The 63,722-nt window shown below is 52.5% G+C and overlaps 1 protein-coding gene, 1 long non-coding RNA gene and 3 gene segments (V, D, J or C); 4 read left to right on the forward strand and 1 right to left on the reverse strand.

The window, feature by feature from the left end:
- Window positions 1–1,707: 1,707 nt before the first annotated feature.
- LOC309452846 (uncharacterized protein) lies at window positions 1,708–7,130 on the forward strand (the record flags this gene model as incomplete). The annotated part of the gene is made up of 6 exons (XM_082077512.1): window positions 1,708–2,215; window positions 3,624–3,695; window positions 3,805–4,105; window positions 4,909–5,208; window positions 6,245–6,346; window positions 6,533–7,130. 6 exons carry the CDS (start codon window positions 1,708–1,710, stop codon window positions 7,128–7,130), a joined length of 1,881 nt encoding a protein of 626 aa, XP_081933638.1.
- A 4,735-nt stretch (window positions 7,131–11,865) lies between these two features.
- On the reverse strand, window positions 11,866–13,391 carry LOC309452847. Its single transcript, XR_014186652.1, has 3 exons — window positions 13,292–13,391; window positions 12,737–12,802; window positions 11,866–11,992 (listed from the first exon to the last, which is right to left on the reverse strand). It is a non-coding gene; the product is annotated as an uncharacterized lncRNA (long non-coding RNA).
- A 6,032-nt stretch (window positions 13,392–19,423) lies between these two features.
- On the forward strand, window positions 19,424–35,350 carry LOC309452849 (Ig mu chain C region-like). The segment is given in 8 exons: window positions 19,424–19,527; window positions 19,607–19,915; window positions 22,281–22,333; window positions 23,016–23,142; window positions 29,220–29,525; window positions 30,731–31,060; window positions 31,880–32,212; window positions 33,874–35,350.
- Window positions 35,351–37,550: 2,200 nt separating this feature from the next.
- On the forward strand, window positions 37,551–48,629 carry LOC309452850 (Ig alpha chain C region-like). The segment is given in 5 exons: window positions 37,551–37,584; window positions 43,913–44,200; window positions 45,101–45,418; window positions 46,353–46,670; window positions 47,939–48,629.
- Window positions 48,630–54,658: 6,029 nt separating this feature from the next.
- Window positions 54,659–57,510, forward strand: LOC309452848 (immunoglobulin heavy constant epsilon-like). The segment is given in 4 exons: window positions 54,659–54,923; window positions 55,490–55,828; window positions 56,321–56,650; window positions 57,129–57,510.
- The last annotated feature ends 6,212 nt before the right edge of the window (window positions 57,511–63,722 follow it).

Genomic DNA, 63,722 nt, shown 5'->3' on the forward strand with positions numbered 1-63,722 from the left:
GGTGATTTTGTGCCTCTGTTTTGTGTTTTGAGGTGATTTTGGAGCCTCCATTTTGTGTTTTGAGGTGATTTTGTGCCTCTGTTTTGTGTTTTGAGGTGATTTTGGAGCCTCCATTTTGTGTTTTGAGGTGATTTTGGTGCCTCCATTTTGTGTTTCGAGGTGATTTTGGTGCCTCCATTTTGTGTTTTGAGGCGATTTGGTGCCTCCGTTTTGTGTTTTGAGGTGATTTTGGTGCCTCCATTTTGTGTTTTGAGGTGATTTTGTTGCCTCCATTTTGTGTTTCGAGTTGATTTTGGTGCCTCCGTTTTGTGTTTTGAGGTGATTTTGTTGCCTCCATCTTGTGTTTTGAGGTGATTTTGTTGCCTCCATTTTGTGTTTCGAGTTGATTTTGGTGCCTCCATTTTGTGTTTTGAGGTGATTTTGTTGCCTCCATCTTGTGTTTTGGGGTGATTTTGGTGCCTCTGTTTCATGTTTTGAGGTGATTTTGGTGCCTCCATTTTGTGTTTCGAGGTGATTTTGGAGCCTCCATTTTGTGTTTCAAGGTGATTTTGTTGCCTCCATTTTGTGTTTCGAGGTGATTTTGTTGCCTCCATTTTGTGTTTTGAGGTGATTTTGTTGCCTCTGTTTTGTGTTTTGAGGTGATTTTGGAGCCTCTGTTCCATGTTTCGAGGTGATTTTGGTGCTCCAAGGACCTCCCCATCAAAGCTGCCCCAAGCGCTTCCCCCATGGCCCTGATTAGTTACAGCCGGAATTAGTCTCGGGATCAGTCTCAGGATCAGTCCCAGGATCCCGGTCTCGCCTTTGCCCACCTGTGGCCTCCGCTCTGCCCGTGGAAACGGGGCGAGGAAACAGCGTCTCTATTCCCTCCAAACCCACGTTTTGACCGGTCGTTGGTGCCTCTCGAGTTCCTTAAACCCCCCGGGAATGAAGGAGTTTCAGGACGAACACGAGGCCTCGGTACCGAGTTTAAAATCATCCTTTAAGCTCCAACGACTTGCTGCTGCTCTTATCTACGGCCGCGCCGGATCAAGCCATAACACAACGGAAATCTCGATGCATCCGCGCGTCGGAAAAGTTACAAGTGTTTTACTGATGCTACTAATAAAATAGAGAAAATAATATAAGGTATATAAAACCAATGTGGAAAATGGCAGCAGCTGCAGGGCAGGCACCCCAAGGCCCGGACTGGACTCGGCAGCCACGCGGAGCTGGATTTGGTCATTTGGCCTCGGTTCGCAGCAAAGAATCACAAGGTCCTCTCCTAATGTCGGCCATAGGGAAAAATGGATGAGTAATATACCTAATTTTATATGAAATAAGACGTGAATGGGATGGAATACTTCGGTTGGTCGGTATCTGGCTTTTAGGAAAGTGCAGTTGGTAACACTTGAGTTGAAATTCATTAAAAGAGAGACTTTTAAACAAAACCGGGACACGCGGCGACAGCCCCATGTCCAGCGCACGGTTTCCTGCGGCCGGCGGCTTCTCCTTCGTTATCGGCTTCTTCATGATCAGCTGCTTCTTCGTTATCAGCTTCTCGTCGTTATCGGCTTCTCCTTCGTTATCAGTGTTTCCTGATCGCGTCGGACGGATGGAGAGGGCGGTTCAGAGGCACCGGGCAGCGCCGGCCACACGGAGCCCCGAGCAGCCCCGGGTCGCGGTGCCGTGGTGCTCAACAGCCTCTTGATGCTCAACAACGTCCCCACGATGCTCAACAACGTCCTCATGATGCTCAACAACGTCCTCATGATGCTCAACAGCCTCTTGATGCTCAACAACGTCCTCATGATGCTCAACAACGTCCTCATGATGCTCAACAACGTCCCCACGATGCTCAACAGTGTCCCCACGATGCTCAACAGTGTCCTCATGATGCTCAACAACGTCCCCACGATGCTCAACAACGTCCTCATGATGCTCAACAGCCTCTTGGGGCTCAACAGCATCCCCACGATGCTCAACGGCATCTTCATGATGCTCAACAACGTCCTCGTGATGCTCAACAGCATCCCCACGATGCTCAACAACGTCCCCACGATGCTCAACAACGTCCCCACGATGCTCAACAACGTCCCCATGATGCTCAACAACGTCCCCATGATGCTCAACAACGTCCTCATGATGCTCAACAACGTCCTCATGATGCTCAACAGCATCCCCACGATGCTCAACAACGTCCCCATGATACTCAGCAACATCCCCATGATTCTCCTCGGTGAGTGTCTCATCTTTTCCCCTCCCCAGCTTCTCCCATCGCTTCCCAAACATCTTTCCCCTCTTTTCCCATTTCTCCCCCTCTTCTTTACTTCCTTGTATTGCAGGAAACATCTCACAAACAGAACAGGCAGGATCTCACACCAAAGCGTCTTTAATAACGATTTTACAAGACTGGGTGTTCTACCTAAAGGTCGACACACACCATAGGGCAATACCCCCCAAAATCCCCGTTCCCCATTGGTCTGTATTCAGGGTTATAGACCACCCGACGCACACAATATGAATATGGATTCCTGGCTACGCTTCCCCCTAATTACCGGAGATATTGCACGCCCCGTAACGTCGTGGTCATCACTAAAAAGGGGGAAAGGGGGCTTGGGGACCCGCTGATCTCCCCGTGCTGTGGGAGCCGCTGAACCTTCGCGTCACGTTGGGTTTTCTCTTCCTCTTTCCATTCCGTATCTCACTGTTCGATCTCACCCCGCGTTTCTTCCTCTTGCTCATCACGTTCTCCATTCCCACCCACCCGGGGGGCGCCGGAGCTGCTGTGCCCCACACCCACCCCAGCGACCCCCCCTCGACCTGCCCACACCCCAAACCCCCCCGTTCCGCCGCCCCATTGCTTTACATCCCAACACACCATTTCCCGATAGCGATCGGTGGGCAAATCGCTTCCGGCAGGAGAAACAACCTCATAACACATGTAGCCGGATGATAAGCAACGTGGTTTGTTGATCATATTTCCCCCTCGCTGGGTTCTGAGATGGTTTTTAGCTCTAATCCATCTTCCTATGGCGCGAAGAGGCGCCGTGTGTGTGAACCGGCTGCGGCGGGGCCGGAGCGTCGCCATGGGGCCGGAGCGTCTCCGTGGGGCCGGAGCGAGCGTCTCCGTGGGGCCGGAGAGTCCCCGTGGGGCTGGAGAGTCCCCGTGGGGCCGGAGCGTCTCCGTGGGGCTGGAGCGTCTCCGTGGGGCAGGGCCAGAGTGTCCCCGTGGGGCCGGAGCGTCTCCGTGGGGCCGGAGCGTCTCCGTGGGGCCGGAGCGTCTCCGTGGGGCCGGAGCGTCCCATCCCCATGGGGCTGGAGCGTCCCGTGGGGCTGGAGCGTCACCGTGGGGCCGGAGCATCCCCGTGGGAGCGTCCCCGTGGGGCTGGAGCGTCCCGTGGGGCTGGAGCGTCCCCGTGGGGCCGGAGCATCCCCGTGGGAGCGTCCCCGTGGTGCCGGAGCGTCCCCGTGGGGCTGGAGCGTCCCAGTGGGGCGTCCCCGTGGGGCTGGAGCGTCTCTGTGGGGCCGGAGCGTCCCCATGGGAGTGTCCCCGTGGGGCCGGAGCGTCCCCATGGGATCGTCTCTGTGGGGCCGGAGCGTCCCCGCGGGGCCACGACGCTGATTCCCGTCCTGTCCCCTCGCAGCCCCGTCGCTGTCGTCCGGACGCCGGCACCTCCCGCTCCTCCTGCTGCTGCCCTTGGCCACGTCCTCGGTGGGTACGTGCGCCCGACCCTCTAACCCGCTCCCGGTTGCGCTGGGTTCCTAGAACGGAGGGAAACGCCACGTCTCGCTTCTCCCACCCTCCAACCCTCCTTGTCCCCCCAGCGCCGCTGCTGCCCCCCACGCTCTCCGCAGCCCCCAGCCGCCCTTTCTACTACGACGGGGAGCGTCTCGCCCTGGTCTGCACTGCCAGGACGCCCAGGACCGTCGCCGGGTTCCGCTTCTTCAACCGGAGCGGGGGGCAGGTGGGCCCGCGGGTGCTGCAGCCGCTGCCCACGGCCTGGCTGCCGCTCACGGCCGGCGCCGGCGCCGCCGGCGAATACACCTGCGAGTACCTCGTGGAGGACGCCGGGAAAGAGGTCCCGTCCGGCCGCAGCGCCCCCCTCGCCATCGAGGTTCGCGGTAGGTTGGTTTGGTCTTATCTTCCCTCTCCTTGGAGGGCGTCACCTCGTCCTCGAGTCGCCCATGAAGCCGCTCTGGCCTCTCTCAACTTTTCCGCCTCAGGGTTGCTCTGGGAGAGCAGGAGTTTGTCGGCCTGAGAGCCACGTGAGGGTTTGGGGTGAATTACTCACATTTTTACGTTGGGCGTGTGAAAATACCTATTTTCTGTGAATAGAAGGAAACCACGACCAGCTCTGACATCCAGGGGCCTTTTCTCAAGACTCCATATTTTCCTCAATAATAGAAGGAAACCATGACCAGCTCTGACATCCAGGGGCCTTTTCTGCCCATGGGCAAAGAGCCACAAGTGACCCCAGACTCTGTTTTATCACTCAAGACTCCGTATTTTCCTCAATAATAGAAGAAGGAACCATGACCAGCTCTGACATCCAGGGGCCTTTTCTGCCCATGGGCAAAGAGCCACAAGTGACCCCAGACCCTGTTTTATCGCTCAAGACTCCATATTTTCCCCATTAATAGAAGAAGGAACCATGACCGGCTCTGACATCCAGGGGCCTTTTCTCAAGACTCCATATTTTCCTCAATAATAGAAGGAAACCATGACCAGCTCTGACATCCAGGGGCCTTTTCTGCCCATGGGCAGAGTCACGAGTGACCCCAGACCCTGTTTTATCGCTCAAGACTCCGTATTTTCCCCAATAATAGAAGAATAGACTGATTTTCTAGTCGTGACGCCAGCTTTGGTGTCCACGCGTTCGGTTCGTGTTGCGTCACGTTGGTTCATTGTGGTTTTCTCCTCGTTTCCAGCCGCTCCCACGGCGCCGACGTTTTCCCTGGAGCCCCAGCAGCGCATCTACAGGACCGGGGGCTCCGTGACGCTGCTCTGCGCCGTCCCCGCGTCTCCGGATTACGTGCGGGAGGTCCAGTACTACGGCGACTCCGGCCTCGCCGTCTCCGTCCCGGTGTGGAACGCGCGGAACTGCAGCTACGAGCTGCGCCTGGCGGCGCCGGAGCTCTCGGGCTCCTACAGCTGCGCCTACTTCGTGTACAGAGCCGCGCGGCCCGTGCGCTCGGGGAGGAGCCGCTGGCTCCGCGTGACCGTCAAACGTGAGTGCGCAAACCCGAGCGTCTCCGCCGTCAGTTCATCGACCCACCCCTTCCCGTCCCATCGCGGCGATTCAGCCCCATAGTCGAACACGGGCTCTTCTCGTTGCATCTTTGAGCTCAGATGGGCCTTTAGTTGTTTAAACGCCGATATTGTTTCTAGTCCGTCACCTCGAAGGGGTTTAGGCTGGATAAACCCTTTTCCTCCCATCAAAGAGCAGAACAGACCCCGTCACATCTTCCTTTTACCCTTGAAATCGTTATTTCCTCCCCGTTTGATTCCGTTCTTTCCAGTAAAGTGCAGAACAGGCCCCGTCACATCTTCCTTTTACCCCTGAAATCGTCATTTCCTCCCCGTTTGATTCCGTTCTTCCCAGCAAAGAGCAGAACAGGCCCCGTCACATCTTCCTTTTACCCCTGAAATCGTCATTTCCTCCCCGTTTGATTCCGTTCTTCCCAGCAAAGAGCAGAACAGGCCCCGTCACATCTTCCTTGTACCCCTGAAATCGTCATTTCCTCCCCGTTTGATTCCGTTCTTTCCAGTAAAGTGCAGAACAAGCCCCGTCACATCTTCCTTTTACCCCTGAAATCGTTATTTCCTCCCCGTTTGATTCTGTTCTTCCCAGCAAAGTGCAGAACAGACCCCGTCACGTCTTCCTTTTACCCTTGAAGTCGTTATTTCCTCCCCGTTTGATTCCGTTCTTCCCATCAAAGTGCGAACAGACCTGATCCCTGGGGTGGTCGCTGCAGCCTGGAGCCGTTTGGGTGAACACGAGCATTTTACAGCTTCGGTTTTCAGCAAGTTCAGCTCCCTAAGTAAAGCAGAGAGAATATTAAAAATCACACAACCTTATAGGTGATTCATTCTATCTAGGACGCATTTACTTAAGCTAGGTCGATATGGAAGTTGAGCCGGGCTCATCCCTGCGAGCGGCAGAACCGCGGGGTTGAACAGCCGAGGTTCTCGGGGTCGGTGGTTTTTGGGGGTCTCTTCCAACTCTGGGGTTCCATGGCCAAGTGAGCGTTGGTTCCTCCCCAGGCCAGCAGATCGGCTGGATCCGAGACGCCGCCGTCGGGGGCTCGTTCTTCACCATCAACGGCCTCATCTTCCTCTTCACCCACCTCCGGATGAAGAGACAAGGTAAATATTCCATTTTGTTAATTCTCAGACTCCTGGGACTTGGTTTTCTTTGCCGGAAATGCCCCGGGTTGGTTTTCCCACCTTCCTTCCCGAAGAGGGAGAAGGGAGGGGAGCGTTTTGCGCTCTGCGCCGGGTTCGGAGGGTCCGCTCCTCGCCCTCCTTTCACCTCCGGGTTTGTCCCCATAGAGCGCCGGGACTGAGGAGCCGCGGAGGAGCTGCCGCTGCGCTCCATGGCGCCGGGTCTTGTTTACGCGGCACATCGCGCCCCCTCGGGGAGCCGCTGCACCCCCGGGGACCCCTGGGCATCATCCACCGGAGCAGATCCCGGATCCCAGGCGGTTCGGATGCCTCCGGAGACATCGATCCATTGATCACGCCCCCCTCGGCTTCTCTCTCCAGCTCCGCCGCCCCAGCGGGGCGTCTCCTCGTCACCAGGATGCTCCAGACCCCTCGGCGTCCCCGTGTCCCCCCCTGGACTCTCCAGTCCTCGTGCTTAAACTGGGGAGCCCAGAACTGGTCCCGTTGGGGCAGAGCGGAGCGGGGGATCTGTCTCATGCCCCAACCTCGGGCTGTTGGGGAGCAGGACACGCGCCCCCATCCGCTTGTTGCCTGCGGGTGTCCCACATTTGCTGTCCCACCCAATAAACACGGGGTGTCTGCGCTGTCGCCCCCCGGCTCCTCTCTGAGCCGACGCCTCGGGGAGGGAAACACCATCGTTGATCCCTGTTGGTTCCTTCCAGCCCGGGACGTCCTGTGGCTCTTTCTCGCTGTCCCACTGTCGTGAGGATTTGGTGCTGGGAACGGGGTCACACTTGGGGACCCGGTGTGGGGACATTTGGGTCGGTGCCATTACTATAAAGTGTGTAACCAGCACCTTTGGCGCAGTAATAAGTGCCCGTGTCCTCGACCTTGAGGCTGTTCAGCTGCAGCGTCACCCGCTCTGGCCGTTGTCCCTTGTCACGGTGGCCCCAAATCTCCACCGATGGCGCGTAGTTGGTGTAACCACCATTGTCCCAAATACCCGCGACCCTCTCGAGCCGCTTGTTGGGCGCCTGTCGCACCCAGAACATGGAGAAGTGGCTCAAGGTGAAGGTCTCCGGGCGGCCATTGAGCTGGGGGAGTCCGGGGGCGGCCTCGTGTCCCCCGGGGGGTCCCTGCGCCTCGTTTGCAAGGGCTCGGGCTTCTCCTTCAGCAGCGTCGTCATGGTTTGGGGTGAGGGAGGGGGCTCGAGTTTGTCGCGGGTATTTACAGCACTGGTGGTGGCACCTACTACGCGCCATCGGTGCAGGGCCGGGCCACCATCTCGAGGGACAACGGCCAGAGCACGGTGACGCTGCAGCTGAACAACCTCAAGGCCGAGGACACGGGCTCTTATTACTGCGCCAAAGATGCCCGTGACTCTGGTGGTTACGGTAACGCTGGTCAGATTGACCCCGGCACCCACCCCGATGTCCCTGCGCTGGGTCCCCAAATGTGCCCCAGGTCCCAGCACAAAATGGCGGGAGGGTCTGGGAATGGGAGGGAAGGGAGTCAAGATGGAGGATGGAAAGTGGAGGGAAGGGAGTCAAGATGGAGGATGGAAAGTGGAGGGAAGGGAATCAAGATGGAGGATGGAAAGTGGAGGGAAGGGAATCAAGATGGAGGATGGAAAGTGGAGGGAAGGGAGTCAAGATGGAGGATGGAAAATGGAGGGAAGGGAGTCAAGATGGAGGATGGAAAGTGGAGGGAAGGGAGTCAAGATGGAGGATGGAAAATGGAGGGAAGGGAATCAAGATGGAGGATGGAAAACGGCGGGAAGGGAATCAAGATGGAGGATGGAAAATGGAGGGAAGGGAATCAAGATGGAGGATGGAAAGTGGAGGGAAGGGGCTCAAGATGGAGGGGGCAGCTGAAGATGGACCAGGGGGTCTCAAGACGGAGGGCAGGACCCTTCCACCACCACGACACCCTCCATCTCAACATCCTCCCTCCATCTTGAGACCCTGGATTCCAACACCCTCCCCTCCATCTTCCCATCCTCCATTTTAAGACCCTCCCTCCATATTGAGATCTTGAGATCTTGATTCCCTTCCCTCCATTTTCCATCCTTCATCTTGAGCCACTTCCCTCCATTTTCCATCCTCCATCTTGATTCCCTTCCCTCCATTTTCCATCCTCCATCTTGATTCCCTTCCCTCCATTTTCCATCCTCCATCTTGATTCCCTTCCCTCCATTTTCCATCCTCCATCTTGATTCCCTTCCCCCCATTTTCCATCCTCCATCTTGATTCCCTTCCCTCCATTTTCCATCCTCCATCTTGATTCCCTTCCCCCCATTTTCCATCCTCCATCTTGATTCCCTTCCCTCCATTTTCCATCCTCCATCTTGATTCCCTTCCCTCCATTTTCCATCCTCCATTTTGAGGACCTTCATCCCTCCTCATCTCCTCCCTCCATCTTGAGCCCCTTCCCTCCATTTTCCATCCTCCATCTTGATTCCCTTCCCTCCACTTTCCATCCTCCATCTTGATTCCCTTCCCTCCATTTTCCATCCTCCATCTTGATTCCCTTCCCTCCATTTTCCATCCTCCATCTTGATTCCCTTCCCTCCATTTTCCATCCTCCATCTTGATTCCCTTCCCCCCATTTTCCATCCTCCATCTTGATTCCCTTCCCTCCATTTTCCATCCTCCATCTTGATTCCCTTCCCCCCATTTTCCATCCTCCATCTTGATTCCCTTCCCTCCATTTTCCATCCTCCATCTTGATTCCCTTCCCTCCATTTTCCATCCTCCATTTTGAGGACCTTCATCCCTCCTCATCTCCTCCCTCCATCTTGAGCCCCTTCCCTCCATTTTCCATCCTCCATCTTGATTCCCTCTCCATCCATGTCCAGACCCTCCCGCCATTTTGTGGTGGGATCTGCGGCAGATTTGGGGACCCAGTTTGGGGACGTTGGTGCCAGCGTCGATGCCGCTGGAGCCTCCACCGTACCCATCCTTGGCGCAGTAATAAGAGCCCGTGTCCTCGGCCTTGAGGCTGTTCAGCTGCAGCGTCACCGTGCTCTGGCCGTTGTCCCTCGAGATGGTGGCCCGGCCCTGCACCGATGGCGCGTACCTGGTGGTACCACCACCGCTGCTAATACCCGCGACCCACTCGAGGGCCCCGCTGGGCGCCTGTCGCGCCCAAACCATCTCGTAGCTGCTGAAGGAGAAGCCCGAGCCCTTGCAGACGAGGCGCAGGGACCCCCCGGGGGACACGAGGCCGCCCCCGGACTCCGCCAATTCAATGGCCGCCTGGAGACCTGCAACAAGAAGAAACATCCCATTAAATCAACGAATCCACCAAAGTCCCCAGATTGGGACCTGGAATTGTCCCCAATTCTCAGCACAAAATAGAGGGAGGGTCTCAAAGTGGAAGGTCTCAAGATGGAGGGTCTCAAAATGGAGGGGAGACCTTGAGATGGACGGTGTGAAGATGGTGGGAGAGTCTCAAGATGGAGGATGGAAAAATGGATGGTGCTGTTTCTGGTGGTGAGATCGACACCGACCCCGATGTCCCCACGCTGGGTCCCCAAATGTGCCCCAGTTCCCAGCACGAAATGGTGAGAGGGTCTGGAACTGGGAGGGAAGGGAATCAAGATGGAGGATGGAAAGTGGAGGGAAGGGAATCAAGATGGAGGATGGAAAATGGAGGGAAGGGAATCAAGATGGAGGATGGAAAGTGGAGGGAAGGGAATCAAGATGGAGGATGGAAAGTGGAGGGAAGGGAATCAAGATGGAGGATGGAAAATGGAGGGAAGGGAATCAAGATGGAGGATGGAAAGTGGAGGGAAGGAGCTCAAGATGGAGGATGGAAAGTGGAGGGAGGATGTCAGAGCTGAGGGAAGATCTTGAGATGGAGGCCCCAAGGTGGTGGAAGAGTCTCAAGATGGCGTGAGGAGCTGGAGATGGACGGGGCTCTCAAAATGGTGGGTCTCGAAATGGCGGGGAGGATCTCAAGATGGAGGGCGGAGACCTTCCCGCCACCATGACACCCTCCATGAACTGGGTGCGCCAGGCGCCCAACGCGGCGCTCGAGTACGTCGCGGGTATTGAGGATGATGGTGGTTACACCGGCTACGCGCCATCGGTGCGGGGCCGGGCCACCATCTCGAGGGACAGCGGCCAGAGCTGGGGACGCTGCAGCTGAGCAGCCTCAGGGCCGAGGACACGGGCTCTTATTACTGCACCAAAGGTGCTGGTACTGGTGGTGCTGGTGGTTATGATGCTGGTGGTGCTGGTTTCATCAACCCCAGCGCCGTGTCCCCAAATCATCCCCGATCCCTGAGCCCAGCGCCAACCTCAGCCCCTTAGACCCGGCCTGGAGCCTTGAGCTGAGCCTGGAGCCTTAGGCCCCAGAGCCTTCGTGGGGCAGAAGTTGAGGCTGCAGAGCTCCCAGGGGATTTGGGGCAAAACCAGGGGATTGGGGGTAAAACCAGGGGATTGGGGGCAAAGTGGGGATTGAAGAAAAGGAGGAATTAGGGCAAAACCAGGGGGTTTGGGGCAAAATGAGGAGATTGGGGGCAAAGTGGGGATTGGGAAAAGCAGGAATTAGGGCAAAACCAGGGGATTTGGGGCAAAACCAGGGGATTGGGGGCAAAACCAGGGGATTTGGGGTAAAACCAGGGGATTGGGGGCAAAAACAGGGGATTTGGGGTAAAGTGGGGATTGGGAAAAGGAGGAATTAGGGCAAAACCAGGGGATTTGGGGCAAAACCAGGGGATTTGGGGCAAAACCAGGGGATTGGGGGCAAAAACAGGGGATTTGGGGTAAAGTGGGGATTGGGAAAAGGAGGAATTAGGGCAAAACCAGGGGATTTGGGGCAAAACCAGGGGATTTGGGGCAAAAACAGGGGATTGGGGGCAAAAACAGGGGATTTGGGGTAAAGTGGGGATTGGGAAAAGGAGGAATTAGGGCAAAACCAGGGGATTTGGGGCAAAACCAGGGGATTTGGAGCAAAACCAGGGGATTTGGGGCAAAGTGGGGATTGGGGGCCATGTGGGGACTGGGCAGAAGGAGGATTTGGGGCAAAAGGGGGCGGTTTGGGTCCCTGTGGAGGCCCCGGGGTTGGTGTGAGCGGTTTGGGGTGAAGGTTCCAGACTCGGGGTGGGTTGGGAAGGTTCTGGACTCGGGTCAGGGGTTGGGGACGACTCGGGGACACAGAGCAGGGGCGTTGGGGACAGGATGACGGGTCGGTGCGATGTATCCAGCACCACCATAAGCACCTTTGGCGCAGTAATAAGTGCCCGTGTCCTCGACCTTGAGGCTGCTCAGCTGCAGCGTCACCCGCTCTGGCCGTTGTCCCTTGTCACGGTGGCCCCAAATCTGCACCGATGGCGCGTAGTTGGTGTAACCACCATTGTCCCAAATACCCGCGACAACCTCGAGCCGCTTGTTGGGCGCCTGTCGCACCCAGAACATGGCGAAGCTGCTGAAGTGCAGGTGGAGCTGGGCGGCCATTGAGCTGGGGGAGTCCGGGGGGGCCTCGTGTCCCCGGGGGGTCCCTGCGCCTCGTTTGCAAGGGCTCGGGCTTCACCTTCAGCAGCTTCGGCATGGGATGGATGCGACAGGCGCCCAACGGGGGGCTCGAGAGGGTCGCGGGTATTACTTATGGTGGTGGTAGCACCTTCTACGCACCATCGGTCAAGAATTGGGGCCACCATGACAAGGGACAACGGCCAGAGCTGGGGACGCTGCAGCTGAGCAGCCTCAAGGCCGAGGACACGGGCTCTTATTACTGCGCCAAAGGTGCTGGTACTGGTGGTGCTGGTGCTTATGATGCTGGTGGTGCTGGTTTCATCAACCCCAGCGCCGTGTCCCCAGAGTCCCTGCGCTGGGTCCCCAAATCGTCCCCGATCCCTGAGCCCAGCGCCAACCTCAGCCCCTTAGACCCGGCCTGGAGCCTTGAGCTGAGCCTGGAGCCTGGACTGGGGGCAAAGTGGGGATTGGGAAAGCTGGGGGAGTCCGGGGGGCCCTCGTGTCCCCCGGGGGGTCGCTGCGCCTCGTTTGCAAGGGCTCGGGCTTCACCTTCAGCAGCTTCGGCATGGACTGGGTGCGACAGGCGCCCAACGGGGGGCTCGAGTATGTCGCGCTAATTAATAGCGGTGGTAGTGGCACCAACTACGCGCCATCGGTGGAGATTTGGGGCCACCATAACGAGGGACAACGGCCAGAGCTGGTGACGCTGCAGCTGAACAGCCTCAAGGCCGAGGACACGGGCTCTTATTACTGCGCCAAAAATGCTTATGCTGGTGCTCCTGGTGCTGGATACATCGCACCGACCCCGTCATCCTGTCCCCAACGTCCCTGCTCTGCGTCCCCAAAGGCTCAAGGGGGTCGCAGAAATCAGCAGCCCTTCTGGTAGTAGCACCGGCTACGCGCCATCGGTGCGGGGCCGGGCCACCATCTCGAGGGACAACGGCCAGAGCTGGGGACGCTGCAGCTGAGCAGCCTCAAGGCCCAGGACACGGGCTCTTATTACTGCGCCAAAGGTGCTGGTACTGGTGGTGCTGGTGGTTATGATGCTGGTGGTGCTGGTTTCATCAACCCCAGCGCCGTGTCCCAAAGTCCCTGTGCTGGGTCCCCAAATCGTCCCCGATCCCTGAGCCCAGTGCCAACCTCAGCCCCTTAGACCCGGCCTGGAGCCTTGAGCTGAGCCTGGAGCCTGGACTGGGGGCAAAGTGGGGATTGGGAAAGCTGGGGGAGTCCGGGGGGGCCTCGTGTCCCCCGGGGGGTCCCTGCGGCTCGTTTGCAAGGGCTCGGGCTTCACCTTCAGCAGCTTCCCCATGGGATGGATGCGACAGGCGCCCAACGGGGGGCTCGAGGATGTCGCAGAAATTAATAACGCTGGTAGTAGCACCTGGTACGCGCCATCGGTCGAGATTTGGGGCCACCATCTTGAGGGACAACGGCCAGAGCTGGTGACGCTGCAGCTGAGCAGCCTCAAGGCCGAGGACACGGGCACTTATTACTGCGCCAAAAGTGCTGGTGGTTATGCTGGTGATGCTGCTGGTGAAACCGACGCCAACGTCCCTGCTCTGGGTCCCCAAACGTGCCCCAGTTCACAGCACAAAATGGTGGGAGTGCCTGGAAATGGAAGGGAAGGGGGTCAAGGTGGAGCGAGGGCAAAAACGGTCAAGATTTGGGGCCAAAAGAGTGGAGATTTGGGTGAAACAATGAAGATTTGGGGCCCGGCGGTTGATCAGACCAGCTCCACCGTAATCAAAAGCCCGTTTGGCACAGTAATAAGAGCCCGTGTCCTCGGCCTTGAGGCTGTTGAGCTGCAGCGTCACCCGCTCTGGCCGTTGTCCCTCGTTATGGTGGCCCGGCCCTGCACCGGTGGCCCGTACCAGGTGCTACCACCAGTGTTAATAACCCCGACCCACTCGAGGGCCCCGCTGGGCGCCTGTCGCGCCCACTCCATGGCGTAGTCGCTGAAGGTGAAGCCCGAGCCCTTGCAGACGAGGCGCAGGGACCCCCCGGGGACACGAGGCCGCCCCCGGACTCCCCCAGCTCAATGGCCGCCCAGCTCCACCTCCACCTCAGCAGCTCCGCCATGGGATGGATGCGACAGGGAAGGGGCTCGAGTACGTCGCCCATATTAACGGTGCTGGTGGTTACACCGAGTACGCGCCATCGGTCAAGGGCCGGGCCACCATCTCGAGGGACAACGGCCAGAGCGGGTGACGCTGCAGCTGAACAGCCTCAAGGCCGAGGACATGGGCACTTATTACTGCGCCAAAGAGGCTGGTGGTGGTGCTGGTTATGGTTATGCTGGTGACATCAAGCCCAGCGCCGTGTCCCCAACGTCCCCACGCTGGGTCCCCAAATCAGCCCCAGTTCCCAGCAGGAAATGGCGGGAGGGTGTGGAAATGAAGGGAAGGGAAGGGAAGGGAAGGGAAGGGAAGGGAAGGGAAGGGAAGGGAAGGGAAGGGAAGGGAAGGGAAGGGAAGGGAAGGGAAGGGAAGGGAAGGGAAGGGAAGGGAAGGGAAGGGAAGGGCCAAGATGGAGGGAGGAGCTGAGGAGAGAGGAAGGGCCTCAAAATGGAGGTAAGGTCTTGAGATGGAATGTCTCGTGGTGGCCAAAGGGTCTCAAGATGGAGGAGCTCAAGATGGAGGGACGGTGTCTACATAGCAGGAAGATCTTGAAACAGGAGGTCTCAAAATGGAGGAAGAGTGTCATGATGGAGGGAAGACCTTGAGATGGAGGGTGTCAAATTTGGGAAGGTCTCAAGGTGGAGGAGCTCAAAATGGAGGGAGGAGCTCAAGAGAGAGACACGGTCTCAAGATGGAGGGAAGATACTGAAGTGGAGGGTGTCAAGATGGAGGAGCTCAAGATGGAGGGAAGGTCCCAAAATGGAAGGAGGGGTCTCAACATGGAGGAGCTGAAGATGGTGGGAAGGTCCCCAAATGGAAGGAGGGGTCTCAAGATGGAGGAGCTGAAGATGGTGAGAAAGTCCCAAAGTGGAAGGAAGGGTCTCAACATGGAGGAGCTGAAGATGGTGGGAAGGCCCCAAAATGGAAGGAGGGGTCTCAAGATGGAGGAGCTCAAGATGGAGTGAAGGTCTCAAGACGGAGAATCACAAAATGGCTCCAGGATCAGGGCCGGGTCCAGGCCGGGCCCAACAATCGGGGCTCAGGACAAGCTCTGGGCCGGGCTTTGGGTCTGGAGAAGATTTGGGGACCCAGAGCGGGGACTTTGGGGCTCAGGACCAGTGTCCATCCTACCAGCATTAGCACCAGCACCACCACCATAAGCACTTTTGGCGCAGTAATAAGAGCCCGTGTCCTGGGCCCTGAGGTTGTTCAGCTGCAGCGTCACCAGCTCTGGCCGTTGTCCCTGGACGTGGGGACACGGCCCTTGACCGATGGTGCGTAGTAGGTGTAACTACCACTGCTGCTAATACTCGCGACATACTCAAGGCCCCCGTTGGGCGCCTGTCGCATCCATCCCATGGCGAAGCTGCTGAAGGTGAAGCCCGAGCCCTTGCAGACGAGGCGCAGGGACCCCCCGGGGGACACGAGGCCGCCCCCGGACTCCGCCAACTCAATGGCCGCCTGGAGACCTGCGACAAGAAGAAACAGCCCGTTAAATCAATGAATCCACCAAAGTCCCCAGATTGGGACCCGGAATTGTCCCCTGATTCCCAGCGCAAAATGGAAGGAGGGTCTCAAAGTGGAAGGTCTCAAGATGGAGGGTCTCAAAATGGAGGGGAGATCTTAAAGTGGAGGATGGCAAGATGGCCCAAGGGTCTCAAGATCAAGAGTCTCAAGGTGGCAGACGAGTGTCAAGATGGAGGAGCTCAAAATGGAGGGAGGAGCTCAAGAGAGAGACACGGTCTCAAGATGGAGGGAAGATCAAGAAATGGAGGGTGTCAAGATGGAGGAGCTCAAGATGGCGGGAAAGTCTCAAAATGGAAGGAGGGGTCTCAACATGGAGGAGCTCAAGATGGTGGGAAGGCCCCAAAATGGAAGGAGGGCTCTCAAGATGGAGTAACTCAAGATGGTGGGAAGGTCCCAAAATGGAAGGAGGGGTCTCGACATGGAGGAGCTCAAGATGGTGGGAAGGCCCCAAAATGGAAGGAGGGCTCTCAAGATGGAGTAACTCAAGATGGTGGGAAGGTCCCAAAATGGAAGGAGGGGTCTCGACATGGAGGAGCTCAAGATGGTGGGAAGGTCCCAAAATGGAAGGAGGGGTCTCAACATGGAGGAGCTCAAGATGGCGAGAAGGTCTCAAGACGGAGAATCACAAAATGGCTCCAGGATCAGGGCCGGGTCCAGGCCGGGCCCAACAGTCTGGGCTCAGGACAAGCTCTGGGCCAGGCTTTGGGTCCGGAGAAGATTTGGGGACCCAGCAGGGACGTTGGGGACACAGTGGCGGAGTCGATCCAACCAGCAGTATCAGCAGCACCACCATCAGCACTTTTGGCGCAGTAATAAGTGGCCGTGTCCTCGGCCTTGAGGTTGTTCAGCTGCAGCGTCACCAGCTCTGGCCGTTGTCCCTGGACGTGGGGACGCGGCCCTGGACCGATGGCGCGTACTCGGTGTAACCACCATCGCTCCAAATACCTGCGACCCACTCGAGCTCCTCGTTGGGCGCCTGGCGCACCCAGATCATGGCAAAGGGCGTCACGAAGTGGAAGGTCTCAAGATGGAGGTAAGATCTTGAGATGGAGGGTGTCAAGATGGCGGAAGGGTGTCAAGATGGAGGAGCTCAAGATGGAGGGAATGGCTCAAGATGGAGGGTCTTGAAATAGAGTGAGGGTCTCAAAATGGAGGTAAGATCTTGAGATGGAGGGTGTCAAGATGGAAGAACTCAAGATGGAGGAACTCAAGATGGTGGAAGGGTCTCAGGATGGTGGAAGGGTCTCAAGATGGAGGGTCTCAAGATGGAGGAGCTCAAGATTGTGGAAGGGTCTCAAGATGGTGGAAGGTTCTCAAGATGGAGGAGCTCAAGATGGAGGAAGGGTCTCAAGATGGAGGAGCTCAAGATGGTGGAAGGGTCTCAAGATGGAGGAGCTCAAGATGGAAGGAGGGTCTGAAGATGGAGGAGCTCAAGATGGAGGAAGGGTCTCAAGATGGTGGAAGGGTCTCAAGATGGAGGAGCTCAAGATGGTGGGAGGAGCTCAAGATGGAGGGAGGGTCTGAAGATGGATGAGCTCAAGGTGGTGGAAGGAGCTCAAGATGGAGGCAAGAGCTGAAGATGGAGGGTCTCAAAATGGAGGGAGGGTCACCAGATGGAGGATCACAACATGGCGGGAGGGCCCCAAAATGGCAGAGACCAAAATGGAGGGAGGGTCTGAATGGAGGGGAGATCTTGAAAGGGAGGGTTGCAAGATGGCCGAAGGGTCCCAAAATGGAGGGAAGGTCCCAAAATGGAGGAAAGGTCCCAAAATGGAGAGAAGGTCGCAAGATGGAGGATCCCAATGGATCCTTAGGCCTTGAGCTCCTCCATCTTCGGATCTCCGCCATCTTGAGACCCTCCCTCCATGTTGCCGCCCGCCATCTTGGCCTCTTCCCCTCCACCTCCACACCCACCCTCCATTTTGGGAGGAAAATCCCAGTTCTACATCCCCAAATCCCCTTTTTTTTTGCCCAAAATCCCAACATTTTCCCTCAAAATCCTCACCCTGAGTCCAGTCACCCTCACGCTGTGCCCCAAAATCCTGTTATTTTGCCCCAAATGCTGTTATTTTGCCCAAAATCTTGTTATTTTGCCCCAAATGCTCATCTGAGGGGAGGAGGCGTTAACCTGGGGGGCGGGGAGGAGGCGGGAACCAAAATGCTCGTTTCTGGGTTTTCTGCCCCAAAATGGCGCCGCCGCCGGCACGGATAAGTTAATGATACTAGTAATTAATAAATGGGTGATTAATAATTAATACATGGATTAATAGTAAGAAATAAGTGGATTAATAATAATAAATGAAGGGATTAATAAATAAGCCCCGAGAAGTAATTAAATGTTAAATGTAAATTAAATGTTAGATTGTAATTAAATTAATCGGTGTAATTAAGTGATGAGGGCTCTGCAGTGATTGCGATTAATTAATTCAGTGTAATTAAGTGGTCACGGGGCTGCGGGGATTCTAATGAAATTAATCGGTGTAATTGAATTATTAGGGCGCTGCGGAGATTGCAATTAAATTAATCAATCTAATTAAATGATAAGGGCTCGGCAGTGATCGCAATTAATTAATTCAGTGCAATTAAAAGATCAGAGCTGTTCAGAGACTGCAATTAAATTAATCGGTGTAATTAAATTATTAGGGCACGGCAGAGATTGCAATTAATTAATTCAGTATAAAAAAATTAAAGGGCACTTCAGAGCTTGTAATTAATTAATTTGGTGCGATTCAGTGCAATTAATTAATTCAGTATTAAAAAGATTAAAGGTCTCACTGCAGAGCTTATAATTAATTAATTCAGTGCAATTAATTAATTAGGTATAAAAATATATAAGGCCACACTGCAGAGATTGCAATTAATTAATTCAATGCACATCTGTGATAAAGACCTTGCAATTAATTAATTCAGTGCAATTAATAATAAAACAGAAGGGCGCGGAGGTTGCAATTAATTAATCCGGTGTAATTAAAAAATACGGGCGCTGGCAATGAAATAATAATTCACCACAAATAAACGATGCGAGCTTGCAATTAATTAATTCCGCCTCTAGCTGCGATAAGGCAATTAATTAATTACACGATGAACCCCACAGAGACCTTGTGATTAATTAATTTAGCGCGCGCCTGCGATTAATTCTCCGGGGACACCTCGTAATTAATCAATTTCGTGCACATCTGTGATTAATTCCCTGGAGAGACTTAATAATTAGTTTAATGCACACCTGCAATTAGTTGACTGGAGAGAAGTTGTAATTAATTAATTTAGCGCACACCTGCGATTAATTCCCTGGAGAACCTGTAATTAATTAATTGCATACACGTCCGCGATGAATTCACCAGAGAAGACTTAAAATTAATTAATTTAGTGGACATCTGGGATTAATTCACCGGACAGAACTTGCAATTAATTAATTTAATGATTAATTCACCAGACGCCTTGTAATTAATTAATTTACTGCTCATCCGCGGTTAATTCACCGGAGAGACCTAAAAATTATTTAATTTCGTGCGCATCTGGGATTAATTATCCGGAGACCTCGCAATTAATTAATTTAGTGCAAATCTGCAATTAATTCCCCAGAGACCTCGCAATTAATTGCAACCTTGTAATTCTAAAATTGTAATTAATTAATTTAGTGCAAATCTGCAATAAAGTCCCCAGAGACCTCGCAATTAATAGCAACCTTGTAATAGTAACCTCGTAATTAAGTAATTTAGTGCACGTTTGTGATTAATTCACTGGAGAGGCCTAAAAATTGATTAATTTCATGCGCATCCTCAGTTAATCCCCCAGAGACCTCACGCTTAATCAATTAATTGCACACCTGCCATTAAACCCGCGAAAACAACCCCCCCCTCGCACAATTAACGCCCTAACGAGCGCAATTAACAGGCGGGAGGGGGCGGCGTTGATGCAAATGGATGCAAATTTTGGGCTATAAGACCCGCCGGGTCCCACCATGGAGGCACCTTCGCCATCGGCACCATGGGCATCCAGTTGGCCTCCGCCATCTTGCTCGTCCTCGCCGCCCTGCCGGGTAGGCCCGAAACCCTCTTTTTGAGGCGAAACGTTGCGATTTCTGGCGGTTTTAATTGACGTTTCTCTTTTTGTCGCAGGTCTCCAGGCGGCCGTTGAATTGGCGGAGTCCGGGGGCGGCCTCGTGTCCCCCGGGGGGTCCCTGCGCCTCGTCTGCAAGGGCTCAGGCTTCACCTTCAGCAGCTATGCCATGGAGTGGGCGCGACAGGCGCCCAACGGCGGGCTCGAGTATGTCGCGGGTATTAGTTACGATGGTGGTACCACCAGGTACGCGCCATCGGTCCAGGGCCGGGCCACCATCTCGAGGGACAACGGCCAGAGCACGGTGACGCTGCAGCTGAACAGCCTCAAGGCCGAGGACACGGGCACTTATTACTGCGCCAAAAGTGCTCACGGCGGCGCGACTCCCGTCCGCCGCCGCACAAAAACCTCCCAGCGTTGACGACCCGAAGGGCTTCGTCATGGCCGAGCGGCCTAGAGCGCCCAAGGGTGGCCTAGAGAGACCAAGAGCGACCAAGGGCGACCAAGGGCGGCCTAGAGCGACCAAGGGCGGCCTAGAGCGACCAAGGGCGGCCGAGAGCGACCAAGGGCGGCCTAGAGCGACCAAGGGCTGCCTAGAGTGACCAAGGGCGGCCTAGAGCCACCAAGGGCAACCTAGAGCCGCCAAGGGCGGCCGAGCGGCCTCGAGCGACCAAGAGCGCCCAAGAGCGCCCAAGAGGCATCACGAAGAACCTCCCCCCCGAGGCGCATTTTGAAGCAAAATCGGGGGATGTTTTGCCTTTTCTGACTGATCTTGACACAAATCTTGACGCTTGGGGCTTTGGGCCAAGATTAACCCAAATCCAGGCATATTTTGCCTAAATCTGGGCATGTTTTGCCTCTTCAGGCCTAGTTGCAACCAAAATATAGTCACACGTTGAATCTTCAGGCCAATTTTGACCCAAATCTGGGCACGTTTTGCTTCCTTGGGCCAATTTTGACCCCAAACTGACCACACTTGCCCTCTTTGTGCCAATTTTGACACAAATCTGGGCATGTTTTGCCTCTTCAGGCCCAGTTTTGACCCAAATCTGGGCCCACTTCGTCTCTTCCATCCAGTTTGGATCCAAATCTTGGCACATTTTGCCTCTTTGGGCCCAATTCTGACCCAAATCTGAGCACGTTTCGCCTCTTTGGCCCCAGTTTCAAGCCAAACCCAGCCAAGTTTTGCCTCTTTGGGCCAATTTTATCCCAAATCGGGGCACATTTGATCCTTTATGGCCAGTTTTACCCCAAGTTTAATCACGTGTTGGGGCTTTGGGCCAATTTAGCCCCAAATCTTGGCATGTTTTGCCTCTTCAGGCCCAGTTTCAACCCAAATCCAGGCATGAGTTGGTTCTTTGGGCCAAATTTCCCCCAAATCCGTGCCCAGTTTTGCTCTTTGCTCCAATTCTTTGTCCTCCAACGCCATTTCTTTCACCAAACCTGAGGTGAATTTTCCACTTCCAACCCTTTTTCCCACTAAAACCGGGGATATTTGGTTCTTACGGCCATTTCCAGCAGCCCCGGGGACGCTTTTGCCTTCGCGCCCGTTTTCACGGCAATTCTGAGGCGATTTGGGTCATTTTGGGGGCGTTTTCATGGGCGTGCAGCCCCGCGGGGGTTTTTGTGTCACCCTGTGTCACCGTGGGACCTGGTACTAGTTGGGGTGCTGGTACTGTTGCTTATCACGGTGACACAAGCGGTGACAAAAACTCCGCTCATTGACTTGTTCCCTCTTCCCCTTTTCTCACCCAAAATAGAGACGCTTTTCCCCTCATCACCATTTTTACTGCAAATATGGAGATGTTTAACCCTTTATTGGCAATTTCGCAGCAAACCCGGGGATGTTTTAATCTCATTTTGCTGATTTTGACCCGTATCAGGGGATTCTTTCCCTCTTTGGGCCAATTTGGACCCAAATCTGGGCACGTTTCACCCTTTATGGCCAATTTTGAACCAAGATCCCGGCAAGTTTTGTCTCTTTGGGCCAGTTTTGACCCAAATCTGGGCCCACTTTGACGCTTCCATCCAGTGTTGATCCAAATCTTGGCACATTTTGCCTCTGTGGGTCAATTTTGACCCAATCTCGGTATGTTTTGCCTCTTTGGGCCAATTTTGACCCAAATCCTGTCATATTTTGCCTCTTTGAGCCAATTTAGACCCAAATCCTGTCATGTTTTGCCTCTTTGGGCCAATTTTGACCCAAATCCTGTCATGTTTTGCCCCTTCGGGCCCAGTTTCAAGCCAAATCCAGCCAAGTTTTGCCTCTTTGGGCCAATTTTATCCCAAATCGGGGCACATTTGATCCTTTATGGCCAATTTTACCCCAAGTTTAATCACGTGTTTGGGCTTTGGGCCAATTTAGCCCCAAATCTTGGCATGTTTTGCCTCTTCAGGCCCAGTTTCAACCCAAATCCAGGCACGAGTTGGTTCTTTGGGCCAATTTCCCCCCAAATCTGTGCCCAGTTTTGCTCTTTGCTCCGATTCTTTGTCCTCCAACGCCATTTCTTTCACCAAACCTGAGGTGAATTTTCCACTTCCAACCCTTTTTCCCACTAAAACCGGGGATATTTGGTTCTTACGGCCATTTCCAGCAGCCCCGGGGACGCTTTTGCCTTCGCGCCCGTTTTCATGGCAATTCTGAGGCGATTTGGGTCATTTTGGGGGCGTTTTCATGGGCGTGCGGCCCCGCGGGGGATTTTGTGTCACCCTGTGTCACCGTGGGACCTGGTACTGGTGCTGGTTGGGGTGCTAATCACGGTGACACAAGCGGTGACAAAAACTCCGCTCATTGACTTGTTCCCTCTTCCCCTTTTCTCACCCAAAATAGAGACGCTTTTCCCCTCATCACCATTTTTACTGCAAATATGGAGATGTTTAACCCTTTATTGGCAATTTCGCAGCAAACCCGGGGATGTTTTAATCTCATTTTGCTGATTTTGACCCGTATCAGGGGATTCTTTCCCTCTTTGGGCCAATTTGGACCCAAATCTGGGCATGTTTCACCCTTTATGGCCAATTTTGAACGAAAATCCCGGCAAGTTTTGTCTCTTTGGGCCAGTTTTGACCCAAATCTGGGCCACTTTGACTCTTCCATCCAGTGTTGATCCAAATCTTGGCACATTTTTCCTCTTTGGTCCAATTTTGACCCGAAATCTGAGCAAGTTTTGCCTCATTGTGCCCAATTTTGACCCAAATCCTGTCATGTTTTGCCTCTTTGAGCCAATTTTGACCCAAATCTGAGCACATTTTGCCTCTTTGGGCCAATTTAGACCCAAATCCTGTCATGTTTTGCTTCTTTGGGCCCAATTTTGACCCAAATCCTGTCACGTTTTGCCCCTTTAGGCCCAGTTTCAACCCCAATCCATTTGCTCCGTTTCCCGCGCCGGCCATTTGGGGTCAAAATCTGTTCCAAAAAAGCACAAAAACCACAAAACCCATTTATTTTTGGTCTGTTTTTAACTGCAGGTGCCCGAGCGTGTCTGTCTCGCCCCCCAGACACAGTTTTTGTACGAAAAGAGGCGGTTTTGGGACCACGGTGCTCCTGGTAGCATCGACGCCTGGGGCGCCGGAGTCGTCGTCACCGTCTCCTCCGGTGAGTCCTCGTCCCCCCGTTGTCACCTCGGGGACCAATTTGGGTCATTTTCACCCCAAAATTTGGGCGGGAAGACTCAGCCCCCCCCCCGCCCCATTAATGGCCCAAATGGCCCCGGGGCGGGAAAAATGGCGGGTCTGGGGCAAAATGTCGCGGTTTGGGGCAAAATGTTGTGGTTTAGGGCAAAATGTCGCGTTATAGGGCATTTTGGGGGGGGAAATGGCCGTTTAGAGGTGAAAAAGATGATTTTTGGCGACTATTTGAGGGAATTTGAGGGTAAAAAATGGGTCAAAAAGGCGATTTGGGGGTTTATTTGAGGTGAAAAATTCACCCTGAGGGGATTTGGTGGCAGATTTGGGTAAAAAAGAGTCGATTTTAGGGTCTTTTTTTAAGGAGAAAATTGGTCTGTGAGGGATAACATGGGAGATTGGGCCAAAAAAGTCGATTTTTTGGGTCTTTATTTAGGGAGAAAATTGATCTGGAAGTGGTAAAATGGGAGATTTGGGGCAAAAATGTTGATTTTAGGGTCAGTTTTAGTGCAATTTAATGGCAGATTTGGGGCGAAAATGTTGATTTTAGGGTCTATTTTAGGGCAATTTAATGGAGGATTTGGGCAAAAATGTTGATTTTAGTTTTTTTTCTCGGTAAAAATAATTTATAGGTGGTTTCTAAGTCAAAAATTGGTCAAAAGTTCCATTTTTAGGGTTTTTTCCAGGGCAAAATAATCATTTAGAAGTGGTTTGATGATCACAAATGGGCCAAAAAGTGATTTTTTAGAGTTTTTATGGCAGAATTCAGGAAAAAGGTTCATTTTAAGGTCTTTTTTTTGGGGAAAAAAAGAAATCTGGGGGCAATTCAGCTGCAAAAATGGTCAAAAAGCCCCTAAATTGGGCATTTTTAGGAGGTTTTCTTTGAAAAAGTGTGAAATTTGGGGACAAAATGTCCGATTTTGCTTAAAAATAATGAGATTGAAATGAAAAATCTGACTTGAAACAACGGGGGAAAATTGAGGTGGATAAACTATATTTTAAGTCATTTCTCCATTATTTTTTGGGTCATTTTGGGCAATTTTGAGGTAAATTTGCTGGTGAAAATCCCTGAATTTCGGTCTCTGTGAATTTGGTCGAATTTTGTTGGTTTTATCCCAATTTTCCTTGAAAATTTGTCATTTTTGGGGCTTTTGGTGCAATTTGTGGAGGTTTAGTCTCGGCTTAAAAAAAAATCTTCATTTTAATGATATTTTGGGGGTGGTTTTAAGGTTTTTTGACAACATCAAATAATTCATTTTTTAACCTTTCACTAATACAAAATTTCTAAATTCAGACAAAAAATTAGAATTAATTTTCCCCCTAAATTAATCTCTTTTCTCATTAACGATCAATCAAACGAACGTTAAATTTTAATTGGGGATTTGACAAGTATTTTTACCCTTTTTGGCCCATTTTTGTGAATATAATAATATAATATAATATAATATAATATAATATAATATAATATAATATAATATAATATAATATAATATAATATAATATAATATAATATAATATAATATAATATAATATAATATAATATAATATATAAAAATATATAAATATATAACATATATATTATATATTATATATTATATATTATATATTATATATTATATATTATATATTATATATTATATATTATATATTATATATTATATATTATAACAATTTTGTGAATTATATATAAATTTTCTCCCCAATTTACCATAAATATATTTTAAGAAAAAATACTTAAAATTTGAAGTCGACATTACAGCACGACACCAAAAATTGAATTATTTGCCCTGGATATTGTGATAAAATAATCACAAAAAAACCATTTTTTGGCCATTAGAGCCGCAACATTCACAATGACCCAAAGGTTGAAAAATATATAGAAATTAGATTAAAAGTTGTTGTTTTCAGCCTCAAAATGGCCGATTTTCAGCCCGCAGGTGGCGGCTCCGCTTGGGTGCTTTTCAGCCCAAAATTGCTCAAAATAACCCGATTTCGGTTTCGAAAACAACAAGAAAGGAGAAGTGGCTTTTTTGCCCCAATTCCCCCTTTTTTTGCATTGGAAATAAATCGAATTAAACAGGTTGAAAACAGCACCTGGTTTGGGTGAAAAACACCTTTTTTTTAGTAAGTGAGGGGAAAAACAGCCAGTTTGGGGTGAATTCAGGTGGTTTTGGGCAATTTTTCAGCCCAACTTTTATTGAGAAATTTTTCGATGTGGATGAAAAGCTTCACTTGAAAAATCGATCATTTCAAATCGATTAAATAGGTTTTTGATTAAATCTCGATATATTTTAATAGATAAATATATCAAATTAAAAATATTTACAGATTTTAACAAATAGAAAATTATAATTTAAAAATATTGATAGTTTTTAATAGATAAAATTATATTTTAACATTCTTTATATTGATATTATTATATTATATTATATTATATTATATTATATTATATTATATTATATTATATTATATTATATTATATTATATTATATTATATTATATTATATTATATTATATTATATTATATTATATTATATTATATTATATTATATTATATTATATTATATTATATTATTAATATAATAATTAATATATTAATATATAATATATTATATATTTAATATATAATGTATAAATAATATAATATAAAATTAATATATAATTTATATAAAATTTATATTACATTATATAGTAATATATTAATCAATGTATAATAATTAATAGGTATTGATATCGATATCTTAATATATTGATATTAACATGATTAGTGCAATTAATCGAATTTATTTATTAGCCCGATTAATATCATATATTAGCACAATTAAGCTATTTATCCAGTTAACCTAATTAATACATTTATTAGTTCGATTAATCTAATATATTAGTCCAATTAATTAATACATCTATTAGTCCAATTAATCTAATTAATGAGGCATCTTTGGCTTTTCAACCCTTATCAAGAACCCATTACCAGGACCCTATTAATTACCCCCGGGGGCTATTTACCACCGCTAATTACTCTCAGGGCAATTAATTCAGTTTTGGGCATCCGGCAAGTGGTTTAACTAATTAATTTGTGGGATTTAATTAATTATTTTTGGGATTTAATTAATTTGGGGGATTTAGTTAACGGAATTTTAATGAGATTTGGGGTCGAGTGAGGGGTGGTTGGGTGTTAATGAGCAGCGCTAATTAGGGGCTTAATTAGGGCTGGTTCACAGGTGTGGGGTCACTAATAAGAGTAATTAGAGGGATTAATTGGTTCCCAAGGGGCAGCTGGGCTGGTACTGGTTTGTACTGGTTTGTACTGGTTTGTACTGGCCTGTACTGGGCTGTACTGGGCTGGTACTGGTTTGTACTGGACAGTACTGGCCTGTACTGGTTTGTACTCGTCCAGTACTGGGCTAGTACTGGTTTATACTGGGCAGTACTGGCCTGTACTGGTGTGTACTGGGCTGGTACTGGTTTGTACTGGGCTGTACTGGTTTGTACTGGTCCAGTACTGGGCTGGTACTGGTTTGTACTGGCCGGTACTGGTCCAGTACTGGGCAGTACTGGCCTGTACTGGTTTGTACTGGGCTGGTACTGGTTTGTACTGGGCTGGTACTGGTTTGTACTGGTCCAGTACTGGGCTGGTACTGGTTTGTACTGGGCTGTACTGTCCTGTACTGGTTTGTACTGGCCTGTACTGGTCCAGTACTGGGCAGTACTGGTCTGTAGTGGGCTCATACTGGGCTGTACTGGTTTTTACTGCACTTTACTGGTTTGTACTGGGCTAGTACTGGTCTAAACTGGTTCTGGAGGGGCAGCTATGGGGCGACAGGTCTGGTACTGGGCGGTACTGGTTTGTACTGGTCCAGTACTGGTCTGGTACCGGTCCCGGGCAGCCAGTACTGGTCCCAGTTTGTACTGCTTTAAACTAGTCTAAACTGGTTCTGAAGGGGCAGCTATGGGGCGACTGGTCGGTACTGGGCAGTACTGGTTTGTACTGGTCCAGTACTGGTCTGGTACTGTTCTCAGGCAGCCAGTGCTGGTCCCAGTTTGTATTGGGCTGGTACTGGTTTAAACTGGTTCTGAAGGGGCAGCTATGGGGCGACGGGTCTGGTACTGGGCAGTACTGGTCCGGTACTGGTCCGGTACTGGTTTAAACTGGTCTAAACTGGTTCTGAAGGGGCAGCTATGGGGCAACTGGTCCAGTACTGGGCAGTACTGGTTTGTACTGGTCCGGTACTGGTCTGGTACCGGTCTGGGGCAGCCAGTACTGGTCCCAGTTTGTACTGGTTTAAACTGGTTCTGAAGGGGTAGCTGTGGGGTGACTGGTCTGGTACTGGTTTGTACTGGTCCGGTACTGGTCCGGTACTGGGCAGTACTGGCTTGTACTGGTCCGGTACTGGTTTAAACTAGTCTAAACTGGTTCTGAAGGGGCAGCTATGGGGCAACTGGTCCAGTACTGGGCAGTACTGGTTTGTACTGGTTCAGTACTGGGCAGTACTGGTCCAGTACTGGTCTGGTACTGGTTTAAACTAGTCTAAACTGGTTCTGAAGGGGCAGCTATGGGGCAACTGGTCCAGTACTGGGCAGTACTGGTTTGTACTGGTCTGGTACCGGTCTGGGGCAGCCAGTGCTGGTCCCAGTTTGTACTGGTCTGTACTGGTTTAAACTGGTCTAAACTGGTTATGAAGGGTTAGCTATGGGGCGACTGGTCTGGTACTGGGCAGTACTGGTTTGTACTGGTCCGGTACTGGGCAGTACTGGTTTGTACTGGGCTGGTGCCGGTTTAAACTAGTCTAAACTGGTTCTGAAGCGGCAGCTATGGGGCGACTGGTCCAGTACTGGGCAGTACTGGTTTGTACTGGTCCGGTAGCAATCTGGCACTGGTCCAGTACTGGTCCGGTACCGGTCTGGGGCAGCCAGTGCTGGTCCCAGTTTGTACTGGTCTGTACTGGTTTAAACTGGTCTAAACTGGTTCTGAAGGGGCAGCTATGCGGCGACTGGTCGGTACTGGGCAGTACTGGTTTGTACTGGTCCGGTACTGGTCTGGTACTGGTCTCGGGCAGCCAGTGCTGGTCCCAGTTTGTACTGGTCTGTACTGGTTTAAACTGGTTCTGAAGGGGCAGCTATGGGGAGACTGGTCTGGTACCGGGCAATACTGGTTTGTACTGGTCTGGTACCGGTCTGGGGCAGCCAGTACTGGTCCCAGTTTGTACTGGCCTCTACTGGTCTGTACTGGTTTAAACTGGTTCTGAAGGGGTAGCTATGGGGCGACTGGTCTGGTACTGGTACCAGTCTGTGCTGGCCCATTCTGATCTGTACTGGTCTGTACTGGCCTGTGCGTGTCTGGTACTAGTTCCAGTTTATGCTGCTCTGTACTGGTTTGTACTGGTCTGTATTGGTGTGGGGCAGCCAGCACTGGTCCCGGTTTGTACTGGTCCATACTGGTTCTGTACTAGCCTGGTACTGGTCCAGTACTGATCCAAGTTTGTACTGGTTCTGTACTGGTCTGGGTTAGCCAGTACTGGTCCCAGTTTGTACTGGTACGTACTGGTCCGTACTGGTTCATACTGGTCTGTACTGGTTCATACTTGTCTATACTGGTCTAGTACTGGCCTGAACGTGTCTGGTACTGGTCAGTACTGGTGTGTACTGGTCCTGGTCTGTACTGGTCTGGTACTGGTCTCTGCTTGTCTGGTACTGGTCCCAGTTTGTACTGGTCCGGTAGTGGTTCTGTATTGGTCCCAGTCTGTACTGGTCTGGTACTGGTTCTGTACTGGTCCCAGTTTCTGCTGGTCTGGTCCTAGTGTGTACTGGTCCTTACTGGTTCATACTTGTCTGCACTGGTCCCTAATGGCTTGTACGTGTCTGATACTGGTCCTTACTGGTGTGTTACCGGTCCCAGTTTATACTGGTGCATACTGGTCTATACTCGGCCATTTTACACCAAAACTGGGGAGTTTTGTGCCCCAAACTGGCACTTTTCCCCCAAACTATTATTCCAATTATTCTTATCCCCGTTTTTCCCAAACCCGCCCATTTTCCCCCCATTTCCAGGCTCCGGCAGAGCCCCCTGGCTGGTGCCGCTGTCCCCCTGCTCGTCCCTGTCCCCAACCCAGTACTCGGTGGCCTGTCTGGCCCTGGACTTCGTCCCCGACGCCGTCACCTTCGCCTGGAGCAGCAACGTCACCGGCGCCGTCACCGCCGGCGTCACCACCCACCGCAGCGTCGCCGTCGCCCGCGGCGGCACCGGCGCCGTGTCCCACCTGGTGCGCCCCCTGCTGGAGGGGAAGGCGCAGCAGCCGTTCGTCTGCACCGCGCGGCACCCCGTGGGGACGCGGAGCGTCCAGGTGACCAATCACGGTGAGTGGCACCCGGTGGCACCTCCGGTGGCACCTCCCCGTGTCCTGTCCCGTTGTCACCTCCCGGTGTCATCTCCCGGTGTCGTATCCCGGTGTCACCCCCTGGTGTCACCTCTCTGTGTCATGTCCCGTTGTCACCTCCCAGTGTCACCTCCCCGTGTCATATCCTGGTGTCACCTCTCTGTATCATGTCCCATTGTCACCTCCCAGTGTCACCTCTTGGTGTCATATCCCGGTGTCACCCCCTGGTGTCACCTCCCCGTGTCCTGTCCCGTTGTCACCTCCCAGTGTCACCTCCCCGTGTCAGATCCTGGTGTCACCCCCTGGTGTCACCTTCCCATGTCATGTCCCATTGTCACATCCCTGTCACATCCCTGTGTCATGTCCCAGTTTCTCCTTCCTGTGTCACATCTCATTGTCACATCTCATTGTCACATCCCGGTGTCATGAGCCGGTGTCACCTCCTGGTGTCACCTCCCCATGTCACAGCTCAGTGTCATGTCCCCTTGTCACCTCCCTGTGTCACCTCCTGGTGTCACCACCCCAGTGTCATGTAATAGTGTCACCTCTCCGGGTCACATCCCAGTGTCACATCCCAGTGTCACGTCCCATTGTCACACCCCAGTGTCATGTCCTTTTGTCACCTCCTGGTGTCACATCCTTGTGTCACGTCCTGGTGCCATCTCCCCGTGTCACCTCCTGGTGTCACATTCTTGTGTCACGTCCTGGTGCCATCTCCCCGTGTCACCTCCTGGTGTCACGTCCTTGTGTCACGTCCTGGTGCCATCTCCCCGTGTCACCTCCTGGTGTCACATCCTTGTGTCACGTCCTGGTGCCATCTCCCCGTGTCACCTCCTGGTGTCACGTCCTTGTGTCATGTCCTGGTGCCATCTCCCCGTGTCACCTCCTGGTGTCACATCCTTGTGTCATGTCCTGGTGCCATCTCCCCGTGTCACCTCCCACTGTAACAACCCAGCGTCACCTCCATGTGTCATATCCTGGTGTCACCTCCCTGTGTGACATCCCAGTGCCACCTCCTGCCGTCACCTCCCCATGTCACCTCTCCATGTCTTCACCCTGGTGTCACACCCCATTGTCCCCTTCCATTGTCACCTCCCCATGTCACCCCCGTTGTCACCCTCCCGTGTCACCCCACTGTCCCCCCTCTTGCCCCCCTCTCACCCTCTTTCTTTTTGTCCCCCACAGGTCCCGCTCCGCCCCCCCCCACCATCCCCACTGTCCCCATCGTCACCCTCTACCCCCCATCCCGTGAGGACTTCGAGGGTCCCTTCCGCAACGCCACCGTCCTGTGTCAAATCTGGGGCCACCGGGTCCCCCCGGCCACCATCCGCTGGCTCCGCGACGGCACCACCCTCGTCACCGGCGTCACCACCGACCCCCCGGTGGCCTCGGGCGGCGCCTTCGTCACCACCAGCCGCGCCGGTGTCACCGAGGCCGAGTGGGACGCGGGGAGCGTCTACACGTGCCAGGTCGGGGACGAGTTGAGGAACACGAGCAAAGGGATCGAGTGCGGATGTAAGTGACGATTTGGGGACAATGGGGACATTGTTTTGGGGGGAAACCACCTCATAGTTGTGGGGGATCCCACCTGGGATGTCAGCCATGAGTTTTGGGGACAATTTGGGGACAATGGGGACGATGTTTTGGGAGAAAACACCTCAAAGTTCTAGGGGATCCCATCTAGGACGTCAACCATGAGTTTTGGGGACAATTTGGGGACAATGGGGATGATGTTTTGGGAGAAACCACCTCATAGTTCTAGGGGATCCCATCTAGGACGTCAACCATGAGTTTTGGGGACAATTTGGGGACAACGGGGACGTTGTTTTGAGAGAAAACACCTCAGAGTTCTAGGGGATCCCATCTAGGATGTCAGCCATGAGTTTTGGGGACAATTTGGGGACAATGGGGACAATGTTTTGGGAGAAAGCACCTCAGAGTTCTAGGGGATCCCATCTGGGACGTCAACCATGAGTTTTGGGGACAATGGAATAATTTGGGGACAACAAGGACATCGTTTTGGGGGAAAACCACCCAAAATGAGCATCAGTTCTGGGGGATCCCATCTGGGACATCAACCATGAGTTTTGGGGACAATTTGGGGACAATGGGGATGTTGTTTTGGGAGAAAGCACCTCAAAGTTCTGGGGGATCCCATCTGGGACGTCAACCATGAGTTTTGGGGACAACGGGCCATCGTTTTGGGGGAAAACCACCCAAAATGATCATCAGTTCTAAGGGATCCCATCTGGGACGTCAACCATGACTTTTGGGGACAACGGGCCATCGTTTTGGGGGGAAACCACCCCAAATAACCACCGCGTCTTCTCGTAGATGAACCGCCCAATCCCAGTGGCGATGAGATCATCGTCCGCACCATCCACCCGCGATTCGCCGACATCTTCACGGACCAATCGGCCAAGTTGACGTGCCAGGTCCTCAACCTCCCCACCGTCAAGGGGTTGAGCATTTCCTGGTTGAAGGAAACGGGCGACCAATTGGAAACCAAGATATCCAGCCAGGTCCTCCAATCCAACGGGTTCTTCACGGTGGAGGGCGTGGCCACCGTCTGCGCCGACGAATGGGACGCCGGCGACGTCTACACCTGCAACGTCACCCACCCCCAGCTGGACTTGCCCACACTGGTCACTCTGCAGAAGACACCAGGTGAGTTTTTGGGGGGAAATTAGGGTAATTACATCAACATTTAATTTTGCAAGATTTGGGGAGATTGGGGTAATTACATCAACATTTAATTTTGCAAAATTTGGGGAGATTGGGGTAATTTCATCAACATTTAATTTTTCAAGATTTGGGGAAATTGGGGTAATTACATCAACGTTTAATTTTGCAAGATTTGGGGAGATTGGGGTAATTACATCAACATTTAATTTTGCAAGATTTGGGGAGATTGGGGTAATTACATCAACATTTAATTTTGCAAAATTTGGGGAGATTGGGGTAATTTCATCAACATTTAATTTTTCAAGATTTGGGGAGATTGGGGTAATTACATCAACGTTTAATTTTGCAAAATTTGGGGAGATTGGGGTAATTACATCAACATTTAATTTTGCAAGATTTGGGGAAATTGGGGTAATTACATCAACATTTAATTTTGCAAGATTTGGGGAAATTAGGGTAATTACATCAACATTTAATTTTGCAAGATTTGGGGAAACTGGGGTAATTACATCAACATTTAATTTTGCAAGATTTGGGGAGATTGGGGTAATTACATCAACGTTTAATTTTTCAAGATTTGGGGAGATTGGGGTAATTACATCAACGTTTAATTTTGCAAAATTTGGGGAAATTGGGGTAATTACATCAACGTTTAATTTTGCAAAATTTGGGGAAATTGGGGTAATTACATCAACGTTTAATTTTGCAAAATTTGGGGAGATTGGGGTAATTACATCAACATTTAATTTTGCAAAATTTGGGGAAATTAGGGTAATTACATCAACATTTAATTTTGCAAGATTTGGGGAGATTGGGGTAATTACATCAACATTTAATTTTGCAAAATTTGGGGAGATTGGGGTAATTACATCAACATTTAATTTTGCAAGATTTGGGGAAATTGGGGTAATTACATCAACGTTTAATTTTGCAAGATTTGGGGAAATTTGGGTAATTACATCAACATTTAATTTTGCAAGATTTGGGGAGATTGGGGTAATTACATCAACGTTTAATTTTGCAAGATTTGGGGAGATTGGGGTAATTACATCAACATTTAATTTTGCAAGATTTGGGGAGATTGGGGTAATTACATCAACGTTTAATTTTGCAAAATTTGGGGAAATTAGGGTAATTACATCAACATTTAATTTTGCAAAATTTGGGGAAATTGGGGTAATTACATCAACGTTTAATTTTGCAAAATTTGGGGAAATTGGGGTAATTACATCAACGTTTAATTTTGCAAAATTTGGGGAAATTGGGGTAATTACATCAACATTTAATTTTTCAAGATTTGGGGAGATTGGGGTAATTACATCAACGTTTAATTTTGCAAAATTTGGGGAGATTGGGGTAATTACATCAACATTTAACTTTGCAAAATTTGGGGAAATTGGGGTAATTTCATCAACATTTAATTTTGCAAGATTTGGGGAAATCGGTGCGATCGCACCGGCTTTTATTTTCGCTAAATTGAAAACACGTATTTTGCAAAATTTTAAACAAAAATAGATACAACCTCGCTGTATATTTTGCAAAATTTGGAGTAAACGGTTAAATTCCGATGCCGATTTTTGCGAAACCGGCCGCGATTTCTCAATTTTTTGTCCGATTTGACTGAATTTTGCTCGTTTCCCCAGCGCACGACGCCCGGGCGCCCTCGCTCTACGTCCTCCCCCCGGCGCCCGAGCAGGTTTCGCTGCACGAAAGCGTCACCGTCACCTGTTTGGTGACGGATTTCAACCCCCCGGACGTGCTGGTTCGCTGGTTGCGCAACGGGGAGCCCATGGATCCCGCCCACTACGTCACCTTCCCGCCCGTCCCGGCCAATCGCGGCGCTCCGGGCGGCGCTTACGTCACCTACAGCGCCCTGCGGGTGGCCAGCGAGGAGTGGGGGCGGGGCAGCGTCTTCACGTGTCTGGTGGGGCACGAGCGGCTCCCGCTCCGGCTCGCCCAGAAATCCGTGGACCGGAATTCCGGTAAAGCCGCCGCCGTCAACGTCTCGCTCGTCCTCGCCGACTCCGCCGCCGCCTGTTACTGAATCCGGCGGCTTTTCACCCAAATCCTTGGGGTGGAATTGTGGGGGGAGGGGAGGGAAATGGGGCGTTTGGAGCTGGAGGCAACGGAAAATAATAAAAACGTGAAAAATTAGGTGGATTTCTGGAACAAATTGGGTTTTTGACAAAGACGGCGCGTTCTTGAAAAGCATCGTTAATGGTTAAAAATTTGGTGGGTTTTGCGAAATGTGGCGGATTTTTAGAATATTAATTTGGAAAACGTGGCGGATTTTTAAAATATTAATTTGGAAAATATGGCGGATTTTTTAAAATATTAATTTTGAAAATACAATGGATTTTTAAATATTAATTTCAAAAATACGATGAGGTTTTTAAATATTAATTTCAAAAGATGATGATTTTTTTAATACTAATTTCAAAAATATGGTGGATTTTTTAAAATATTAATTTTGAAAATATGATGGATTTTTAAATATTAATTTCAAAAATACGAGGGATGTTTTTAAATATTAATTTCAAAATATGATTTTTTAAACATTAATTTCAAAAATATGGCAGATTTTAAAATATTAATTTCAAAAATATGGCGGATTTTAAAAAATATTAATTTCAAAAATACGATGGATTTTTTAGGTAGTAATTTCAAAAATATGATGATTTTTTAAATATTAATGTCAAAATTACGATGGATTTTTTTAAATATTAATTTCAAAAATAGGATAATTTTTAAAATATTAATTTCAAAATTACGACGGATTTTTTCAATCTTAATTTCAAAATATTTTTGAATCTCAATTCAATAATATTTTTAAATGTTCATTTCAAAATATTTTTAAATCTTCATTTTTAATTTTAAAAATGATAATTTCAAAATATTTTTTAAAATTCATTTCAAAATATTTTTAAATGTTAATTTTAATTTTTAAAGATAGTAATTAAAAAATATTTAAAATATATTAATTTAAAAAATCCATCAGATTTTGGAAAATTGCAACAGGTTTTAAAAAATCACAAGTTTTCAAAAATACCAGGAAACTTTCAAAAAACTCAAGGAATTTTTTTAGAAATACAATAAATTTTTTAAAAATACTATAAATTTTTTAAAAATACTATAAATTTTTTTTAAAAACGGGATAAATTCTTAAAAATCCCCAGGAAATTTTTGGAAAATGCGGCGAATTTTCCAAACGCTTCAATTTGCCGAAAGCGCCACAAATTTTAAGAGAACGTGACGAATTTTCAACCAACGTGCTGAATGTTCTAAAAATGATGAATTTTCAAGCCCCTCGATGGATTTTGGTAGAAAACGGCAACAAATTTTTTACAAAACCCAACGAATTTTCTGGAAATCAAAAAAAAAACCCCACAACGGATTTTCTGCAAAGCACCAAAAAAAAAAAACAAAAAAAAGCAATAAAATGGAATTTTGATGAAAAACGCCCCATTTTTGCTTTGGGGGGGTTGGGCAGCTTGATTAAAAAGGGTGGGGGAGCAGCTGGCTTTGGGGTGTTTTGATGCATTTGCGGCATTTTGGGGGGGTTTTACCCCAAAATTTGGGATTTGTACCCCAAAATTTGGTAATTTTGCCCCAAAATCTTGGGTGTGCACCCCAAGAAGTGGAATTTTTACCCCAAAATCTGTGATTTTTAGCCCAAAATTTGAAATTGAGGCCTGGAAACTACCCACATTTTGGCGGGAAAAAAAGGGGGATGGCCCTTGGAAGAGGAGTTTTTGGGGTTAAAAATGGATATTTAGGGGCTGGAGGATGAGGAATTTGGGGGTGGGGGGGCGGGCTTCAGGTCTGGATTTGGGGTAAAAATCCAGGGTTTGGGGGTAAAATGTCTCAAATTTTGGGTATAAATCCTGGATTTTGAGGTGTGACCTCCCCTGAATTTTGGGTAAAACTGCCGATTTTGAGGTAAAAAATCCAGGATTTGGGGGTAACCCCCCCATTTTTAGGGGTCTGCACTTCATGTTTTGCAGTAAAACCTCCAGATTTGGGGTTAAAAATAATTTTTTTGGGGGGTAAAAATCACTTTTTGGGGGGGTGTGCGCCTCAAATTTTGCAGATAAACCCCCAGATTTTGTGTAGAAATACCTGATTTTGAGGTAAAACTCCAGGATTTGGGGGTAAAAGCCCCATTTTTGGGGGGCGTGCATCTCAGATTTTGTGGTAAACCCACCAGATTTGGGTTAAAAATCAATATTTTGGGGGTAAAACCCCAGAATTTGAGGCGTAAACTGGGCCCTCGAACGCAATTTCCTACTACTTTTGACACCAAAACAGCCCCAAATCGACCCCAAAATGCCACAAATCCCCCCAAAAATGCTTGAGTCTGTCCCCCATTTTGTACCCAAGAGTGTTAACTCGCTGTTTTTGTGGTTTTTTTTCCCCCAAAAATAGCGCTTTTGGATGATGTCACAGAGGCTGAACAGGACGATCTCCACGAACTTTGGGCCACGGCCTCGACCTTCATCGTCCTCTTCATCCTCAGCCTCTTCTACAGCGCGACCGTCACCCTCATCAAGGTGCCCAAAACCCCCGTGTTTCACCCCAAAAACCCCCTGGCCCCAAACCCCCCATTTCCCCCCCTAAAACCCCAATTTTTGCCCCAAAACCACCTTTTTTTTTGCCCCCAAATTCATATTTTTTGCCCCCCAAACCCCTTTATTTCCACACAAAATCCCTATTTTTCCCTTCTTGCCCCAAATTCCCTATTTCTTCACCCAACCCCCCCTATTTTTTGGCCAAAAAATCCCTATTTTATCCCCCAAATCCTTATTAAACAATTAATTCTATTATTTTCCCCAATTCCAGGTGAAATAACCCAAATCCCGACTCGAAAACGCTGCCGGAAATCACCAGAATTTTTTAGAATTTATTTTTGGAATTTATCAGAATTTAATTGAAATTATTGGTAATTTTTATAATTTGGAAAGTTTTTGTATTTTTTTTTTGTAATTTTGTTGTATTTTCTTGTATCTTTTCAGAATTTGGGGGAATTTCCTGGAATTCTCTCTTCACCTTGTAAATATTTTCCACCCTCACAATAAAAAATTCCCAATTTTCTCTCGTTTTCCACCTCAAGATCTTTGACACCTTCCCGCCATTTTCCACCCTCCATCTTGATTCCCTTCCCTCCATTTTCCATCCTCCATCTTGATCCCCTTCCCTCCCATTTCCAGACCCTCCCGCCATTTTGTTCTGGGAACTGGGGCACATTTGGGGACCCAGTTTGGGGCCGTTGGGGCTCAGGACCAGCGTCCATCTCACCACCAGTACCCGCAGTACCACCAGTATGACCAGTACAACCAGTAGCCCCAGTACCACCAGTACGACCAGTACCAGTGTGATTGGTGCATCAACAGGGTCTCAAGATGGAGGGAGCAACTTAAAATGGAGGGAGTTCCCAAAATGGAGGGAGAGTCTCAAGATGAAGGGGAAGGAAACTCAAGATGGAGGGGAAGGGATCTCAAGATGGAGGGGAAGGGAACTCAAGATGGAGGGGAAGGGAACTCAAGATGGGGGGGAAGGGAACTCAAGATGGGGGGGAAGGGAACTCAAGATGGAGGGGAAGGGAACTCAAGATGGGGGGGAAGGGAACTCAAGATGGGGGGGAAGGGAACTCAAGATGGGGGGGAAGGGATCTCAAGATGGAGGGGAAGGGAACTCAAGATGGAGGGGAAGGGAACCCAAGATGGAGGAGAAGGGAACTCAAGATGGAGGGGAAGGGAACTCAAGATGGAGGGGAAGGGAACTCAAGATGGAGGGGAAGGGATCTCAAGATGGAGGGGACGGAACTCAAGATGGAGGGGAAGGGAACTCAAGATGGAGGGGAAGGGATCTCAAGATGGAGGGGAAGGGAACTCAAGATGGAGGGGAAGGGATCTCAAGATGGAGGGGAAGGGAACTCAAGATGGAGGGGAAGGGATCTCAAGATGGAGGAGAAGGGATCTCAAGATGGAGGGGAAGGGAACTCAAGATGGAGGGGAAGGGAACTCAAGATGGAGGGGAAGGGAACTCAAGATGGAAGGGAAGGGAACTCAAGATGGAGGGGAAGGGATCTCAAGATGGAGGGGAAGGGATCTCAAGATGGAGGGGAAGGGATCTCAAGATGGAAGGGAAGGGATCTCAAGATGGAGGGGAAGGGATCTCAAGATGGAGGAGAAGGGAACTCAAGATGGAGGGGAAGGGATCTCAAGATGGGGGGGAAGGGAACTCAAGATGGAGGGGAAGGGAACTCAAGATGGGGGGGAAGGGATCTCAAGATGGAGGGGAAGGGAACTCAAGATGGAGGGGAAGGGATCTCAAGATGGAGGGGAAGGGAACTCAAGATGGGGGGGAAGGGAACTCAAGATGGGGGGGAAGGGAACTCAAGATGGGGGGGAAGGGATCTCAAGATGGAGGGGAAGGGAACTCAAGATGGAGGGAAGACCTTGAAATGGAGGGAGACTCTCAAGATGGCGGAAGCGTTTCAAGATGGAGCATCAGAACATGGAGGGAAGGTCTAAGATGGAGAGGGGATCTCACGATGGACGATCCCAATGGATTCCTGGCCCTTCATCTTCTCCATGTTGGGACCCTCCCTCCATCGTGAGATCCCCCATCTTGACTCCCTCCCACGGCCATGGGACCCTCCATCTCAACATCCTCCCTCCATCTTGAGACCCCCCGGTCCATCTTCATCTCCTCCCTCCATCTTGATTCCCTTCCCACCGTTTTCCATCCTCCATCTTGATTCCCTTCTCTCCACTTTCCATCCTCCATCTTGATTCCCTTCCCTCCCATTTCCAGAGCCTCCCGCCATTTTGTGTTGGGAACTGGGGCACATTTGGGGACCCAGTTTGGGGACTTTGGGGCTCAGGACCAGCGCCCATCTCACCCCCAGCACCCCCAGTACCCCCAGTACCCCCAGCACCGCCATATTTGGCCGTTGTCCCCCATCATGGTGACCCCAAACCTTGTACCTGGTGCCACCACCAGCATGACCAGCAAATGACACACAAATGACATTTTGGGGAGAAAAAGACCCATTTATTGGAGGAAACACACATTTTTTGGGGGGTAGCACCCAATTTTTGGGGGGAGCACCCAATTTTGGGGGAAATGGGGCACCCATGGGCACCCCAAGGAACCCAAGGGAGCCCCAGAATTGCCCCTGGGCACCTCAAGAGCACCCGGGGACCCCAAAACCCCAGGGGACCCCAAAGTCCTGCTCTGCACCCCGAGGGCACCCATGAGCACCCTAAGAACACCCCATGGGCACCCATGAGCACCCCAAAATCTACCTGGGCACCCCAAGGGTCCCATGAGCACCAAGGACACCCCAAAACCTACCTGAGCACCCCAAGGGTCCCATGAGCACCAAGGACACCCCAAAACCTACCTGGGGACCCCAAGGGTCCTATGAGCACCCAGGGGACCCCAAAACCTACCTGGGCACCCCAAGGGTCCCATGAGCACCCCAAAACCTCGCTGGGCACCCTAATGGCACCCATGGCCACCCCAAAACCCCAAGAGCACCCTAATAGCACCCATGTGTACCCCAAAACTTACCTGTGCACCCCAAAGGCAACCAGGGGCAGCCAAAAATCACAAGGGTCCCTAATGGCACCCAAACCCCCTCTGTGCACCCCAAGAGCACCCAAGGGACCCCAAAACCCATGGAGCACCCCAAAAACCCTGAGGGCACCCATGGGCACCCCAAGAGCACCCAGAGGAAGCCAAAAATCCCTCAGGGCAGCCCAAGAGCACCCCAAAATTGCTCTGTGCTCCCCAAAGCCCCAGGGGCACCCATTTGCACCCCCAAATCTCCCCTTGTGTACCCCAAGAGCACTCAGGGTACCCCAAAACCCCGAGGGAACCCAAAGGGCACCCATGTGCACCCCAACCCCCCCTCGAGTACCCCAAAATCCCTAGGGCACCCAGGGCACCCCCAGGAGAACCCCCCAAAATCCCTCTATGCACCCAAGGGCACCCAGGGGACCCCAAACCCCCAGGCAACACCAGGTCCCCCCCAGAAATGGGGACCCAGCCCAGCCATGCTCACCCTTGCGATTACTTAGCAAAGCTCAGCTTAGCGATGGTCCAGCAAGGCTCAGCTTAAATAGTATCTAGCATAGCCCAGCTTAGATCTGGCCTAATAATGCTCAGCTTTGATATTATCTAGCAAAGCCCAGCCTAGAGCCATCCCAGCAAAACTCACCTTTGATGTTATCTAGCAAAGCTCAGCCTAGAGCCATCCCAGCAAAGCTCAGCTTTGATATTTTCTAGCAAAGCCCAGCCTAGAGCCATCCCAGCAAATCTTAGCTTTGATATTTTCTAGCAAAGCTCAGCCTAGAGCCATCCCAGCAAAGCTCAGCTTTGATACTGTCTAGCAAAGCCCAGCCTAGAGCCATCCCAGGAAAGCTCAGCTTTGATATTATCTAGCAAAGCTCAGCCTAGAGCCATCCCAGCAAAGCTCAGCTTTGATATTATCTAGCAAAGCTCAGCCTAGACCCATCCCATCAAAGCTCAGCTTTGATATTATCTAGCTAAGCCCGGGCTCGAGCCATCCCAGCAGGACTTAGTTTTGGTATTTTCTACCAAAGCCCCGCCTAGAGCCATCCCAGCAAAACTCAGCTTTGATATTATCTAGCAAAGCTCAGCCTAGAGCCATCCCAGCAAAGCTCAGCTTTGATATTTTCTAGCAAAGCTCAGCTTTGATAGTATCTAGCAAAGCCCAGACTAGAGCCATCCCAGCAAAGCTCAGCTTTGATACTATCTAGCAAAGCCCAGCCTAGAGCCATCCCATCAAAGCTCAGCTTTGATACTATCTAGCAAAGCCCAGCCTAGAGCCATCCCAGCAAAACTCAGCTTTGATATTTTCTAGCAAATCCCAGCCTAGAGCCATCCCAGCAAAGCTCAGCTTTGATACTATCTAGCAAAGCCCAGCCTAGAGCCATCCCAGCAAAGCTCAGCTTTGATACTGTCTAGCAAAGCCCAGCCTAGAGCCATCTCAGCAAAACTCAGCTTTGATATTTTCTAGCAAATCCCCGCCTAGAGCCATCCCAGCAAAGCTCAGCTTTGATACTATCTAGCAAAGCCCAGCCTAGAGCCATCCGATCAAAGCTTAGCTTTGATATTTTCTAGCAAAGCTCAGCCTACAGCCATCCCAGCAAAGCTCAACTTTGATATCATCTAGCAAAGCTCAGCCTAGAGCCATCCCAGCAAAGCTCAGCTTTGATATTTTCTAGCAAAGCCCAGCCTAGAGCCATCCCAGCAAAGCTCAACTTTGATATCATCTAGCAAAGCTCAGCCTAGAGCCATCCCAGCAAAGCTCAGCTTTGATATTTTCTAGCAAAGCCCAGCCTAGAGCCATCCCAGCAAAGCTCAGCTTTGAAATTTTCTAGCAAAGCCCAGCCTAGAGCCATCCCAGCAAAGCTCAGCTTTGATATTTTCTAGCAAAGCTCAGCCTAGAGGCATCCCAGCAAAGCTCAGCTTTGATATTACCTAGCGAAGCCCGGCCTAGAGCCATCCCATCAAAGCTCAGCTTTGATATTATCTAGCAAAGCCCGGCCTCGAGCCATCCCAGCAGAGCTTAGTTTTGATATTTTCTAGCAAAGCCCGGCCTAGAGCCATCCCAGCAAAGCTCAGCTTTGATATTATCTAGCAAAGCTCAGCCTAGAGCCATCCCAGCAAAGCTCAGCTTTGATATTATCTAGCAAAGCTCAGCCTAGACCCACCCCATCAGAGCTCAGCTTTGATATTATCTAGCTAAGCCCGGGCTCGAGCCATCCCAGCAGGACTTAGTTTTGGTATTTTCTACCAAAGCCCCGCCTAGAGCCATCCCAGCAAAACTCAGCTTTGATATTATCTAGCAAAGCTCAGCCTAGAGCCATCCCAGCAAAGCTCAGCTTTGATATTTTCTAGCAAAGCTCAGCTTTGATAGTATCTAGCAAAGCCCAGACTAGAGCCATCCCAGCAAAGCTCAGCTTTGATAGTATCTAGCAAAGCCCAGCCTAGAGCCATCCCATCAAAGCTCAGCTTTGATACTGTCTAGCAAAGCCCAGCCTAGAGCCATCCCAGCAAAACTCAGCTTTGATATTTTCTAGCAAATCCCAGCCTAGAGCCATCCCAGCAAAGCTCAGCTTTGATACTATCTAGCAAAGCCCAGCCTAGAGCCATCCCAGCAAAGCTCTGCTTTGATACTGTCTAGCAAAGCCCAGCCTAGAGCCATCCCAGCAAAACTCAGCTTTGATATTTTCTAGCAAATCCCAGCCTAGAGCCATCCCAGCAAAGCTCAGCTTTGATACTATCTAGCAAAGCCCAGCCTAGAGCCATCCCATCAAAGCTTAGCTTTGATATTTTCTAGCAAAGCTCAGCCTAGAGCCATCCCAGCAAAGCTCAACTTTGATATTATCTAGCAAAGCTCAGCCTAGAGCCATCCCAGCAAAGCTCAGCTTTGATATTATCTAGCAAAGCTCAGCCTAGAGCCATCCCAGCAAAGCTCAGCTTTGAAATTTTCTAGCAAAGCTCAGCCTAGAGCCATCCCAGCAAAGCTCAGCTTTGATATTTTCTAGCAAAGCTCAGCCTAGAGGCATCCCAGCAAAGCTCAGCTTTGATATTACCTAGCGAAGCCCGGCCTAGAGCCATCCCATCAAAGCTCAGCTTTGATATTATCTAGCAAAGCCCGGCCTCGAGCCATCTCAGCAGAGCTTAGTTTTGATATTTTCTAGCAAAGCTCAGCCTAGAGCCATCCCAGCAAAGCTCAGCTTTGATATTATCTAGCAAAGCCCAGCCTAGAGCCATCCCAGCAAAGCTCAGCTTTGATACTATCTAGCAAAGCCAGGCATAGAGCTGGTCTAGCAAAGCTCAGCTTTGATATTATGTAGCAAAGCCCACTTTAGAGCCTTCCTAACAATGCTCAGTTTCATTAACACCCAGCAAGCCCAGTTTAGAGATTGTCTAGGAAAGCTCAGCTTTGAGGTTTGCTAGTCAAGCTCAGCCTTAATCTCTAGGTGAGACCTAGAACTGTGGGATCCAAGCTCAGGCTCAGCCTCCAGCAAATCCCAGCTTTAAGCTTCACTCCCAACCCTCCCCCTTCTGTTTCATTTTTCCTAGTGAAGCCCAGCTTAAAGCCAGGCTCTAAGCCTTTAGGCTGCCACTGGGTGCAGCACCCCCCCACTGCATCCCCACCACCCAACCGATCCCCAGTTAAAGCTGAGGTGACCTCTAATGCTGAAGGGTGGGGTAAGCCCAAGCCTAAAGCCAAGCCTAAAGTCAAGCTTAAGCCCTGGTTTTGCAGACCATTTGCCCCACTCCACCCCCCTGTTAGCCCCCCCCCAAAGCCCAAGTTACACCAACAGCTGACAGGGGTTTAAGCCCAAGCTTAAGCCTAAGCCCAAGCCTAAAGTCAAGCTTAAGCCCTGGTTTAGCAGCATGACTCACCGGCGCCGCAGACTGAGACAGGGGAGGGACTGTGGGGGGGGGTTGACCCCATAGACAGAGGTCACATGACCCCTTCACATCATCAATGGGGAGCGGGGCCCCGTTTTTGGGGTGAGAACCTGGGTTTACAGGAAATTCTCACGCCGGGGGGAGGGGGGGCAAGACTTCCTGTTTTTTTGGCGGGGTTCCTCTGGGACCACGCCCAAGATGGCCGCCGTTCTGTCTCCGCAGCCCCCGCTCATGCACCCACCGTCTTCTCGCTCCTGCCCTGTCCCTGCGACTCCGATGCCACCAGCGTCACCTTCGGCTGCGCCGCCCTCGACTTCTTCCCCCTCCCCGGGGCCATCACTTGGGGGTCTCTAAATGGGGGTCTCACCTTCCCCGCCACCTCGGGAGCCAACAGCGCCTCCTACAGCATCAGCAGCCTCGTCACCGTCCCCGCCAGTGACCTGAATCGCGCCAACTTCCAGTGCCAGGTGGATTATGGGTACTTGAACCCGGTCACCCACGAGATCCCAGGTAAGTTGGGGGTTAGGCTGGGTCTAGACTCTGCTCCAGGCTTGGGGGACAGCTAGGAGGGGTTGGAGTTGGGCCCAGCCTTGTACAAGGGCTTGGGGGACATCTAGGAGGGCTTGGAGTTGGGCCCAGCCTTGTACAGGGGCTTGGGGGACATCTAGGAGGGCTTGGAGTTGGGCCCAGCCTTGTACAAGGGCTTGGGGGACAGCTAGGATAGGCTGGAGTTGGGTCCAGCCTTGTACAAGGGCTTGGGGGACATCTAGGAGGGCTTGGAGTTGGGCCCAGCCTTGTACAAGGGCTTGGGGGACAGCTAGGATAGGCTGGAGTTGGGTCCAGCCTTGTACAAGGGCTTGGAGGACATCTAGGAGGGCGTGGAGTTGGGCCCAGCCTTGTACAAGGGCTTGGGGGACAGCTAGGATGGGTTGGTCTTGGTCCTAGACTTGCTCGCAGTCTTGATTGAGGTCATGGTGGACACCTAAGATGGGTTTCAGTTGGTCCTAGTTTGGGTGAGGTCTTGGTGGACACCTAAGAGGGGTTGGTCTTGGTCCTAGCCTTGTTTGAGGCCTTGGTGGACATCTAGAATGGGTTGGTTGCTCCAAGTCTTGGTCCTAGACTTGACTCCAACCTTCTATGACATCTTTCTGGACACCTAAGATGGGTTGGCCTTGGTCTTAGACTTGGTTCTAACCTTGTTTGAGGTCTTGGTGGACACCTAAGCTGGGCTAGTCTTGCTCCTAGAGCTAGTTCTAACCTTGGCTGAGGTCTTGGTGGACATCTAAGGTGGGTTCTTTCCTCTAAATCTCATTCCTAGCCTTGATTCTAACTTCATTTGAGGTCTTGGTGGACATCTAAGGTGGGTTTCTCTTAGGCCTGGTCTTACATGACATCTTGGTGATCTCCTAGGTGACGAAATCTGTACCGACCCGCCATCCAACCCGGTGACCAAGCTCCTGGCCGACCCCAACACCTACCAGGCTGAGCAGAAGATCCTCCTCCTGTGTCTCCTGGAAGGTCCCACCGCCAGCTCCGCCCAAGTGCAATGGCTGGTGAACCATGAGCTGGTGAACCTCCCCCAGCAGGTGACGACGTGCGGTGACTCCTACAGCAGCCAGGTGAACGTCAGCCGGCAGAGCTGGGACCTGGGCGCCGAGTTCTCCTGCCGGGTGACCCACCCAGACCTGGCGACACCCCAGGTCCTCAACATCAGCACCTACTGCTCAGGTGAGGAGGCGGTTGGGTGGTTGAGGAGATACTTGGGTGGTTAACTCCATAGAGACACTGGATCTTCATGTGGTTGGTTGAGAAGAGAAGATGGTTGGATGGTGGAGAAGATGGTTGATTGGTGGAGAAGATGGTTGGTTGGTCGTTTGGTTGGTTGGTGGAGAAGGCAGTTGGTTGGTTGGTTGGTGGAGAAGAAGGTTGAGAAGATGGTTGGTTGGTTGGTTGAGAAGATGGTTGGTTGGTTGGTTGGTTGAGAAGATGGTTGAGAAGATGGGGGGTTGGTCGGTTGGTTGGTTAGTTGAGAAGATGGTTGGTTGGTTGGTTGAGAAGATGGTTGGTTGGTTGGTTGAGAAGATGGTTGGTTGGTTGGTTGGTTGGTTGGTTGAGAAGATGGTTGGTTGGTTGAGAAGATGGTTGGTTGGTTCGTTGGTTGGTTGGTTGGTTGAGAAGATGGTTGGTTGGTTGGTTGGTTGAGAAGATGGTTGAGAAGATGGTTGGTTGGTTGGTTGAGAAGGTGGTTGAGAAGATGGGTGGTTGGTTGGTTGAGAAGGTGGTTGAGAAGATGGTTGGTTGGTTGAGAAGATGGTGTGTTGGTTGGTTGGTTGAGAAGATGGTTGGTTGGTTGAGAGGATGGTTGGTTGGTTGGTTGGTTGGTTGGTTGGTTGGTTGGTTGGTTGGTTGAGAAGATGGTTGGTTGGTTGGTTGAGAAGATGGTTTTTGGTTGAGAAGATGGTTTTTGGTTGAGAAGATGGTTGAGAAGATGGTTGGCTGTTTGGTTGGTCAGTTGAGAAGATGGTTGGTTGGCCAGTTGAGCCACTTGACCCGTCGTCCATTTTGGCGCCCACTACCCCAACCACCTCCCGCCGGGACGTGCCCTCCGGGCTCCCACCCCCCCGTCCCACGCCCGTCATGGTGCCCGTGACCCCGCCCCCAGGTCCCAAACCCACGGTGGAGGTGGCGCTCTACCCCCCGACCCTGGAGGACCTTTACGTCACCGGCAACGCCAGCGTCACCTGCGTGGCCACCAACGTCAAGACGCCGGACGAGGTCAAGTTCACCTGGAGGCGGGACCGGGGTGACGCCATCGACGTGACGTCACTGCCCCCCGAGCGATTGGCCAATGGGCTTTACCGCCTCACCAGCGTCCTGAAGATCTGCGCCGAGGAGTGGAACTCGGGCGAGAAGTTCACCTGCGAGGTCACCGACCCCGACCTCGGCGACAACATCACCAAGTTCGTCAAGAAAGACCTCGGTACGTCCCGCCCCCGCTAAGCCCCGCCTACTCCAGTACCCCCTGCGGGGAGGGGGTGGGCTGGGCATCCAAGATGGCGGCTGCCAGGAGGGGTTACTGGGGGAGGGAGCCCTACTGGAAGGTTCTACTGGAAGGGCGTGGTCAACTGGGAGGGTCTACTGCTCTACTAGGAGGGCGTGGCCTACTGGAGAGGTCACGTGGAAGGGCGTGGCCTAGGGGGAAGGTCAACTGGGAGATTCTACTGGACAACACCGGCCTACTGGGAAAGGCCTAGCTTACTAGGAAGGCTTAGCTTACTGGGGAAGACCTAGCTTACTGGGAAGGCCTAGCTTACTGGGGAAGACCTGTGCTACCAGGGAAGGCCTAGCTTACTTGCAAGGCCTATCTTACCAGGGAAGGCCTAGCTTACCAGGGAAGACTTAGCTTACTGGGAAGGCCTAGCTTACCTGGGAAGGCCTAGCTTACCTGGGAAGGCCTAGCTTACTGGGAAGGCCTAGCTTACTGGGAAGGCCTAGCTTACCTGGGAAGGGGCTAGCTTACCTGGGAAGGGGCTAGCTTACCGGGGAAGGCCTAGCTTACCGGGGAAGGCCTAGCTTATTGGGGAAGACCTAGCTTACCGGGGAAGACCTAGCTTACCGGGGAAGACCTCGCTTACTGGGAAGACCTAGCTTACCGGGAAGGCCTCGCTTACTGGGAAGGCCTCGCTTACTGGGAAGGCCTCGCTTACCAGGGAAGGCCTAGCTTACCAGGGAAGGCCTAGCTTACTGGGAAGGCCTAGCTTACCAGGGAAGGCCTAGCTTACCGGGGAAGGCCTAGCTTACCGGGGAAGGCCTCGCTTACTAGGAAGGCCTAGCTTACCGGGCAGGCCTCGCTTACCAGGGAAGGCCTAGCTTACCAGGGAAGGCCTAGCTTACCGGGCAGGCCTAGCTTACCGGGCAGGCCTAGCTTACTGGGCAGGCCTAGCTTACTGGGCAGGCCTAACTTACTGGGAAGGCCTAGCTTACCGGGGAAGGCCTAGCTTAGCAGGGAAGGCCTAGCTTACCGGGCAGGCCTAGCTTACCAGGGAAGGCCTAGCTTACCGGGCAGGCCTAGCTTACCGGGCAGGCCTAGCTTACCGGGCAGGCCTAACTTACCAGGGAAGGCCTAGCTTACCGGACAGGCCCAGCTTACCGGGCAGGCCTAGCTTACTGGGCAGGCCTAGCTTACCGGGCAGGCCCAGCTTACCGGGCAGGCCCACCCGCCGCCCGCTGACCTCCCTCCGCCCGCAGACGCGCCGGTGAAGGCCCCGTCCGTGTTCGTGTTCCCGCCGCCGGCCGAGGAGCTGGCCCGCCAGGAGACCGTGACCTTGACCTGCCTGGCGGCCGCCTTCCACCCGGCGGCCATCTTGGTGACCTGGACCCACGGCGACGTCCCGGTGGCGCCCGAGAGCGTCTCCACGTTCGAGCCGCGGCGCCAGGGAGACACCTACAGCACCTACAGCCTCCTGGAGGTGCCGGCCGGGCAGTGGCAGCGCGGAGACACCTTCTCCTGCGTGGTCGGCCATGACGGCATCCCCATGAACTTCATCCAGAAGAGCGTGGACAAGAGCTCGGGTAAACCCGCCAACGTCAACGTCTCGGTGGTTTTGGCCGGTGCCGATGACACCTGCTACTGAGCACCACCGGGGGGTTGTGTTTCTGCATTAAAATAAAGAAAAATACCAAAAAAACCCACCCTGAGAAGGTTGTATTTTGAGCAAAAGACCCAACGCTTGGGGAGGCCGCCGTTCAAATAAACCCCGCCCCTTGGCTTAATTGTCATTAGCGGTGGGGTTAATTAGGTGGGGATGGGTGAGAGATATGAGGGGGGTTTGCATTTTGGCATTTAAATTTTAAAAAATGCAAAAAACGCAAAAAACATCCCCAAAAAACCCGTGCTTGCAGCAAAGCTTGGGTAGACCCCATCACACAAGGCCCTGCCCCTCAAATAAACCCCCTCCCCGGCTTTAATTGTAATTAAGGCGGGGATTAATGAAGTGAGGGGTGTGTGGGAGCTCTAATTGTGCATTAAAATTAAGAAAAAATGCAAAAAAACGGCCCCCAAAAGCTCATGTTTTAAGCAAAAAGCCCAACTGCTGGGTAGGCCTTATGTGCTACCACTCAAATGAACCCCACCCCTTTCCTTAATTGCAATTAAGGGTGTGGTTAATTAAGTGGGGAGGGGCGAGGGACTTGTGGGAGGTTGTAATTAGGCAGCTGGATAAGAAAAAAACATGAAACCAACCCCCAAACTCATATTTTGACCCCAAAATCCCAATTCTTGAGAAGGCCTCATTGGCCGCTTTGCTCCAAGAGAGACCAATTTGCCCCAAATCAGCGTTTTTCACCCTAAAATATCAACCGAGCTCAACTAACGAGGAGGTTTTGGGGTGTTTAAGAGGAGCTGGGTGGAAAAAGTGTTGAAAACGGGCAAAAATTGGTATTTTTACTGCTTGAAGCAAAAATCCTCTCAGGTCTTTTAATCCCAGGAGGTTTTGGTGAATAATTGGGTGGAAAACGGGCAAAAATGTGATTTTTTTGGTGCACCTCTCAAAAAGGGTCATGAGTTCTTTGCTTATAATGCTGTTTTCAGGCAAGATTTGGGTAGAAAATGGGTGAAAACGGGTAAAAAAGGGTGGCCCTAAAGCCTCCCACTCCCTTTGCTCGTAGGTGGTTTTGGGGCAAGAAATGGGTGGAAAATGGGTGGAAATTGGGGGTTTTTGGGGCTTGCGGCAAAAATCCTCGTGGCCCCTTTTCCCGGGGAAGGTTTCACTGGAGAATTGGGTGGAAAAGGGGTGGAAAAGGGGTGGAAAAAGGTGGAAAAGGAGTGGAAAAGAGGTGGAAAAGGGGTGGAAAAGGGGTGGAAAAGGGGTGGAAAAGGAGTGGAAAAGGGTGGAAAAGGGGTGGAAAAGGGGTGGAAAAGGGGTGGAAAAGGGGTGGAAAAGGGATGGAAAAGGGGTGGAAAAGGGTGAAAAAGGGGTGGAAAAGGGGTGGAAAAGGGGTGGAAAAGGGGTGGAAAAGGGGTGGAAAAGGGGTGGAAAAGGGTCCTTGTTGACGTCCTCTTTGTCCCCAGTGTCCCCCACCCCTGTCCTGGTGCTGCTGGGCGATGAGTCTCCAAGCCAAGGGGAGGAAGACGCCACCGACCTCTGGACGGCCGTGACCTTCGTCATCCTCTTCCTCCTCAGCCTCTTCTACAGCACCGGCGTCACCCTCTTCAAGGTACCCACCCCACGGGGGGCTCCTCGCTGCCTAATTAATGGTTAATTAACACATGGCGTCTTCCCCCAGGTCCTGTGACACCACGGGAGGGCGAAGACCCTCAACCTTGGGTGGTCCCCTCCATTTCAAGCCATTCTTGAAGATTCAAGGATCCATCGGGTGGAAAAACAATAAGTTTTCCCTTGAAATCGCCCCGATTTTCGCCAAAATCAACCCATTTTCTGTTAGGAAATCGCTCCAAATTCCACAAAAAACCAAAAAACACACCAATTTCCCCCCCAAATAAACCCATTTTTAATCTATAAACCACCCCGAAATCCTCAAACTCCAAAAAACCCAATTTCTCCCCATTTCTACCCCCCACCTTTACTTCTGTGCCGCGTCTACGTGCCCGAGGCCCCAAAATTGCCCCTTTTGGCCCCAAACAAAACTCATCGAATTCTGTTTACTGTATCAAATAGTTTCATTTCTCCTCTCTCAGGGTTTTTTGGGGCTAAATGAGTCATTTTTGCGCAGACGCTGGTGCCGTTTCCCCCCCAAGTTGCTCTCGAGCTCCCCCGGCATCGTCTGGATGTTTTTTGAGGGGGCAGCAGGTGTTTCCTGTTTTTCGCAGCGCGTTTCTCCCTCTGAGTCATCAGCTGCTCCCAAAGCAGCTGTTTTTCACCCCAAAACGCTTGGCAGCTTTTCCGGTGCGAGAAGAACAGGGCGAAAAGGAAACAAACAGGTGTTTTATGGGCAATTTGTCCCTGTCGCCCCTCGGAGACGAGGAATTGGGGAACAAATTGGGTGTTGAGCTCCTTTTGGGGGTTTTTCACCCCTTTTTTGGTGTTTGGGGTGGGTTTTTTTGTCTGTTTTCTGGTGTTGTGGGTGGAGGCACCAGCACAGAGTGGGGGAGGGGGCTTGGGGGGTTATTTTGCCTGTTGGGGGAGGGGAAAAGGGGTCGTTAGGACGCGATGGACAACTCAAGCCAACGATGACCAACCCAGCCCAAGGATGGTCAATCCAATAATGGTCAACCCAACCCAACCATGACCAACCCAACGCCATGATGACCAACCCAACCCAACGATGACCAACCCAACCCAACCGTGACCAACCCAACCCAACAATGAGCAACGCAGCCCCATGATGACCAACCCAACCCAACGATGACCAACCCAACCCGACGATGACCAACCCAACATGATGATGACAAGCTCAACCCAGCGATGACCAACCCAACGATGACCAACTCAACCCAACGATGACCAATCCAACACGATGATGACCAACCCAACCCAATGATGACCAACCCAATGATGACCAACCCAACATGACGATGAGCAACCCAACCCCACGATGAACAACCCAACAATGAGCAACCCAACCCCATGATGACCAACCCAACACAATGATGACCAACTCAACCCAACAATGAGCAATGCAACCCCATGATGACCGACTCAACCCAACAATGAGCAACCCAACCCCATGATGACCAACCCAACACAATGATGACCAACTCAACCCAACAATGAGCAACGCAGCCCCATGATGACCAACCCAACACAACGATGACCAACCCAACACGACAATAACCAACCCAACCCAGTGATGACCAACCCAACACAACGATGACCAACCCAACAATGACCAACCCAACACGATGATGACCAACCCAACAATGACCAACCCAACACGATGATGACCAACCCAACAATGACCAACCCAACACGATGATGACTAACCCAACCCAACGATGACCAACTCAACCCAACAATGATCAACCCAACAATGACCATCCCAACAATGACCAACCCAACCCAACGATGACCAAGCCAATGATGACGATGGCAAACTGAACCAAAACTGAGGAAATATGGGGAAAGGGGACCCGGGGCACTGACACAAGAAGAAAAGACAGTGACCATTTAGGTGAGACTTGACTTGAAATACCAAAGCCGTTTAGAATCATTTCATTTCAGCTGGAACTGAACCTCAGGATCATTGAGTCCAACTCCAGCACTAACCCACATCCCTAAACCGCGCCTAAACGTCTTTTAAACCCATATGTATATATATATATAATGTCAATATTGCAAACGCATGCAGGAATCTGAAAGTCGAGACTTGTTTCTTTGCATCTGTGTCGTTGCTGGTGATAAACGAGAAATTACAGCTTGGACCTTATTTTGATGCACCACAGTGCAGCTCCAGACCACCTGCGGTAACACGGGTGTGAGTTATCATCAATAAAACCTATCGCAGTAATAATTAATATAAGCTGGTAACGTTTGTTGAGTTGTAGAACATCCCCCAGTTCCATCAACCTCATCACACTTGTGTTTCTTTCTCATATTCAAGTGGAACCTCCTGGGTTCCAGTTTGAACCCCTTGTCCTGTTACTAACAATGGCTCCATCTCCTGACACTCACCCTTTCCATATTGATCACCATTAATTAATCACCCCTCAGTCTCCTCTTCTCCAGCTCCAGCGCTGGTCTCCCATCCAAGTGCTGACCGGGTCCGACCCTGCTTAGCTTCCCAGACCAGCCATTCTCAGGGTGCTATGGCTGTATATATTATATACATATATGATCCCCAAGTATATCCTGATAGTATCTGAACTAAACCCTTTTCTCAAGCTCATCCTGCCGTCCCCAGGTCCCTTTTCCCTCCACTTCTCTCCTATAGGTCGTTCCCAACTTATACCGGAACCTGGATAATCCCAAAGCTGAGCTTTGCTGGGAGTGCTCTAGGCCGGGTTTTGCTGGGCAATGCCAAAGCTGAGCTTTGCTAGAACAGCTCTAGGCCGGGCTTTGCGACAGAATATCCAGGCTGAGGCCTCGTGACCAAATTCTGCAGAAATTCACCCAAATTTAGGGCCGGATGGGGAGTTTTTTCCACCGGGGGCGGCGCCTCGAGGGGGATTTTTTGGGTTGAATTCAGTTATTCTGGGGGGTTTTTGATTCCAGGATGAGCCTGGGAGGAGCCGCAGGGGCCAAAGTGCCGAAACGGACCCAAAAATCAGCACTTTGGCCCCAAAAATCAACCTTATGGCCCCAAAATCCTCCATTTTGGACCCCGAAGGCATCAACAACTGACGTCGTGGACCTAAAAATCAACATTATGGACCCAAAGTTCTTCATTTTGGACCCAGGAATCATCATTTTGGACCTAAAAACTGACATGGTGGACCCAAAAATCAACTTTCTGGACCCAAAATTCTCTATTTTGGATCCCCAAAATCATCATTTTGGACCCAAAAATTGATGTTATGGACCCCGAAATTGACCATATGGAGCTAAAAATCGACATTATGGACCAAGAATTCCCTGGTTTGGACCCAAAAATCTCTGTTCTGGACCCAAGAATCTTCATCACAGCCTCAAAATTCTCTATTTTGGACCCAAAAATCATCGGTTTGGACCCAAAAGCTCCAGATGCTCCAGAACGGACCCAAAATCTCTGGAATTCACCCCAAAATTTGAAGGGCTCCAGGATGGACCAAAAAGGCCAAATTTGGCCTCAAAATTCCAGGGAGCAACTAAAAATCCTCTGGTATTGAGCCCAAAATCCCTGGAATTGAACCCAAAACTTCGGTGTGGGGCTGGAGCTGTGGGGCAGGGAGATCTATGGGGCTGGTGCTGTGGGGCTGTAGCTGTGGGGCAGAAGCTGTAGGGCAGGGAGATCGATGGGATAGAGGGAGCTGTGGGGCTGGAGCTGTGGGGCAGGGACATCTATGGGGCAGAGCTACCTATGGGTCAGGAGCTGTGGGGTAGGAGCTATGGGGCTGGAGCTGTGGGGCAGAGCTGTCTATGAGGATGGAGCTGTGGGGTAGGAGCTGTGGGGCTGGGAGATCTATGGGGCAGAGCTACCTATGGGTCAGGAGCTGTGGGGTAGGAGCTGTGGGGCTGGAGCTGTGGGGCAGAGCTGTCTATGAGGGTGGAGCTGTGGGGTAGGAGCTATGGGGCTGGGAGAGCTGTGGGGCTGGAGCTGTGGGGCAGAGCTATCTATGAGGACAGAGCTGTGGGGCAGGAGCTATAGGGCTGGGGAAGCTGTGGGGCAGAGTTCTCTGGGGGCTGGGGGGAGCTGTCGGGCTGGAGCTGTGGGGCAGGAGCTGTGGGGCTGGAGCTGTGGGGCAGAGCTATCTATGAGGATGGAGCTGTGGGGCAGGGAGATCTATGGGACAGAGGGAGCTGTGGGGCTGGAGCTGTGGGGCTGGAGCTGTGGGGCTGGGGGAAGCTGTGGGGCTGGAGGTGTGGGGCAAAGCTCTCTATGAGGATGGAGCTGTGGGGCAGAGGGAGCTGTGGGGCTGGAGCTGTGGAGTAGGAGCTGTGGGGCTGGGGGGACCTGTGGGGCTGGAGCTGTGGGGCAAAGCTCTCTATGAGGATGGAGCTGTGGGGCAGAGGGAGCTGTGGGGCAGGAGCTGTGGGGCAAAGCTCTCTATGAGGATGGAGCTGTGGGGCAGAGGGAGCTGTGGGGCTGGAGCTGTGGGCTCAGGGCAATCTATGGGGTGGAAAGATCCATGTGGCAGGGAGATTCATGGGTCAGGAGCTGTGGGGTAGGAGCTATGGGGCTGGAGGGAGCTGTGGGGCAGAGCTGTCTATGAGGATGGAGCTGTGGGGCAGAGGGAGCTGTGGGCTCAGGACAATCTATGGGGCAGAGAGGTCCACAGGGCAGGGAGATCTATGGGTCAGGGCCATCTCTGGGGCCCGAGGCCCCTTCCCCACACCTGACCTCTCCCCCTCTCTCTGCCCCACAGCCACTCCCTCGCCCCCCATCCTCCTGCCCCTCTCCCCATGCTGTGGGGCCGCCCCATTGACCTCGGCCTGTATGGCCCTCGCCCCCTCCCCTGTCGCCATCACCTGGGAGGGCAGTGACGTCACCGATGACGTCATCATCACCCACCCAATCACCACGGACTCTCTCGCCCCCGTCCTCTTCGTCTCTCACCTGCGCCTGCCCCACGGCCGGACCCACAAGTGCCGCCTGGCCCATCCCCCCACCGGCACCCACGTGGTCAAGGAGATCAAAGGTAACGGGGGGGGGAGGGGGGAGAGGGTGGGGGAGGGGCCCTGGGCCCCATAACTGGTCTCAGATTTTCTCTTGCCCCATAGATCTGTCTGTGGGGCTGAGATGTTCCTCAAGGAACCTTCTCCCGTGGGAGGTCCTTCTACCCTACAAGTCGTGTAGGGTCTTCTCCTGCCCCATAAGTGGGCTCAGATCTCCTCCCACCCCATAGACTGGCCAATGGGGCGACATTCTGCAAAGACAGAACCTTCTCCCATGGGAGGTCCCTCCTGCCCCATAGATCCTTCCATGGGTCGAGATGTTCCTCGAGACCCACAGGCCCATGGGAGGTCTTTCCTGGCCCCATAACTGGTCTCAGATCTTCTCCCACCCCATAGATCTGTCCGTGGGGCTGAGATGTTCCTCAAGGAACCTTCTCCCATGGGAGGTCCCTCCTGCCCCATAGACCCTTCCATGGGTCGAGATGTTCCTCAAGCCCCACAGGTGGTCCATCCTGACCCCAGAATTCCTCCCAGGTCTTCTCCTGCCCCATAGATCCCACCTCCAGCCCCACAACTTCTTGCCCCACAGGTTGTCAAGGCCCCACGGTCCCCCCGGAGGTCCAAGTCCTGTCCAGCACCTCCTGCCGCCCCACCATTGGTGGAGAAGACACCGTGGAGCTCCTCTGCATCATCACCGGCTTCTCCCCGCTCACCGTGGAAGTTGATTGGTTGGTGGATGGCGCCCCTGGTCACGTGACTGCCACCGCCATGGCGCCGCGGCCCGAAGAAGATGGCGGCGCCACCTATTGGGCCAGCAGCAGGACCAACGTGACCCGGGAGGAGTGGCTGGAGGGGCGGAGCTTCAGCTGCCGGGTCAAGCACCCGCCCTCCGGATTGGTCACTGTTGGCCACGCCCGCTTCTGCACAGGTGACGTCATCAAGGGGAGGGGACAGCAAGGGAGAAGGTGGCATGGTGGCACCACCATGGTCCCACCACCCCAGAAGGTCCCACCATGGAGAAGGTCCCACCCAACCACCCGAAAAGGTCCCATGACCATAGTTGGTGCCACCAGGAGAAGGTCCCATGGTGGGTCCCACCACCCCAGAAGGTCCCACAGTTGGTGCCACCACCCCAGGAGGTCTCATGGTTGATCCCACCATGGAGAAGGTCCCACCCCACCACCTGAGAAGGTCCCATGACCATTGTTGGTGCCACCAGCAGAAGGTCCCATGGCCATTGTGGCACCAGGAGAAGGTCCCATGACCATGGTGCAGCCACCCCAGAAGGTCCCACAGTTGCTCCCACCACCCCTAAGGTCCCATAGTTGCTCCCACCACCCCAGGAGGTCCCATTGTTGGTCCCACCATGGAGAAGGTCCCACCCCACCACCCAGAAGATCCCCTTGACCTTCTCCTCCAGGTCTGGAGAAACTCAACCCCAAGCACATCGCCCTCCATGTCCTCCCCCCCACTGTTGGCGACCTCTACGTCACCCGCCAGCCCAACCTCCGCTGCGTGGTCACCAACCTCCCCAGCGACCTCGACCTCCAGCTGTCCTGGACCAAAGCCACCCCAGGTGTCCTCAGCCCGGACATGCTGGATCTGCGAGAAGAAGTCAACGGCACCTTGACGGCCACCAGCACCTTGAGGATCTCCACCGACGACTGGGAGGCCGGAGAACGCTTCACGTGTCGCGTGAGCCACCGTGACCTTCTGGTGCCCCTCAACAGGAGCATCGTTAGAGGTTCAGGTGGGCTGTCTTCTCCTCTGGCCCACCCCACCCCATCCCACCACCAGGAACCTTCTCCAGACCTTGGGCTCCACCCCAAAGCTTCTCCAGATCTTCTGTCCCATCAGGAACCTTCTCCAGACCTTTGATCCCACCACCCCAAACCTTCTCCAGATCTTCTGTCCCATCATGAACCTTCTCCAGACCTTTGGTCCCACCACCCAAAACCTTCTCCAGATCTTCTCCAACTACCTTCTTCTCCATCCCACCACCATAAACCTTCTCCAGATCCTTGGTCCCACCACCCCGAACCTTCCCCAGATCTTTGGTTCCACCCCCAACCTTCCCCAGATTTTTGGTTCCACCCCCAACCTTCCCCAGATCTTTGGTTCCACCCCGAACCTTCCCCAGATTTTTGGTTCCACCACGAGCCTTCTCCAGGTCCTCGGTCCCACCACAAACCTTCTCCAGATCTTCTCCTCCATCTTCTCCTCCCCAGGGAAGATCACGGCCCCCCTCATCTTCCTCCTCCCCCCGCACCCCGAGGAGCTCCAGCACCCCACGTTGACCTTGACCTGCCTGATCCACCGTTTCCACCCGGACAACCTGGAGGTCCGATGGTTGAAGAACCACCAGGACATCCCCATGGACACCTACGTCACCACCCCCCCGCTCCGTGATGGAACCCAGGAGGTCACCTTCTTCGCCTACAGCAAGCTGAGGGTCCCCAAGAGCAGCTGGTTGGCTGGAGACGTCTACAGCTGCTTGGTTGTCCACGAAGGGCTGACCTTGAAGATGGCCCAACGTCAAGCGCAGAAGAACCCGGGTAAATGAGGTCCCACCACGTTGGAGAAGACCTTTGTGAGGCAAAGAGTCAATAAAGTCGCAAGCGGTGACAAGCAGTGGCCACCAGAAGGTGGTTGTGATGTGGTGGTGTCTCTTGGGGACAAGCGGGAGGTGGGACAAGGTCCAAGGTGGAGCTGGGACCGTGTTGGAGAAGGTTGGAGATGGTGGGAGGTCGTTGGAGAAGGTCCAACGTGTAGGTGGGACCATGTTGGAGAAGGTTGGAGATGGTTCTGAAGGTCCTAGATGGAGGTGGGACCTTGAAAGAGATAGTTGGAGAAGGTTGAAGGTCTCAGAAGGTTCTAGAAGGTCCAAGGTGGAGTTGGGACCTTGAAGAAGATGATGGGAGAAGGTAGGATGGTGGGAGAAGGTCTAGGGTGGAGGTGGGACCAAGATAGGGAAGGTTGGAGAAGGTCCCAGAAGGTTCTAGAAAGTCCAAGGCAGAGGTGGGACCATGTTGGTGGGTGTGAGACAATGGGAGATGGTTGGAGAAGGTTCTGAAGGTCCAAGGTGGGACCTTGAAGGAGATGGTTGGAGAAGGTGGGAGATGGTTGGAGATGGTTGGAGGAGGTTGGGAGAAGGTTCTAGAAGGTCCAAGGTGGGACCTTGAAGGAGAAGGTTGGAGATGGTTGGAGAAGGTTGGAGAAGGTTCTAGAAGGTCCGAAGCGAGACCTTGAAGGACATGGTTGGAGATGTTTGGAGGAGGTGGGAGATGGTTGGAGATGGTTCTAGAAGGTTGGAGAAGGTCCTAGAAGGTCCAAGGTGGGACCTTGAAGGAGATGGTTGGAGATGGTTGGAGGAGGTTGGAGAAGGTTCTAGAAGGTCCAAGGTGGGACCTTGAAGGAGATGGTTGGAGATGGTTGGAGGAGGTTGGAGAAGGTTCTAGAAGGTCCAAGGTGGGACCTTGAAGGAGATGGTTGGGAGATGGAGATGTTTGGAAATGGATGGAGAAGGTTGGGAGAAGGTTCTAGAAGGTCCAAGGTGGGAGATGGTTGGAGATGGATGGAGAAGGTGGGAGATGGATGGAGAAGGTTCTAGAAGGTCCAAGGTGGGAGATGGTTGGAGATGATGGATGGAGATGGTTGGATATGGATGGAGATGGATGGAGAAGGTGGGAGATGGTTGGAGATGATGGATGGATGGAGATGGATGGAGATGGATGAAGAAGGTGGGAGATGGATGGAGATGGTTGGAGATGGATGGAGAAGGTTGGAGAAGGTGGGAGATGGATGGAGATGGTTGGAGATGGATGGAGAAGGTTGGAGAAGGTGGGAGATGGATGGAGATGGTTGGAGATGGATGGAGATGGATGGAGATGGTGGGAGATGGCTGGAGAAGGTTCTAGAAGGTCCCAGGTGGGAGATGGTTGGAGATGGTTTGAGATGGATGGAGATGGTTGGAGATGGATGGTGAAGGTTCTAGAGGTCCAAGGTGGGAGATGGTTGGAGATGATGGCTGGAGATGGCTGGAGATGGCTGGAGAAGGTTCTAGAAGGTCCAAGGTGGGAGATGGATGGAGATGGATGGAGATGGATGGAGAAGGTTCTAGAAGGTCCCAGGAGGTCCCCCCGTGCTCTGTCCCCCCAGGGCTGACGCTCCCGCCCGGCGCCCCCCCGGAGGACGACGCCCTTGACCTCGAGGGTCTCGACATCGCCCTCGGCCTCTTCATCACCCTCTTCCTCCTCAGCGTCACCTACGGGGCCACCGTCACCTTCCTCAAGGTGGGGCCGCGCGATGACGTCATCGCCCGCGCTGACGTCATCGCGGGGGGGGGCTCTGTGTCGCCTGTGGGAGGGCGGGGCGCCGTCGTGACGTCATCAGTGACGTCATCGCGGACGGGGCTACACAGGGGGGAGATGGTGGAGGTGCCACCACCCTGATGTCACTTCCTGCCCCCTCCCCTTTTGTCCCCCCCTCAAGGTCAAGTGGTTGGTCGCCGCCATCTTGGCCCTTCGGCCCCGCCCCGGCCACGCCCACTGTGACATCATCAGAGAGGGGCTCTAAAGCCCCCACCCCCGAAATCCCCAATTTTCACCCCAAAAACATCGATTCTCACCGCCCAATAAACTCGGAGCTGCTTGGGGATGTCGGTGTCTGTGGGGCGCTATGGGGCACTTGTGGGGCGCTGTGGGGCGCTATGGGGCGCTGTGGGGCGCTATGGGGCGCTATGGGGCGGTTATGGGTCGCTATGGGGCACTTATGGGGCGCTGCGGGGCAGTTGTGGGGCAGTTTTGGGGCGCTGTGGGGCACTTATGGGTCTCTAGGGGGTGCTGTGGGGCACTTATGGGGCGCTGTGGGACAGATCTGGGTCGCCGTGGGGCACTTATGGGCCTCTAGGGGGTGCTGTGGGGTACTTATGGGGCGCTGTGGGGCAGTTGTGGGGTACTTATGGGGCGCTGTGGGGCAGTTGTGGGGCAGTTTTGGGGCGCTGTGGGGCACTTACGGGTCGCTGTATTGCACTTATGGGTCGCCAGGGGGCGCTGTGGGGCAGTTGGGATGGGGGTGGGGTGGGGGAGGGGCGCTGTGGGGCGGGGCCGGGGGGGCGGGGCCTGGGGGGGGGCGGGGCGGGGCCGTGGGTCAGGAGCCGCTTGTGGGGCAGCAGGAGGCAGTGGCGCCGTGGGGCAGGTAATGGGCCCGGACGCCTGGGTCCCTTTTTTTGGGGGGGGTGTTGGGGTCCCCTGGGTGCTCTTGGGTGCCCTTTGGGGTCATTAGGGCACCCATGGGTGCTCTGGGGATTTTTGGGGTGCCCCTGGGGTTTTGGGGTCCCCTGGGTGCCCCTGGGGCTTTGGGGTGCTCAGGGAAATTTTGGGGGTGCAAAGAGGTACCTTGGGGTGCACTTGGGGTTTTTGGGTGCCCAGAGGAATTTTTGGGGTGCCCTTGGGGTGCCCAGGTAGGTTTTGGGGTGCTCATGGGGTGCCCATGGGTGCCCCTGGGGATTTGGGGTCCCTTGGGTGCTCTTGGGGTGCAAAGAGGCACCTTGGGGTGCCCAGGGGGGTTTTGGGGTGTCCATGCGTGCTCATGGGACCCTTGGGGTGCCAGTGGGGTTTTGGGGTCCCCTGGGTGCTCACGGGACTCTTGGGGTGCCGAGGTAGGTATTGGGGTGCTCATGGGTGCCCATGGGTGCCGCTGGGATTTTGGGGTGTCCTTGGGTGCCATTAAGGTGCCCTTGTGATTTTTGGGTGCCCCTGGGTGCCCTTGGGGTGCACAGGTAGGTTTTGGGGTACACATGGGTGCTATGAGGTTGCTCTTGGGGTGCCCATGGGTGCCATTAGGGTGCCCAGCGGGGTTTTGGGGTGCTCATGGGACCCTTGGGGTGCCCAGGTAGGTTTTGGGGTCCCCTGGGTGCTCATAGGATCCTTGGGGTGCCCACGTAGGTTTTGGGGTCCCCTGGGTGCCCCTGGGTGCTCATGGGACCCTTGGGGTCCCCAAATAGGTTTTGGGGTCCCCTGGGTGCTTATGGGACCCTTGGGGTGCTCAGGTAGGTTTTGGGGTGCCCTGGGTGCTCATGGGACCCTTGGGGTGCCCAGGTAGGTTTTGGGGTGCCCTGGGTGCTCATGGGACCCTTGGGGTGCCCAGGTAGGTTTTGGGGTGCTCATGGTTGCTCATGGGTGCCCATGGGTGCTCAAGGGACCCTTGGGATGTCAGTGAGGTTTTGGGGTGCTCATGGGACCCTTGAGGTCCCCAGCGGGGTTTTGGGGTGCCCTGGGTGCTCATGGGACCCTTGGGGTGCTCAGGTAGGTTTTGGGGTCCCCTGGGTGCTCATGGGACCCTTGGGGTGCCCAGGTAGGTTTTGGGGTCCCCTGGGTGCCCCTGGGACCCTTGGGGTGCCCAGGTAGGTTTTGGGGTCCCCTGGGTGCTCATGGGACCCTTGGGGTGCCCAGGTAGGTTTTGGGGTGCTCATGGGTGCCCATGGGACCCTTGGGGTGCCCAGGTAGGTTTTGGGGTGCTCATGGGTGCCCCTGGGACCCTTGGGGTGCTCAGGTAGGTTTTGGGGTGCCCTGGGTGCTCATGGGACCCTTGGGGTGCCCAGGTAGGTTTTGGGGTGCTCATGGGTGCCCATGGGTGGTCAAGGGACCCTTGGGATGTCAGTGAGGTTTTGGGGTGCTCATGGGACCCTTGAGGTCCCCAGCGGGGTTTTGGGGTGCCCTAGGTGCTCATGGGACCCTTGGGGTGCTCAGGTAGGTTTTGGGGTCCCCTGGGTGCCCCTGGGTGCTCATGGGACCCTTGGGGTGCCCAGGTAGCTTTTGGGGTCCCCTGGGTGCTCATGGGACCCTTGGGGTCCCCAAATAGGTTTTGGGGTCCCCTGGGTGCTTATGGGACCCTTCGGGTGCCCAGGTAGGTTTTGGGGTCCCCTGGGTGCTCATGGGACCCTTGGGGTGCTCAGGTAGGTTTTGGGGTCCCCTGGGTGCTCATGGGACCCTTGGGGTGCCAAATAGGTTTTGGGGTGCTCATGGGTACCCATGGGTGCTTCTGGGATTTTGGGGTACCCATGGGTGCTCATGGGACCCTTGGGGTCCCCAAATACGTTTTGGGGTCCCCTGGGTGCTCATGGGACCCTTGGGGTCCCCAAATAGGTTTTGGGGTCCCCTGGGTGCTCATGGCACCCTCGGGGTGCAGAGCGGGACTTTGGGGTCCCCTGGGGTTTTGGGGTCCCCGGGTGCCCTTGGGTGCCCAGGGGCAATTCTGGGGCTCCCTGGGGTTCCTTGGGGGGCCCATGGGTGCCCCATTTCTCCCCAAAATTGGGTGCTCCCCCCAAAAAATGGTGCTAAAAATTGTTCCCCCCACAACCATTTTGCCCCAGATAATGGGCCCCAAAATTGGGGTTTTTCCCCCTAAAAAATTGGGGTTTTCCCCAAAAAATGTTTCCCTAAAGAACAAAATAGGTCTTACCTGCCAAAAACGGTCCCAAAATGGGTGTTTCACCCCCAAAAAAGGGCCCCCGAATGTTGGGGTTTCCTGCAAAGTTGCTTTTATAACACAAAGTGTTTATTTCCCCCATTATTTGTTATTTCACCCCATTATTTGTTGTGCCCCCCATTATTTGTTGTGCCCCCCAACCCCTGTTCTTCTGTCCCCCCCTGTTCTTTGTGTCCCCCCATGTTCTTTGTGTCCCCCCGTGTTCTTTGTGTCCCCCCCGTTCTTTGTGTCCCCCCGTGTTCTTTGTGTCCCCCCCGTTCTTTGTGTCCCCCCCGTTCTTTGTGTCCCCCCGTGTTCTTTGTGTCCCCCCGTGTTCTTTGTGTCCCCCCCGTTCTTTGTGTCCCCCCGTGTTCTTTGTGTCCCCCCCGTTCTTTGTGTCCCCCCGTGTTCTTTGTGTCCCCCCGTGTTCTTTGTGTCCCCCCCGTTCTTTGTGTCCCCCCCTGTTTTTGTGTCCCCCCGTGTTCTTTGTGTCCCCCCCGTTCTTTGTGTCCCCCCCGTTCTTTGTGTCCCCCCCGTTCCTTGTGTCCCCCTGTTCTTTGTGTGCCCCCGTTCTTCTGTCCCCCAATGTTCTTTGTCCCCCCCTGTTCCTTGTGTCCCCCCCTGTTCTTTGTCCCCCCCTGTTCCTTGTGTCCCCCCCTGTTCTTTGTCCCCCCCTGTTCCTTGTCCCCCCCTGTTCTTTGTCCCCCCGACCCCTGTTCCTTGTGTCCCTCCCTGTTCCTTGTCACCCCCTGTTCTTTGTCCCCCTGACCCCTGTTCTTTGTGTCCCCCCCATTCCTTGTCCCCCCCGATCCCTGTTCTTTGTGTCCCCCCCTGTTCTTTGTGTCCCCCCCTGTTCTTTGTCCCCCCCGATCCCTGTTCCTTGTGTCCCCCCCGTTCTTTGTCCCCCTGACCCCTGTTCTTTGTGTCCCCCCATTCCTTGTCCCCCCCTGATCCCTGTTCTTTGTGTTCCCCCCCCATTCCTTGTCCCCCCTGATCCCTGTTCTTTGTGTTCCCCCCCCGTTCTTTGTCCCCCTGATCCCTGATTCCTTGTCCCTCCCTGTTCCTTGTCCCCCCTTGTTCTTTGTCCCCCCTGACCCCTGTTCCTTGTGTCCCCCCCCGACCCCTGTTCCTTGTGTCCCCCATTCTTTGTGTCCCCCCCCGACCCCTGTTCCTTGTGTCCCCCCCTGTTCCTTGTCCCCCCCTGTTCTTTGTCCCCCTGACCCCTGTTCTTTGTGTCCCCCCATTCCTTGTCCCCCCCCTGATCCCTGTTCTTTGTGTTCCCCCCCCGTTCTTTGTCCCCCCCTGAGCCCTGTTCCTTGTGTCCCCGCCTGACCCCTGTTCTTTGTGTCCCCCAT

Source organism: Streptopelia decaocto, assembly GCF_964273445.1.
Source record: "Streptopelia decaocto genome assembly, contig: HAP1_SCAFFOLD_630, whole genome shotgun sequence".
NCBI lineage: Eukaryota > Metazoa > Chordata > Aves > Columbiformes > Columbidae > Streptopelia > Streptopelia decaocto.